The sequence below is a fragment of the Quercus lobata genome, chromosome 11, assembly GCF_001633185.2.
Source record: "Quercus lobata isolate SW786 chromosome 11, ValleyOak3.0 Primary Assembly, whole genome shotgun sequence".
Classification (NCBI taxonomy): domain Eukaryota; kingdom Viridiplantae; phylum Streptophyta; class Magnoliopsida; order Fagales; family Fagaceae; genus Quercus; species Quercus lobata.
Genome location: NC_044914.1, coordinates 34,774,553 through 34,846,641, shown reverse-complemented (window position 1 = coordinate 34,846,641; position 72,089 = coordinate 34,774,553). Strand labels below are relative to the sequence as shown.

The 72,089-nt window shown below is 37.6% G+C and overlaps 2 protein-coding genes and 1 long non-coding RNA gene across 4 annotated transcripts; 2 read left to right on the top strand and 1 right to left on the bottom strand.

Annotated features, from left to right (window-relative positions):
* Window positions 1-11,708: 11,708 nt before the first annotated feature.
* LOC115967707 (probable E3 ubiquitin ligase SUD1) lies at window positions 11,709-19,249 on the top strand. Of its 2 annotated transcripts, none has more exons than XM_031086845.1 (9): window positions 11,709-12,142; window positions 12,969-13,661; window positions 14,961-15,728; window positions 15,832-16,043; window positions 16,156-16,518; window positions 16,872-17,029; window positions 17,126-17,289; window positions 17,394-17,540; window positions 18,467-19,249. In XM_031086845.1, the coding sequence occupies exons 1-9, from the start codon at window positions 11,828-11,830 to the stop codon at window positions 18,971-18,973; spliced, it is 3,327 nt and encodes a 1,108-aa protein (XP_030942705.1). In that variant the 5' UTR covers window positions 11,709-11,827; the 3' UTR covers window positions 18,974-19,249. The 2 variants fall into 2 exon arrangements, with proteins under 2 accessions (XP_030942705.1, XP_030942704.1); XM_031086844.1 differs by having other exon boundaries at window positions 16,869-17,029.
* Window positions 19,250-54,827: 35,578 nt separating this feature from the next.
* LOC115967369 lies at window positions 54,828-57,214 on the top strand. The gene is made up of 5 exons (XR_004086443.1): window positions 54,828-55,033; window positions 55,108-55,650; window positions 56,609-56,706; window positions 56,863-57,003; window positions 57,092-57,214. It is a non-coding gene; the product is annotated as an uncharacterized LOC115967369 (long non-coding RNA).
* Window positions 57,215-57,843: 629 nt separating this feature from the next.
* Window positions 57,844-66,983, bottom strand: LOC115968086 (polyadenylate-binding protein 8-like). The gene is made up of 9 exons (XM_031087292.1): window positions 66,118-66,983; window positions 61,046-61,164; window positions 60,264-60,920; window positions 60,109-60,186; window positions 59,925-60,014; window positions 59,425-59,562; window positions 59,101-59,274; window positions 58,800-59,006; window positions 57,844-58,353 (listed from the first exon to the last, which is right to left on the bottom strand). Exons 1-9 carry the CDS (start codon window positions 66,356-66,358, stop codon window positions 58,111-58,113), a joined length of 1,947 nt encoding a protein of 648 aa, XP_030943152.1. The 5' UTR covers window positions 66,359-66,983; the 3' UTR covers window positions 57,844-58,110.
* Window positions 66,984-72,089: the final 5,106 nt, after the last annotated feature.

Genomic DNA, 72,089 nt, shown 5'->3' with positions numbered 1-72,089 from the left:
CAGTATCCCACCAACGGTAGGGATGAGATATGCGGCCCAAGGGGAGTGGGTTGACGCCAGGCAAACTGGGGAAGTGGTTATCCCCATGATCGCCTTTGTTGAAGGAGGGATGACCATCCCCATGGGTAGTATCACTAGGGGTTACCTTAATTTCTTTAGGCTATCCCCCACCCAATGCGCTCCCAATATGTTTAGGATTCTGGGAAGTATAGACGCTCTGAATCAGAGAATGGGTCTAAATCTATCCCATCACGACGTGAATTGGGTGTACAGCCTTCACCGCCTAGCCGACCAGGACTACTATCTCAAGTCGAGATATCCTGAAGTAAGATTGATTCAGTGCCTCCCTACTTCAAATAAACACCTAAAAGAAGATTTCCTCATTTTTTCTGGGGAATGGCATGATGGTCAATCTTGCCCAACTGTGGAGGGAACGCCAGGTGGGTGCGAAGTTATAGACCTATGCTACTTAGCTCATAATCACATTTTAATCACCTTTATTATTTTTGCGTCTCACAACTTTTAACTTTAAAACCAACGGTCTTGCAGATAGACGTTACACGAAACCCAATCTCAGATTGGTCAATAAAGCGAGCCTAGACAGATTATTGAGAGCTGAAATATACGTGAACAAGGCTGATAGTCAACTACGAGCAGCACATTTAATTCTCGGATGTACCCCCCTTTCTTTTGGCTTTCAGGCGCCGAAGTGCGTGATTAGGGCACGCGATCCTCGGCTTCGCCGTATCAGTGTTGCCTACGAAGGATTTATTGTTCCAGAGGGTATTCCACTTCCCGAATACACACCTCTCACAGAACCTCTTTCCGTGGCCAGCGCCTCAGCGGGGCTTTCTTCACCCTCACCTTCCCTCAAGAAAAAGGGCACCAATAGGAAAAGGAAAAAGGAAGAAAGCAAGCAAACCGGCGTAACAGCATCGGAGTCCGCTGACGATTTTGAGATCTTCGATCAGCCCTCAAACCCCGAGGAAAGTTCTGACGAGATGGGGGTAAAAAGGGTACCCCAAAAAAGCCTAATGGAGCTGATAGGAGGTCAACAGGGAAAGTCTGCACCTGCCCAAACAGTACCATCCCAAGTTTCATCTCTTCCAACCAGGTCTCCTCCTCCAGTCCCCCGCCACCCTCCTCCATCATCTCCGCAAACAGCACTGCCAAGCACTGCCGAGCCAGAGAAGCGCAGAGAGCAGAAAGGTAAGGGGGTGGCAGATGCGAGCAAATCCCGTCCCACTCGAGAGGAGGATGTCCAACGAGCAGCAAAGCAGCAGAAAACCAGACAGCCCTCTATGCGGGGCCAAGAGGAATCCGATTCCCCACATCCCGATTCACAAGCATGGCTGCCAGTTCCTATGCTCGGTGGGGAACCCCTGCGAAACGATGCCTCTGTAAGGGATTATAACGGTGGCATAGGGTGTCATGTGGCCTCGGCCATAGAGGAGGCCTTATTGCTCCCAAAGGATATGGCCGAGCTAAAGAATGTGAGGAAGAATCAACTCATCCTTGACAATAAACGATATTTGGGCATGGTGGGAAGCTATCTTTTATACTGCTTCATTCTGTGACTGTTACTTACTAATGCGTACTTTTCATTAACCATAACACTAACTCACCCCCCCCTTTTTATTTTTTACAGATAATCCAAAATACCTTCAAGCTAGATGAGATGCTCAATGCTTGTTCCAATCAGCTAGATGGTGAAAGGAAGAGAAGGGTAATGGCTGTTCAAACCTTGACTAAATCTGAACAGGATCTAACCGTCGCAAGGAAAAAGCTCCTGGTCGAGGAAGAAGCTCGCAAGAATGCTGAGTCGTCATCAGAGGGCTACCAGAAGCAGGCCGAGGAACAGGCCAAGCTTCTGCGTGAGGCGAATACTGAGCTGAAGAAAACTCAGGAGCAAGTTCTTGTCCTTACGAAGCATCTAGAAGAAACTCAGAGGTTAAGGGAGAGAGCCGAAAAGCTTAAGGAACAAGCCGAGAAAGCAAAAATCGAGTCTGAGAAGGCAATGGGTGAAGCCGAGCAGAGGGGCTACGAAATCGGGGTAGCTGAAACTGAGAAAGCGTTAAGAGCCGAGGTTCCGGAGGTTTGCCGCATCTTCTGTGCGAGAACCTGGAGCGAGGCTCTTAACCGTGCTGGGGTTGAAGCCTCATCTGAACTGCGTAAGCCAGAGAGCGTATATTACCCCGAAGCGATACGCACCTCAGCTCCTCAACCACACCAAGCTGATACTCCAGCCCCAGCTACTGACCCTAGCGAGGAGATTTTACCTCGCAACTCCCCTCTAAGAGCTTCTCCAAACAAATCCATCACTGCTTCGAAGACATATACAGTCTCACAGGGTTTTCAACAAGAATTGGACTCCACAGTTCAATCGGCTGGGGGCATCACCAAAAAGTAAAAAGATAGAAACTGCTTTGTAATTTTAATTTAGACACTCAGTAGAGGACTTTCTTGCTTACTTTCTTATCATTCTGATGGTTCTAAGTTATCTTTACACTTACTTACTTTGTCGTTGTAATTTTAGATGGATTCATTTCAGACGCCACTTTTATTGTACGTCAATCTTGCATTCAAAGCTCTCTCTTTCTGACTCCTTAACGAATGCTCATAGGGCATTACTTTTACTGAGATTACGATTTAGAAAACTCATCACCACTCTTTATACCATTTAATAATTCAATGCACAACTTAACAAGTAAGTTTCTACCGTATTAGTGGTCTAAGGATTTGACATAACATAACTTCCATTTAGCAATTCATTATGAATGACAGGATGTTAATTTCCACTAAGTCTGCGATCCAGGGACCTGGCATAACTCAGTTTCTGTTTAACAATTAAGCATGAATGATAGGATGTTAATTTCCACTAAGTTTGCGATCCAAGGACCTGGCATAACTCAGTTTCTGTTTAACAATTCAGTATGAATGATAGGATGTTAATTTCCACTAAGTTTGCGATCCAAGGACCTGGCATAACTCAGTTTCTGTTTAACAATTCAGTATGAATGATAGGATGTTAATTTCCACTAAGTTTGCGATCCAAGGACCTGGCATAACTCAGTTTCTGTTTAACAATTCAGTATGAATGATAGGATGTTAATTTCCACTAAGTTGCGATCCGAGGACCCGGCATAACTCAGTTTCTGTTTAACAATTCAGTATGATAGGATGTTAATTTCCACTAAGTCTGCGATCCGAGGACCCGGCATAACTCAGTTTCTGTTTAACAATTCAGTATGATAGGATGTTAATTTCCACTAAGTTTGCGATCCGAGGACCCGGCATAACTCAGTTTCTGTTTAACAATTCAGTATGATAGGATGTTAATTTCCACTAAGTTTGCGATCCGAGGACCTGGCATAACTCAGTTTCTGTTTAACAATTCAGTATGATATGACAGGATGCGGAACTCATAGAATGCATATTTGACGTAAGTTAAAAGAGAATATTTGAATTAAAACTTCTTTACTAATAATAATACCTTCTGAGATTATTTACATTCCAAGGATGGAGTACAGGTTTTTCGTCTAGATCCTCTAGATAATAAGCCCCTATTCCAGCTATAGAAGTAATTCGATACGGTCCCTCCCAATTGGGTCCCAGTTTTCCCCAGCTTGGATTCTTAGTGGCCCCCAGGACCTTTCTTAGCACCAGGTCGCCTATGGCTAATGGCCTCATCCTCACATTGTTATCGTAGCACTGCTTGAGTTTGTGCTGGTAGTAAGCTAGCCGAACCATCGCGCTTTCCCTCCGTTCTTCAATCAGGTCTAAACTTTTTTCCAACATCGCATCATTATTACTCGAAGAGAATGCACTGGTCTTTAATGTCGGGAATCCAGTTTCCAGCGGAATAACGGCCTCGGCTCCATAGGTCATGGAGAAAGGAGTTTCTCCCGTCGAACGCCTGGGCGTTGTCCGATACGTCCAAAGCACATGTGGGAGTTCCTCCACCCATCTTCCTTTCGCGTCGTCTAGTCTCTTCTTAAGCCCATGGACAATGACTTTGTTAACAGCTTCAGCCTGCCCATTGCCTTGCGGATAAGCTGGAGTGGAATATCTGTTTCTTATTCCCAGTTCTGAACAATAATTCCTAAAGGCATTGCTATCGAACTGGAGCCCGTTGTCCGAAACAAGAGCTCGTGGGATTCCAAATCGCGTAACAATGTTCTTCCAGACAAACTTCTTCACATCTATGTCCCGGATGTTCGCCAAGGGTTCAGCCTCAACCCATTTGGTGAAGTAGTCTGTGCCGACCAGCAGGTACTTCTTGTTTCCTATAGCTTTAGGAAAAGGGCCGACGATGTCTAGCCCCCATTGTGCAAAGGGCCAAGGACTTGAGAGAGGGTTAAGAACTCCTCCAGGTTGGTGGATATTCGGAGCATATCTTTGACACTGATCGCACTTCTTAACGTACTCCTGCGCTTCTTTCTGCATATTCGGCCACCAATAACCTTGCGTTAGTGCTCGGCATGACAGGGATCTTCCTCCTGTGTGGCTTCCACAAATACCCTCATGCAATTCTTCCAGGATTAATTCTGCTGCCTCGGGAGACACGCAGAGCAAGTATGGCCCAGAGAAGGACCGTCTATATAGCTTTTTATCTTCGGATAACCAGTACCGAGGTGCTCTCCTTCGTATTTTCTCAGCTTCTACCTTATCTTCGGGCAGCACATCACTGTCGAGAAATTTTAATATAGGGTCAATCCAGCACGGCGTCAAACTAGCTTGACGAACTTGGCAAATCTCCTTTTCTGGTGAAGTGGGAGTATGCAAGTCTTCCACGATAATTACCCGAGGGAAATTTCGTGCTGAGGAGGTGGCAAGGGTCGCTAAGGAGTCCGCGTGGGTATTCTCGCCTCGTGGAATATGTAATACGTCGAACGACTCGAACTCTGTTCGCATATGCCTAACCCGGTTCAGATACCCTTGCATTCTCGGGTCTCTGGCCTCCAACTCTCCAGTCACCTGGCCAACGACCAGCTTCGAGTCCGAGAACAGTTTTACTGCCTTTCCACCCATTTTACGGACCATACTCATTCCCATTATCAGAGCTTCGTACTCTGATTCATTGTTAGTAGCTGAGAACCCCAGCCTTAGCGACTTCTCAATGATGACCTCTTCGGGAGATATCAGGACCAATCCCAGTCCAGCTCCCCGTTGGTTTGCGGCCCCATCCACGTATGCCCTCCATACCGGCCCTCCTGGCGCGGATATTATGCCAACCGATTTTTCATCCATGTGGTCTTGACTCCTACTAACTTCCTCAGGGCACTCAGCGAATTCCGCTACTAGATCGGCGAGTACTTGACCCTTCACAGAGGTGCGGGGCATGTATTTGATGTCAAAAGCACCCAGAATCGTTCCCCACTTGGCAATTCTGCCGGTATAGTCAGCACTTCTAAGTATGGATTTGAGAGGCAATTGGGTCAAAACAACTACAGTGTGAGCTTGAAAATAGTGTGGGAGTTTACGTGTCGCATGGAACGACCGCCAGTATGGCCTTCTCTAACGACAGATATCTCACCTCCGCTTCATGGAGGGATTTACTTACATAATATACCGGCCTCTGGACGCCATTGTCTTCTCGCATCAAGACAAAACTGACTGCGTGTGGAGCTACCGCCAGATAGGCATACAATATCTCATCCACTTCAGGGCTAGACATGATCGGCGGTTTGGATAAATAATTTTTCAACTGCTGGAACGCCTCAACACACTCCTCGGTCCATTCGAATCCCTGCCACTTATGTAACAGACGGAAGAAAGGACGACACCTTTCGGCTGACCTGGAAATGAATCGGTTTAACGCAGCAGTCATCCCCGTCAACCTCTGCACTTCCTTTGGATTCCGGGGCGCTTGCAAACTGTTAATAGCCCTAATCTGATCTGGATTAACCTCAATTCCCCTATGGGTCACCATGTACCCCAAGAATTTTCCTGAACCTACTCCAAAGGAGCACTTCGAAGCATTCAGGCGCAACCTGTGTTCTCTCAGTATCCCGAAGATGCTAGTGAGGTCCTCCACATGTTCAGTCACTACCTTGCTTTTCACCACCATGTCATCAATATAAACTTCAATACTTCTGCCCAGCTGTGGCTCGAACATTTTCGTCATCATGCGTTGGTAGGTAGATCCAGCATTTTTCAGACCGAAAGGCATCACCTTGTAATGGTAGTTCCCAACCGGGGTCACGAAAGCGGTCTTTTCTTGATCATCGGTGGCTAACGGTATTTGGTGATACCCTTGAAAGGCATCCAAGAAGCTCATCCTAGGGTGGCCCACGGTCGCGTCCACCAGCTGGTCAATCTTTGGCATAGGAAATGGGTCTTTGGGGCATGCCTTATTAAGATCCGTGAAATCCACGCACACTCGCCACTTCCCCGTCTTCTTCTTCACTACCACCGTATTGGCCAGCCATTGGGGGTAAAAGACTTCTTTGATAGCCCCAGCCTGTTTGAGCTTGGCAACTTCACTTCGGACTGCCTCGGCATGCTCTTTCGATGGTCGCCGAGGAATTTGCCTTCTAGGGGGAACGGCAGGGTTTACATTGAGTCGATGACAAATAAAATTTGGGTCTACTCCTGGAGCCTCATACGGGTCCCATGCAAAGACGTCCACATTAGTTCGAAGGAACTCCAGCAAACTCGCTTTCTCTTCCAGAGGCAACTTGGCCCCAACCCGAAAGAATTTCTCTGGATCATCAGCAACGGTCACCTTCTCCAGATCTTCACACTCTACCCCATTGGTTGGTACGTCTAAACCTGATGCTGGGGTCTTTAATTGCTATGACTCATTATCGGCTGTAGCCGAGGTTTCTGCCTCAGGCCGATGCAGTATAGCCGCTACCTGGCATTGCCGAGCAGCCGCTTGGTTCCCTACTATCTCCAGCACTTGGTCTCCGGACGGATACTTCACCTTCTGATGCAGGGTAGATGAAACCGCTTTAAGTGTGTGAAGCCAGGGTCTGCCCAGGATAGCCGTATACGGAGAAAAAACATCTACGACAATAAAATCCACCTCCACCACCTCCGTGCCTGACTGCACGGGCAACCTGATTAGTCCCATGGGAATGACTAACCTTCCCTCAAAACTGACCAGAGGGGAATTATAGGTTGTCAAGTCCTGCTGCTTCAAACCAAGCCCCTTGTACAAATCCGGATACATCACATCCGCTGCACTTCCCTGATCAACCATCACCCTTCGGACATCGTACCCACTGATCCTCAGCGTTACCACCAAGGCATCCTCATGGGGTTGTATGGTTCCCTCCAAATCTTCGTCTGAAAAACCCAAAACCAAGGAGACACGCTTCTTGGCTCTCTTCCATGCTTGAGAACGATCCTCAGCCGGGGATCGGGACACCGACAACACTCTGGTGGGGCAAGATCCAGTCCTCCCTGGGGCCGCAAAGATGACGTTGATTGTTCCCCGAGGGAGCCTTGATGAAGCATCCCCACGCACCTCGGAACCTGCTTGGCTCGCCCTTCCACTAGAGTGATGCAAGAGCTGCCTTAATTTTCCTTCCCGGACCAATTGCTCCAAATGGTCCAATAAATTTCTGCAGTTGTCTGTCGTGTGCCCATGGTCCTGATGGTAATGGCAATACAAACTCGGGTTGCGTTTTGTAGGCTCTCCTGCCATCCTGTTAGGCCATTTGAAAAATGGCTCGTCCTTTATCTTCTCCAAAACCTGCTGAACAGGCTCCCGAAATACCGCATTAACGACCTGGGCATCTGCCGAGACCGACTGGCCAACAAAGTCCCGCCTTGGTCGGTTGTTATTATAACGATCCGACCTGAAATCCCTCCTCTCCTGAGGGATCATCTTGGCCTTTCCTTTCCCCTGAAACTGATCCTCCTCTATCCTTTTGTACTTCTCTATTCTGTCCATCAGTTGGCGCACACTGGTAACAGGTTTACCCGTCAAGGATTTCCTCAAGTCGTGATCAGCTGGGAGGCCGGCTTTGAAAGTAGTTATGGCCACAGCGTCATTCTTCCCTCCTATTTCGTTGAACATCTCCCAGTACCTATCCGAATAACTCTTGAGAGTCTCGCCCTCTCGCATAGACAAGGTCAACAAGGACCCCAGCGGCAAAGGAGTCCTGCTGCATGTAATAAAACGAGCACCAAAAGCCTGGGTCAGTGCTTTGAAAGATCCAATAGAGTTGGCCCTTAAGCCATTGAACCACCTCATCGCCGTCGGACCCAAGCTCGACGGAAAAATCTTGCACATCAGGGCATCATCCCTGGAATGAATAGCCATCTTCTGGCTGTAATAGCTTACATGTTCCACCGGATCCGAATGGCCATCATACAGAGAGAACGTAGGTTGATTGAACCGCCGAGGATGGGTAGCATCATCTATGCTTCTTGTAAAGGGTGACCTGGAAATTTGACTCAAGGCTTTGTTCATGGCATCGTTTCCCACGCCCCTACTAGTTGGACTTTTACGCCTACGCCTATGGCGACGCTCCTCTTCGTAGGAGAAAGTCTCACTCTGCGGAGTTCTCGATCTCCGCCTGTAACTAGTTCCATCCGACTCCCCGGATGATAGTTCGGAGCGAGGTGGGGAACGCTCCCGTCGTGCATGACGTAACTCTCTCTTCAAGTCCGCAATTTCACGTTGCAGATCCCCATCATGCTTCACGTGGGAAACGTGACTCTTCCCGCGTGTACGGGTTCTCGTGGTGTGAGTAGTATGTATGCTCCCCTCCTGGACTTCCCTCCGTTCGGGACTTTTTCGAGGACCATCATGCTGAGAGCCCCTTGACTCCGCCTGATGCGGGCTGATATCACCCTGATGCAGCCCCGCTGCGGGGTGAGGCAGTTCCACTCCTTCCATCGAAAACGTTGTGTCGGAGGTTGTACAAGCTAACACAAGCTCTTCCCACAGACGGCGCCAATTGTAAGGACACGATTTGGTGACGAACCTAAACAGTATTGGGTTCGTACGTAAAAGGCCCAGACAATATGATTTGTAGAGCGTGGGTGTAAAGAGCTAGATTAACTGTGGTATCTACCTCCAAGATTTTCTCTCAAGCCCATACCATGTTTTCCTTTTCTTTTGTTGGTATAATCAACGTCTTTTCTTAAGTCCCTAGTGTTACTCTCTCTCCCTTTCTTCTTCCTTCTTTCTCTTCAGTTTTATGTGTGTTCTCCTTTTTTTTCTCGATCCCCTTCTTCATGTTCCTCTTTTAGTTTATATACTCCCCTTCGCGATCCATCTTCACCGAACACGTGTAGATTGTGTCCGGGGGATTTCTTTCTGTCCCATCTGGCGCCTCCTGGAACTTCCTATGGGCAGCTGTAAGGCTGCTTCCCTACTGCTCAGGTATCACCTCCACATTAATGCGGCCAGAGAGTTGGTTGAGAGGTCATTAATGCGGAGGCAGCTATAGTTTCAGATATTTGTTTGCCTTATCTCTTTCATCTTTAGTCGGCTACTCTACCCCTTGAGATGACCTACTTCTGAGATCTGATCGTGGTAATACCACGTCCTGGTCGTCTTCGGACGCGATCGTCCTCGGACGCATAATGCCGAGGAACATGGCGTCCTCGGACGGGTGCACGACCTCGGATGGGCCACTGGCCCAACAATCCTCAACCGATTCTGAATCCTATGGGCCTATCAACCGAATGATCCCCACAATAGATAAATCAACATCCTTCTTTGCATAATCAACAAATTTGCACAAAAAACCAAAGACAAAGAGAGCGTGTGTGTTTTTGCATAATCACTTTTGTCTCCTCTCGTGAGCTTGTTTCCAACTTGATTTTGGTGATCGTATTGTGGGGTTAAATCTACCTTCATCGACTTGAAGGACCAAAGAAGAGCTCAAGTCCCAACATGAACCTTCTTGATCTATTGTGGGAGTGAGAAAGAGAAAGCAAAAAAAGAGTTTTGATATGGGAGAGACCAAGAGAGATGTTGGGGTTGTGGTTCTCACAATGATGCCTTCACTAGGGATATTTTTTTTTTAAACCCTTCACTGGGGATATTGAAAGTTAAGCTTTGATTAAGATTTATTGACCAAGCTATATTATGTTGGATGTACTTTGTTATACGTTGTCTACAAAATATCATCTTTTGTATGTTCATGCATCCATGTGTATGTTTATCATTTTATGTGTGATGGTCACTCATTGGAATAATCTAACAAGGGAGAGAACGAAAATAAATTGTGATGCATATATGAGAAAATTTGACTTAGCTATTGCCATGATTGCCAGAGATTGGAGAGGGAATTTGGTGTTTGCTTGTTCCCTCAAAGTGAACACCAACATCCCTATCCAAGTTGAGGCTGAGGCACTTAGATGGGCTATTTCTACTGCGATGAATAACAAACTTATCAATGTAAGTTTTGAAAGTGACTGTCAGGTTTGCATCAAAGGTTTGACTTCCTCCACTGATTCTATTCCATGAAGAGTTAGTAATATTTTGCAAGAAAGTATTTAGCTAGTTTAGTTCCTTCTTCTTCTTTTAACTGAGTTCTTATAAAGGCTAACTAGGCTGCTCATGTTCTCAACCATTGGTCACTTTCAAATAGATTTTTTTGGCTTCTTTGATTCTAATTCAACTCCTCCATCTGTTCTAGATGTAATTAAGGAGAATGCTCAGTTTGTATCTTGTTTCTGTTAATAAAAGTTTTTATTCTCAACAAAAGAAAAAAATATATGTGTGATGACTCAAAAACCTGTTAGTAGCAATTATGAATTGCAATCCTCCCTTAGATTTGAATATCCATAGGTGAGCCTACTAGTCTGCCACCCAGATGCCTAGTATCACTTTACCCTCTTGGGTAGATATATTAAAGGGCAAACTTTATCATTTAAACCAATGTGACACTCCTTACATCACAAGTTAGAAAGTATATTATCTTAACTTATGGGTAACCATGAATCTAACCTTTCTATCTACATATAAAGATCCATTTAGAACTTTCCTCTAGGTTGTATGGCCATATAAGATGTACGGCATCAATATTGATCATTGTTTGGTTGTTGGCTTAATCGACCTTAGCTATTTGAAAACCCTTGGAAGCCCAATTAGGTATAATTCTAAAAAAGAAAAGGAAAAAAAAAATGCCTAGAAAGCCCAATTTCTTGCAAGATAGAACTCGGAACGTGATAAAAAAGGAAAATTGAAAGGGACTTACATGTCGTCATTAAACTTTTGGTAAGTACAAGAAGATAACTTGCTCTAAGATCATATCCATTTTCCAATCCAAATCTAACCATTAATTTAGAGCGATACAAATCTAATCCATAATAATTATCTTTCATCATTAAATCAAGACACTAATTGATTTTATCAGCGTATTCAAATGCAAGTCAATATTATTCACAAGTCACAACCCATGAGAAAAGTATATCATATTGATGAGTAAGTTGCTGCTTTGTAGACACCGACAAATAGCAAGTTACCACGTTTTGTGAAAAAAAAAGGGGAATGATATGTCTAATAACGGGTTAAAGGCATCAAAAAAGTGATTGTCCATGAACATTCGAACAACACTGCAACAGACTAATCACCCGCGTCCACGTCATCCGACATACGCGTGGGACGGCAGACGATAACGGTAATTAATCCAAACTCACAGGGATAAAACCGTCATTATGTCACAATCCACTGGGGCAAAATCGGAACACAAATAAAAACCCCCCAATTTCTCCATCTTCTTCTTCAGATAATAGCTTTCCTTTCAGAGAAGAGAAAGCCTTTTTTATTTTTTCAAGTACCCAAAACCGAGTGGGGGGCCCGTTTCTGAACTCACTGGGTTAACTCGACTCGACGATCCCGAAAACTCGTCCAAAGATGGAGATCGCCCCGGAGGTGGCGCCGAGCATAGACGGCAACAATGAGAATGGCGGCGTTTCTGGCAGCAGCGTGAAAGCGGCGTCGTATTCGGCTTCGAATTCGTCGCTGTCGCCTCGAGGTTTGAAGGGGAGCGTGGAGGCGAGGTATGAGGAAGAGGAGGAGGAGGAGGAGGACGTGTGCCGGATCTGCCGGAACCCGGGCGACTCCGATAACCCGCTCCGGTACCCGTGTGCTTGTAGCGGAAGCATCAAGTATGTTCATCAGGATTGCCTTTTGCAGTGGCTCAATCACAGCAACGCTCGCCAGTGCGAGGTTCGTCTCTCTCTCTCTCTCTGATAGGTTTTGAATTGGTGGTTTGATTGATAGAAATGTTGAAAGATCGATAAGAGAAGGTCTAATTAGGGTTTTAGGGTTTCTTTTGGTATTATATATATATATATATATATATATATATATATTAAATTTTAATCATTTAATCTTGGGTGAATTTGATAATTTTGTGAATTAGGGTTTTGATGATCTTAGGTGATTTGGATAGGTGAAATTGTAATCTTAGGGTAATTTTTGGCGGATGGGGTTGTGTATCTCTGGTTTACTCTCCTGAGGTGGGTCCAAAGGGCCGTGCCTTAGTGAGGTTCTACGTCATAAAAAAGGGGGTAAATTTGAAAATGATGAATAGAGAAAGACTCAATTTTGAGCGTTTGCGAATTGTTCTTTATCGAAATTTAGTAGAGCTGAAGAGTAATTTGTTATGTCTTTTTGTTGTGAAAGAGTCTCTAATGTAGTTAGAGTGTAGCAAGGAAGGATTGGGTATTGTAATTCACACCAATTAGAATAGGATTTTCAATTTTTTGAAATGGTTGGAATCTTGTTTTCCTCTAATGGAATATGGATTGTGGAACATTAAAATGGAATTAGACTTTAGCAACTTTGGGAGTCTAATGTGAAAGAGTCTCTTTCTGCCTCTGCCAGTTTTTAATATGCATAATGTCATGTGTTTTTGGTTTTATCATGAAGATTATAGCTATAAGCCTATAACAATGCTTTTAGGAAAAATACTAAGCATATGGATCCCAAATGATCATGGTTAGCATGGTTTCTAATCCTGTGTATGTGTGTTTTGATTAATGTGTTACAGGTCTGCAAACATGCATTTTCCTTCTCCCCTGTTTATGCCGAGAATGCTCCAACAAGGCTTCCTTTTCAGGAGTTTATTGTTGGGATGGCAATGAAAGCTTGTCATGTTCTGCAATTCTTTTTGCGCCTTAGCTTTGTCCTTTCTGTGTGGCTCCTCATAATACCTTTCATTACCTTCTGGATATGGCGGTTGGCTTTTGTAAGGAGTTTTGGTGAAGCGCAGAGATTATTTCTAAGTCATTTATCCACTACGGTTATCCTTACTGATTGTCTGCATGGGTTCCTACTCTCTGCTAGCATTGTGTTTATTTTTCTGGGTGCCACCTCTTTGAGGGATTACTTCAGGCATTTACGGGAACTTGGAGGTCAGGATGCTGAGAGAGAAGATGAGGGGGACAGAAATGGTGCTCGTGCTGCAAGAAGACCTCCTGGACAAGCTAATAGGAATAATGCAGGTGATGGAATTGGTGAAGATGTGGGTGGAGCACAAGGAATTGCAGGAGCCGGTCAATTGATAAGAAGGAATGCAGAAAATGTTGCTGCTCGGTGGGAGATGCAGGCAGCTCGTCTTGAAGCTCATGTTGAACAGATGTTTGATGGTTTGGATGATGCTGATGGTGCAGAGGATGTGCCTTTTGATGAGCTTGTTGGCATGCAGGGCCCTGTTTTTCATTTAGTAGAAAATGCATTCACTGTAAGTTTATTGTTTCTCTTTTGTTCTTCTTCTGATCAATTCTTGTTACAATACCTATTCTGCCATTTAGTTTCCAATCTATCATGCTTTTGCAGCTCACTTACCCTTTGAATTTATTTTTGGCTAATAGTTTTATATGCTGGCAAAGTTTCTTTTTAGTATGTGCTGGCAGTCCTATTAAAGGACTGAGTGCCGTTTTTGTTGGTTAGTGTGAGTTACAATAAGTTTTCTGTTTAATATTCTTTTTAAGAATTAAACATGAAATAAGTAAGCCATTCAATTTGGGAGCTGTGTCTTAATCTTACATGGATCATTGAGAATGTTGTTAGATTTTTGAACTTAATTGGGTAAGGGACTAGGGCTCTTAATCTATCTACCAATGGGGGATTGTAGGTAGTGGTCTGATGGGTTTACAAATATGTAAGATCGCTCCATGATTGCTAGAATAGACACATCTGTAATTCAATTGAAGTTTCCATTCATTACTGCTCCTTTGGAATGTTATGGAATTCTGCTCACTTTATCACTGCCCTACCCCACCCTGCTTTGCTGCATGGATACAAGTGATACAACAGGGGAAGACGGTTTAATTTGAGACTCTTCTACAATAGACACGCACACGCACACGCACATGCCAATGCACATGCACGCACGCACGCACACACATACATATGTATGTATTTATATGGATAGGGGGGGTAATGTCTTGCATGTCTAATACCCAACATAACCTGGTAAACACACTGGTATGTTACTATCACTATGTTTGATGCTGCATAACTTGGTAAATGTATCACATAATATATCTATGTGTGGAGTGGCTTTAAATAGGATATAATTGCATGAGGAAGTATGCTATGGCTACTGCATTATTTGAGTTTACAATATACAATCATCCCATCATGCAGACCAGTGAGACTGAATCTGTAATATGGTTTCACATGCAATTATATGGTGGTTGATTATATTGGAAAGGAATGGAGAGGAGCAAGCCCCCAGGTTCATAGAAGTGGGATTGCTGCCTTATACATTTACAATTGAGTCATATCTTACACATTAGTGGGAAAGCAGGGAAACTATTAAGTTAGTGGACCCCATACTGCCCTTACATATGAGATCCTATCATATATTCTACCTCTATATATATTGCTTTCATCATTGTATTTGACTGACACAATTATGCTGTGAATTCATGTGTTTTAACTTTCCGTGTCTTTTAGTCCATTACCAAAAAAAAACTAAAGTCAATTTTCTCTCCTGTTTTTGGTTGGTTTATGAGTGGTCCTATGCCTTCTGCAGGTTCTGGCAAGCAATATGATATTCCTTGGTGTTGTGATCTTTGTGCCTTTTTCGTTAGGCCGGATAATACTCTATTATGTATCTTGGCTTTTCTCCACCGCTAGTGGTCCAGTTTTGTCAACAGTCATACCACTTACTGACACTGCCCTCTCCTTAGCAAATACTACTTTGAAGAATGCGTTAACTGCTGTTACAAATTTGTCATCTGAAAGCCAAGAAAATGGTCTGGTTGGCCAGGTTGCGGAAATGTTGAAGGGCAACTTTAGTGGTCTAAATGAAGTATCAAACAATATTAGTTCACCACTTTCAGCAGATCTCTTGAAAGGGGCAGCTATTGGAGCATTACGGCTTTCGGATGTTACAACTCTTGCCATTGGATACATGTTTATTTTTTCTCTAGTTTTCTTCTACCTTGCCATTGTTGCGTTTATCCGGTACACTAAGGGTGAGCCTTTGACTTTGGGGAGGTTCTATGGTATTGCTTCTATAGCAGAGACAATTCCATCTCTCTTCAGGCAATTTTTGGCAGCAATGAAGCATTTGATGACCATGATAAAGGTTGCTTTCCTTCTTGTCATTGAACTTGGGGTGTTTCCTTTGATGTGTGGATGGTGGTTAGATGTATGTACTATAAGGATGTTTGGAAAGTCAATGGCTCAAAGAGTTCAATTCTTCTCAGCTTCTCCTTTAGCGAGCTCATTGGTTCATTGGGTTGTAGGAATCGTTTATATGTTGCAAATAAGCATTTTCGTCAGCCTTCTTAGAGGGGTATTCTTCTTGGCCTTCATATCTTATCATTACAATGATTTCTGTACCATTTTTCCTGATATGTTAATGATCTGATGGATTATTATTTGCTTGCTATTGTCAGGTTTTGCGTAATGGAGTGTTGTACTTTCTTCGAGATCCTGCTGATCCAAACTACAATCCTTTCCGTGATTTGATTGATGATCCTGTGCACAAGCACGCTCGCAGGGTTCTGTTATCAGTTGCTGTTTATGGGAGTTTGATTGTGATGCTGGTGTTCTTACCAGTCAAACTTGCTATGCGGATGGCTCCCTCCATTTTTCCACTCGATATATCGTATGTTGGTCCCTAATGTTTCTGTGGCACCTATTGTTAGCAATTAACCAGTACATTTTTCATGTTGATATTGACTGTTAACTTACTTCTGGGTGTCTTTCTTCTATTGCAGGGTGTCTGACCCATTTACTGAAATTCCAGCTGACATGCTACTCTTCCAAATTTGCATCCCATTTGCCATTGAGCATTTTAAATTGCGGACAACAATTAAATCCCTTCTCAGATATTGGTTTACAGCAGTTGGCTGGGCACTTGGTTTAATGGATTTCCTGTTGCCCAGACCTGAGGACAGTGCTGGTCAGGAAAATACAAATGGGGACTTAGGAAGGCAAGATAGACCTCAGGCATTACAAATAGGTGGACATGATCAGGCCCTAGTGGCTTTTGCAGGTGCTGATGATCCAAACAGAGGCATTCTTGCATCAGCGAACTCAAATGTTTCAGAGGAAGATGCTGATGAACAATCTGATTCAGAGTAAGTTTTGGGGTACATTGCAACTTTAATTATCACTAGTGGGTCCAAATAATGTCTCAGGTGGAAGTCTGTTGAAAAGTATTAGGCTATTAGCTATGGTGTATTTTCTTTTTAATAATTCCATCTTTTTAGCAAGTTTCTACCTTACTGCCTGAATGCATTACTATAGGTTTGCGTTCTCCCCCAATTCTTCAAATTATGGAGTCGACACCTGGACTTCTTAGTTTCTTCTTTGCATTTTTACTTATTAAAAAGAAAAAGTTACTTCTTTGTATTTGAATTATGTGTTTTTGTTATTGGTTATAGACTGTTCTAGCTACCATCTAACATTTGCTCAAATTGTCTTTTAGCAGGTATGGCTTTGTACTTCGCATTGTCTTGTTGTTGGTGGTGGCTTGGATTACTCTGCTTATCTTCAACTCTACCTTGATAGTTGTACCAATCTCAATTGGAAGGGCAATCTTCAATGTTATTCCTCTTCTCCCAATAACTCATGGCATCAAGTGCAATGGTATAATGGTTTGACTGATTTTTTTTTTCTACTGATTGCTCTTCATATTCTGGGATGAGAATGTTAATTTGTTGTCATTTTCTTTCTTTTTCTTAGATCTATATGCTTTCATCATTGGAAGTTACTTAATTTGGACTGCCGTAGCTGGTGCGAGATACTGCATTGAGCATATTAGAACAAAGAGGGCTAAAGTCTTGTTGGGCCAAATTTGGAAATGGTGTGGCATCGTTACTAAGAGTTGTGCGCTTTTGTCAATATGGGTAAGAATCATCTAGGTTTATTTTGCTAAAGCTGGGGTTTTTTTTTTTTTTTTAGTTCTGATTGTTAGCTATATGCTTAAAATGCTCTGATGCTTGTGTTCCAGATTTTTGTAATCCCAGTATTGATTGGGCTGCTATTTGAGCTTTTGGTGATTGTGCCAATGCGGGTGCCTGTGGATGAAAGTCCAGTTTTTCTCCTGTATCAGGACTGGGCATTGGGGCTCATTTTTCTTAAGATCTGGACTAGACTGGTAAGTCTTGTATCACGTTATGTGCATTTCAACTTGGTATCATCAAGATAAATGAATTACTTTACTAAATAAATTGATGGCCTTGCTATGGAATCTGTTTGCAAGTTCTTCCACTCCTTGAAGTATGCTGCCAGTTATCAAGCGAATGTAACTTTTTACTGGACTTATCAGCAAAAAAAAAAAAAAAAAAAAAATTACTGGACTTCTAAATTGATTTTAAACTGGGAATGCAATCAAAGGGAAATTTTGTAATATGTTAAAGCCATCAACTTTTCTAGACCTGGTATTAGACTGATGCTAAGTTTTTGGTTAGCAGTTCTATTTAGAAAGATCTGAGCGAGAGGTGTTAAATCATGGTCTTCCAAATTTTCAGTGCTTGGAGTGATTTCAAACATTTTTTTAACTTTTCAAAATTTCTATTACATATTTTAAAGGGAGCTTGTTTATATGGACAATCTTATAAATATCATTTTCATGGCAATTTGGATTGTCTACTGAAGCAAAATATTTGGGTATTGGTGCATTCTGGTATAAAATTAAAATCTCATTTCAATTAGGGCATACCAAATTTTCCAAAATAACCTTTAGTTTGAAAAACAATTAGAAATAGTTTTACAATTGGTATTGGTCTGAAATTGTACAACTGGTCGAAAAACCTGAAAGTTTTCTGAAATGGCTGAAACACTGAAATTTCTAGTGAGACATGGTTTGGTATACAGTAAACTATATTTTGTCTGAAACAGTTTGGTATTTTTAACTTAGTGATGGAGTGATTAGTACCACCTTCCAATACCCCCCCCAAAAAACAAAAAAAAAAAGTGGGCAAGAGTTGCACTTATATCTTGAATGGGTGGACTGGGAAGTTGCTTTATTTAACAGTTGACTTAGTTTTTTTTTCCTTGGGTGTTTGTATGGTGCTTGAACAGGTTATGTTGGATCATATGATGCCATTGGTGGATGAAAGTTGGCGAACTAAATTTGAGAGGGTGAGAGAAGATGGTTTCTCCAGGCTACAAGGTCTTTGGGTTTTGCGTGAGATTGTCTTCCCAATAATAATGAAGCTTTTGACAGCCTTATGTGTACCTTATGTTTTAGCCAGAGGGGTTTTTCCTGTGCTTGGATATCCATTAATAGTAAACTCAGCAGTCTATCGGTTTGCCTGGCTGGGATGTCTCTGCATCAGTGTGCTGTGCTTCTGTGCCAAGAGATTCCATGTCTGGTTCACAAACCTTCACAATTCCATACGTGATGATCGCTATCTGATTGGCCGTAGGCTTCATAACTTTGGGGAAGACATCGTAGGGAGGCAAAATGAGGTAGGGACTTCTGATGAAATGCAAGATTCTAATCTGCGGGGCACTGGTTTAATTCAACACGACCGAGAAGTCGATGTGGGGTTGCGGCTGAGGCGTGCTATCCAACATGATGTTTAACAAATAGGGCATGTATTTGGTCAGTTTTGACATTTGTTGAGGCTTTTATGAAGCATCAGACTTGTACACCACCATGTCGACGGATGCATGCACCTTTCTATAGGTGTTGGAAATGCATTGTCAAGTTTAGGTTTATTATTTCTTTTACCAAAAGAAAAATGTCTAGGGCTATTGTTTGGCTTGTGTATATGTTACTTGTTAACTTAGTTATTTGTAGGAAACAAATAAAATATAGTTTGTTCATAAAAATTTGCATTTTTCATATTTTCATGTATATTTGCCTTTCTATGTACATTTTTATGGACATCCATGCCTATATGTGTGTTCATAGCTTAGTCTGGCCAGCTGATGTGCCTTGTAAACAATTGAAAGCATATGGGTTGTTTTGTTTTTAAAGGAATAGAACAATTTCTTCTAAAGGCAAGCATATGTTTTATCATTAGTGCATATGGACTTAAAAAGTATCAGGGCTAGAACAAATTCTTCTTAAAGAAACTCTGAATTCTGGTGATAACGATATAGTAAATATCTTTCGAGTTGGGGAGTTTATTGTGTTGTTTTGTCTTTCTGGAGAAGAGATGCTCCCCAGTTTCCTTTCCAAACTCGATCTTTTGAGAATTTAAATGATAGGCTAAGAATGACTTTCTTACAAATGGGATGAGCTAGTTTTACTCCAACGAAAAATAAGGCTGAAACCTAAAGAACCAAGTCCTCTGAGCCCGTTTATCAAAAAAAAAAAAAAAAAAGTCCTCTTGAGCCCATCTGAGGTTTTACTAATTAAAGTACTCAAGATATTGGGCAAAAATGGCCCATTAGCATTAATTTTTGAAATATTTAGCAACAGAGCACTGTTTCGGAAATAATTAGGGAAATACCACTTTTTCCGAAAACGCCACTATAGGGCCCGAAAACGTCACTATAGGGCTTAAAAAACGCCACTATAGGGCCCCTTGAACCTGTTATGGGGACTTATAAAAAAAATTTTGCAGGAAAACGCCGCTATAGGGCTCAAAAACGTCACTATAGGGCTTAAAAACGCCACTATAGGGCCCCTTGAAACTGTTATGGGACTTACAAAAAAATTTTGCAGGAAAACGCCGCTATAGGGCCCAAAAACGTCACTATAGGGCTTGAAAACGCCACTATAGGGCCCCTTGAAACTGTTATGGGACTTACAAAAAAATTTTGCAGGAAAACGCCGCTATAGGGCCCAAAAACGTCACTATAGGGCTTAAAAACGCCACTATAGGGCCCCTTGAACCTGTTATGGGACTTATAAAATTTTTTTTCAGGAAAACGCCGCTATAGGCCCGAAAAAGTGGTAGATTACTATATAGTTCGGAAACAGTGTTTCTGAGCAAATTATTTCCAAAATTGATGGTAATGGACCATTTTTGCCCAAGATATTGTACTGTATATTCTCTCACTCTTTCTCGATAATTGTTACAAAGTGGTGGAGGGAGATTTGGTTTTGAGAGTTCAATTTGGAATAATGAAATGGTTATAAGAAAAACAATAATGATTTATGCAGTCAACGCATTTATTGCTACTTTAATCGGTAAATATATTCTTTTTTATTTTCACAGGTAAATAGCTGCACATTTTATTCATCACTCTTATTTATTTTTTTTTTTTTATTATTTGCTAATCAAATACTTCCTTGTTGTCAAGAGTTTTGTAACTTAATTGTTTGATAATGACACCTTGACATTTGAGATTTATATCTCTTTCAACTATCAAATTATAAAATAAAATAATAAATTAAAAATACTCTATTATTCTAAATTATTGGCCATTTATTCCATTTTAAGATGTTTTAAAATATTAAATATAATCATTTTTGTTGAAATAGGAAAATGTGTCGTCCTTTGGAACTAGAAGGGGCCACATGGTTCTTTTTTGAAGGAGAAGAAGAAAAAAACCCCCAAAGGTGGAGTCAGCTAGATTGTGACGGTTTCTTGGTTGAGTGGTTTTGTACAGAAGTGGTTCACTAGAATCAGTGATCGCCTTTGGCAAAGAAACATGAGGAAAACGATGGGAAAAGTTCTTCTCTTTAAGAAGTGCAAGAGAGGAGACTTCTAATTCCTTTGCAAATTGCAATACCAAGATACGGGACTAGGGGTGAAACTGAAAAGGTTTAGCATGTAGCACCAAAAAGGTCAGAAGGGATAATAGCTATGATAAGAACGTAAACATAGGAAAACTAGAGCTACTAGATTATAAGCAATAACTGTACTGTTGTACTATCATGGAGAAGGGACAATACAGTTTAAGTAACTCTATGTTAAAACCTAAAAGTGCCATAGATATTACTCTTTGAACCATTTCTTAAGTTAGTTTTGTTCCTCTGCTTTTTTAATTTGTTGTATTTTCTTTTTCTTTCTTTTTTTTTTTCCTTTTTTTTGGCTACAATCATTCCACCACTAATGCATTGGATTCCATCAGAACTTTGCAATTAGGCATGCTTGGATAGGAGTAGTATTAGAACAGGTGACCTTTGGGAAGTCCTTGTGTTGCAACTACTTTTATTTTGGCTCTTCCTTTTGTATACTTCCCATGTACTAGGGTTGTCCTCCTTTTTGTGTTTTTAATGAAAGTAATTTACTTAAAACGAAAACTGAATTGTGACTTGGAATGGATATGTGAAGGAAAATGAGAGAATAGGAGATGGTGTTGCAATAGATTTAGGTTATTTTATGCTTTATTGTGTTTTTCAACAATAGACATAAAGGTGGATAACAGATGCATAGATGAGTTGATCTTAGGTGGATAAAATAATACTTTTCATACTTCAAGTAAGCAATGAACTACAATTTCGTTAAGTGTAATTATCACTAAAAAAAAATTCTTAAGCATTCTCTCTCTCATGCTTTACCTTAAGTCTCCTAAACAACAATGAAAACTAAGGTATACGAAAAGGTGACCTCCTCGCTAAAATTATGATCACAACTTAATGTTGTGCATGATGCATATGAAATAATCGAATGTAAAGTGATTGCCTGCATCGACAAGGAAGGTAAACATAATAAAGACAACAAACAGAAAAGCATATTTAGGAGTTTGAGCCATATTTTTCTCAATTATGATAACTAAGATTCACATATAGAGGAATTTATACCAAAAGTTGCTACATTTTTATATTGTTTTCTTCTACTTCTTCTTTTCAAATCATTTCAATTTTATATTTAGTTTTATAATACAACTTTTGAGAAGTATGAACCAATGTTATTTTCTTAATAAATTGGCTTATGAAGAAGTAGGAGAGGCCAGAGACTCTTAGAAATTGATTAGAAGGGATAGTTATTAATGTCATCACTTATACAACCATTAATTTCATTTTCCTTGTAGGAAACCAAGATGCTTCGGCCAACACTAAAGATTAATGGATCTTATACTTATCATGTCCCTTTCTTTGAAGATTACTTTATTACTTTCTTTTTTTAGGAATGTATGAAAATCTTCTTCTTTTATTACTCAAGGTCTTCAAAAGCCAAGTCTGGTATGATGTAGAATTTTTGGTTATGAAAAAAATAGCAAAAAACTTATACAATGCATGGGAATGTTAAACAAAATATGATCTTTATTATATATGACTATAGAATTTGATAGTTATGGTAGTTATTAATAAGCACTTTTATATTTGTTTATATATATATATATATGAGATGAGTTCAAGTTACACTTGGTGTAAATTTAAAAGAGTTACACCATTGATTTTTATTAGATATAAGGTGAAAAAACACTAATAATCATATCATTTATTATCCTAAAAATTAGTGATTAAATGCATTAATTCTCTCAAGTATTTTTAAAAAGTAATACTAATAAATAAATAAATAAACCTCTCCAATATCTTTTTCTTCATCTCTCTTTTAATTTTTTTGAATCTTTATCTTGTAAGCTGCTTCCATCAACTCTGACTTGCTTGACAAATTTTGGGACCGTGAAAAGGGGGTAAGCAGTGGTGGCAATTGCACCAATGGTGAGAAAGTAGGGAGGGAAGTTTTTGTTGATGCCTAGGCGGAGCAAGCCAAGAGAGATAAGTTCTGGAACAAGAATTAACAATGGAGAGATTGGGGTCTTTTGGTAGTTGGTACTAGTCGTGTTGCACAAAGGAAAAAAGGAAAGTTAAGGATAGAAAAACTGAAAAAATTACAAGAAGCAAAACATTACCAAACTAACAACCTCCACTATTAGTTTCACATTCTGCAATTGTCATGCTTCAATTGTATTTTCAAATTAACCTCAAAAGCATTATCCTCAACAGTTTCATTCAAGGTACTAACAGTAGCATTTTCAAATTGGCTCCATATCTTAGCATCGACTATAAGGCCATAAAACTGCTATTGGTTTCATCAAAAGACTATTAAACTGCTATTCGCATATTCGTATCGTGCTCTCAAGGTTGTGGGCCTTCAACGAAGAAAGGCCTTAGGAAAGGTACCAGTTGCTATTCATTATTATTGTTATTAAATTTTTTTTTTTAGAGAGAGAGAGACGTTGGAGGTAGGAAGCCATTTGTGCTTATGAGAGAGAGATGAAGATTCAGGAAGAGAGAGAGAGAGATATGATGTGAGAGATTTTTATTTTTTATATTATTATTTAAGATAAAAGCCAGAGAATAAATGCAATTTATTACGGATTTCTAGGAGTAATAATGATTTGAGATGAGTTTTTTTTCTACTTTTTTGATCTAATAAAAATCAATGGTGTAGATAAGGTATAACTCTTTTCAAGTTACACTAGGTGCAACTTGAATCTATCTCTTTTTCTCTTCAATTGTGAGGAAGTTAGATTTCTAATCGTTCTAGAAATTATAAGAGAAGAAAAATTAACTTAAAATGTATGTTTATCCAAAAAAGAAATGTCATATAGTCATTGAAGGTAATGTAAAAATAAAAAATAAATAAAAAGAAAAGAAAGAAAGAAAGTAAACGTGAATGGCAATAAAGAAATTGAATAGACATATTTTTGATAGACATATTTTTTTGTAAGTTATAATCAGCTTACAAGTTTAAAGTTATCCAAAGGAGGAGAAGTTAAACTCAACATAACTTTATCCAAAAAAGTGATAAAGTTGATAATGACAAAATTATATCTAAAAATTTCTACAAGTGTAGTATGTTGCTGTTTTTTTTTTTTTAATTAAGATTTTTTAATAAAGGATTAGATGAAGAATTTGGATTGTAATCAAAATAAGATTTTTATCAACTTAGAAATTATAGAAGAAGAAAAATTATATCTATTTTTCTTAAAATCTTTAAAAAAAAAAATTTGAACTTTGATGAAGCCACTTGGCACCTAATCCAAAAAAATTTAGATAAAAAGGCTCATGTATATCAATTAATGTAGGCCTTATGTATATCAATTAATGAGAACTCTATATCTATATTAACGTTAATCATATATAGCTCTATATTAAATTTTGGTGTTTATCCAAAGAATAAAAAAGTACAGGGAAAAAATAATTTGATAAGTTAGAAGGAACTTCTAAAGAAGTTGATATATGGAAAAAAAAAAAAAAAAAATGAATGAAGTCCATAAGGTGTTAAATTAGAAAAGATATAGATGAACAATAATTCCACGTTAATTTTGTTTTTGCTATTCAAACTAATTTGGCATCTCTTAGGTATAGTAGTTGTATGCCACCAACTAACTAAATTTAATTTTTTAAAAGAAATTTAATAAATTTTCTATAATTTGGTGCAGCCACTTGGCGCAACTACGACTTTTAAGACCAACTTTTATGATATGATATGATATATACATATATATATATATATATATATATGAAAGTTGAGTCAAGTTATATCACTCAATATTTTTAATTGAATGCAAATTTTGACAAATATACCAAAGATTTATATTATTTTTGTATATTTTTCATACTTGTGCAAAATTTCAAGGTGATAAAAAATCAATAGTCATTTCATAAATAAATTATTTAAATTCAAGTTTTTATGGTTTAAAGTATACAACCCACTAATTGATTTTTCCCAATTCAACAAATTGAACCAAAAAAAAAAAAATTGGTCCTACAAAGGATTCAATTCGCTCCTTATTTCAACCAACAATGCTCCTTGATGACCAAGCAAAAATATTGATCTTCCTGTGTTTTGAAGCAAAGATTTCGCAAGCATTACTGATCATTGAAAGCAAAAAATTGATTCAAAATGTTGCTACAAGTGGTGATATAAACGCCACATACATTTATCGGAATAGATCACGTTTTGCGTGTCTTGAATGACAAACATAGAATTTTGACTTGCCTAAAAACCCGTTGATGACAAACATTGCACTCCTATCTGAATCAAGATCCATCACAATTAATCTCTTTAAAATAAAATCATACATGGATGGTAGTTGTTGCTTTGAAAAACTTAGTTCTCAAGATTCAAGAGTTCCTCTCAATCCCAACCCTTGATTTCAAGAAAATCAAAATAAGGAAAATTAAATCAATTAGGTATATAGGACCGTAGGAGAGCTTTTGTTTTGATGATTTTTTTTTTAAAAAAATAATTCTAGTTAGACGTTTTGTATTCTAACGTGGAATGGAGTACCTTTTTTTTTCTTTTGAAATACTAGTAATTTAAGATGTACTAGACTACTAGTGGATGATGATGTCTTTGTATATTTTTAAAGCGGGTGGTGGGGATGTAAAGAACTCTACTCAGTAGAATGCCCTAGAAACTCTAAAGGATATAAATCTAGTAATATTTGCTCTATCTTCACGTAGAGCTCTTTGTAATTATATATACTTTTTTATAAAGTCATGTACGGCAGAAAATTTGAAATTAAATAGATAGAAAATTCATCAAATGGAAATTATATTTTTATATTTGTGTTGATAAATGAAAAGACTTAATTAATACTATCTTTATCTTCAACATTGAAATTGATTTGACCTTGGACTCTGCATTATAATTGTATATAACATCAATCCTCATCTGCCCTTCTCATCCCCTATATAAAACCAACTCCTCTTCTCTAGCTCCCACTATCAAAGGTGACAACTTACCTTGCTTCCCAAGAAACCTAGAAAATCCCTCATCCATCCAAGAAAGCAAGAACGTATACCCAGCCATGCAGCCGCAGCCGCAGCCCCAGCCCCAGCCACACGTCGTAAGAATCCCCAATCCACAGCCACCGCCAGACAACAGTTCAACCATATATTGGTGGAATACCAATGCCGGCTCCATTTTGGTTTATTGCATTTTAATGGTACTCTCTATCCCAGTCACTGTTGGGATAATATATTTAATACGCTATAAAAATCAGCCTAAGATGTTCTGCACATGCACTCGGCATTAGCAAGATCGAGCCTTGAGCAGTGTGTGCTTGGTAATATTATTTTCTTCATTATTATTTTTTCTTTCTTTTACTTGTTTGTGCACACTGTTGTTGTATAATCCTACATGGATTTTTCTTGTTTTTGATAATTGTGGATTATATTGAGCATAGAATTATTACATAGATATAGGTTAATGATTGTTTGACAATAAATTACTCATATTACAACCCAATGCTCTGTTATGTTTGATAATCTATTGATAGTTCTGCACTTCTGCTACAATGGTTTGTTTTTTTTATTAAAAAAAAATCAAATCAAATCAAACTGCTCGTCAGGAAGAATGAATTATGGGCGAGAAACTTGGTTCTTAGAGGAGTGGACTGACTGTTTTTTTTTTTTTAACTCTTTCTTAATTCTCTTAAGCACAATTATTTTTTCCAACACCAGATTTAGCTAACCTAAATTATTCTTTTTTTACCTACTCAACCTAATAATAACTTATTACAAGGTTATAAATTTATTTGATTTGTCTCCAAAAAAAAAAAAAAAAAGTAAAAAAAAAAAAGAAAAAGAAAAAAGAGTAACAGGTCAATTGCGCTATCATAACATGCAAAATTGTCCATACTTTAACTATGAAAAACTAATTCAAATTTATGAAACAAAAATAATTTATGTTAAATTGAATTGATATAATGTTGGATGAACTTATTTTCATATTTCAATAGAATTTACAGTTTATTGTTCAAACCTCTTTTTCAATGTAGAGTTACTTTTGCACAATAAATAAACTAAATGGATGGAAATAGACTTTCAACACTAGGAGGATAGTGATAAGAAGCAAAACACAATTTGAGAAAGTCAAATATGGAAAACCCTTTCCTTGTATGATATATTCTCCTATGAATCTTTTATTCCTTGGATTACAAGCTGACTTATCTTCTAAAATTTTCCTTATTTGTTAACTAACTTGTCTTCTAAAATTTTCCTTATTTGTCAATCAGGTCCAGAAGTACGTTGAATGGAATTAGATGCATTCCATATGGTCATGTTCAATCTCTGGATACGCTACCACAATTAGAATTACTAGTGACTAGAAGAAGACTTTCCAACTTATTGATACGCTACCACATCAATATCAAGTAGAAAAACCAGTTAAAATTTACTTATGGAGGATTAAACATGGGGATAAATTTAATTATTTTTTTTCTAATTTTATGTGATTTCCCTAACCCTAGGTTTAGAATTATTATTTCCTTGAATTTTAGGAATATTTAATGCTTTTCTAGCCAAATTAGGATATCAATTCGGATCTCTTCTAGAATATTTTTACTTGAAAAATAAGTATTTTTTTTGGAGACTTTAAATATGCTTACAATATGTGTACACACAATTTTCGTAAAAGATAAATCACACGATCACGAAATAGTGTAACAAATAATCAATTTGTATTTGATTTGTATATATGTGAGTACAATCCTCTATATGAATCTTTACAATGAAAGAATACAATAAATTCCTCTAATTCAATCTCTAAGAAATGTTACGATCTTGAATCTTGTTTTGATGTCTCCAAGTTAAATGAATAGTTGAACATACTTGATTTGATGCGAGGGCCATTGGCTTGATCTCAGACTAGATTAAAAGAGAATCCCCACTTTGATTTGAAGAAGTAGGGATAAGCCTTGATGATGACTTTCTATTTTGGCAAAGTGTCAGTAGGGTTTTCTTTCTAAGTGTCTGTCATTTTTCTAATATGAGAAGCCTCTATTTATAAGCAACTCAATAATATTTAATTTGGAATTTTCTCTCAGCATTTATTGAGAGTTGAATTATGAATTTAATTTGGTATTTCATTTAATAAAAACTTTCCATATAGGTCTTTTCTTTTGACACTGCCATATGGCTTTCTTTATGGCTTGATTTCATTCACTGATTGTCCACGTCATCAATTGGAGAATAATTTGATCACAAATATTTTATCATCAACAATCGGACGGTTGTGAATACATCATAAAATTTTGATGTCTACAAATGCCCCCACTTCAAGATTTGGCTTTGCGTCTTTCTGATGCAAGGAAGACAAGGCTTGAAGTATTATTTCATTTCATTTTATTTTATTTTATTTTATCTTTAATAATGGACTTGGTTTTACGGGTACACAAGGCCTTCATCCAAGTGAAATATGGGCTTCTTTCACCCCAATGTTATATATTACAACTTTGCCATCCAAGATGTCTTTTGGTTGCACCTTTTTTTTTTTTTTTTGAACACTGGCATTTCACTTTCACGGGCCTGGTCACACACAAGGGACATCCTCTTTGGAGTGCAAGCCCACCTTAGTTTTGTTAAGCAAGTCGGTCCCGCAATTGTCTTGTTTAGCAAGCATGTCTTTTCTTTAGCCGCACTCTTACGCATCACTAGGGCTTCTTGTGAGTGCCACCTCTATAAAAGGAGGTGATTTTTTATGGGTTAGAGGCAATTGGGCACCGTTTTTTTTTTTCTTGAGTTATTTTTTTTTTCTTCAACCGTAGCAGGCATTCTTCCATTCTTTCTTGTGCTTGTCTTTGTATTTTCCTTGTTAAAAATACTGAATGAGTTGTATTGTATTTCATCATCAAAGAATATACATGAGTGCCTTTATATAGGAGGCATATGTGTGCAGTACAAGTAAAGTGTAGTACAAGTACAAGTGTGCTATACAAGTAAACTAGTTGGGCCTAAAGCCCATAACATAATACACATTAACAGCTCCCCTCAAACTCAAGGTGGATGTGAGACCAACTTGAGGTTGTCAACTAAAGTACGAAGGCGTCCCTTAGGATGTGACTTGGTGAAGATATCTGCAAGTTGATCTTTAGAGGAGACTGAGATCAGTTTGAGAGCACCATGGACAAGATGATAACGGATAAAATGACAATTGATCTCGATGTATTTAGTCCGTTCATGGAAGACATCATTGTGAGCAATATAAATGGCATTCTGGTTGTCATAATAAAGAGGAGTAGCAGAGAATGTAGACACACCTAAGTCTTTGAGAAGCCATTGTAGCCAAAGGAGCTGAGATGTGGTATCAGCAAGGGCACTATATTCTGCTTCAGTACTGGAACGGGCCACATGAGTTTGTTTCTTGTTTCGCCAAGAAATCAGAGAAAAGCCAAGAAGAAAGCAATAACCAGTGGTGGACCTGCGATCAATAGGATCTCCTGCCCAATCAGCATCAGAAAATGCACGGAGAATAAGAGGAGACTGAGCAGAGTAGAAAAGACCATGGAATAGAGTGCCCTTTAGGTATCGAAGAATGCGCAGAACAGCAGCATAGTGAGTCGATCGTGGAGCAGACAGATACTGGCTCACCTAGTGAACAGCATAATAAATGTCTGGACAAGTGACACTAAGATAAACTAGGCTTCCAACCAAGCGTCTGTAAAGAAAGGGATTAGCCAATGGTTTCCCTCCTGAGGGAGTCAGATGCGCACTAAATTTAACTGGAGTGTCAACAGTCTTGCTATCAGTGAGTCCAGCTCAAGACAAGAGTTCAGAAGCATACTTGGCTTGAGTAATATAAAGTCCATCTGTAGAATGAGTGATTTCAAGATCCAAGAAGTAGCTGAGATGTCCAAGATCTTTCATCTCAAACTACTGACTGAGAAAATCCTTGAGTTCTTAAATGCCACTAAGGTCATCACCAGTTATGATCATATCATCCGAATATAGGAGAAGTAAAATAGTGCCTTTGTCAGTGCGACGAAGAAATAAGGCAAAATCATAATGACTGGTCATGTAACCCAAGTGAGAGATGGTAGAGCTGAATTTGGCAAACCAAGCTCGTGGAGCTTGTTTAAGGCCATAAAGTGCACGTTGAAAGTGACACACCTTGTTTGAATCAACAGAGAGACCAGGAGGAGGTTGCATATAAACTTCTTCACTTAAATCCCCATTAAGGAATGCATTTTTGACATCCATCTGAAAAATGTCTCATTTACTGGCAGTAGTAACAGCTAAGAGGGCACGAACAGATGAGATACGAGCAACCGAAGCAAAGGTCTCTTCATAATCAATCTCATACTCCTGTGTAAACCCTTTTACAACAAGACGAGCTTTTTAGCGCTCAATGGACCCATCAGAGCGAGTCTTAATCTTGTATATCCACTTACAACCAACCACAGATTTCCCGGGGGGGAGTGTCACCAAATCTCAAGTATGGTTTTTAGATAATGCATCAAGTTCCTCTTTCATTGCAATCTGCCATAAAGGGTCAGTGGAAATCTCACAATAGGTGTGAGGCTCATGTAGTGTAGCAAGGGCAGTGTAACAACGATAGTCAAGTAAATATGCAGGAATAGATCTTACCTGAGTTGAGTGACGAGGTGGAATGTCTTGTGTAAGATCTTCAGGCGGAGTAGGAGCAAGGGACCCAAGCTCAGGGTTGGGGTTGGGTAGCTCGTCTACAACTTGTTCATCTTCCACCTATTCATTAAATGGTGAATTAGGAAAGAAATCAGTGATATTTGGTGGTTGGACAGAGAAGTCTACAGGAGAATCAAGAGCAACTACAGGAGGATCAACAGCAGCTACAGAAGGAATATATGCCTCATCTGGAAAAAGATCTAAAACAGAAGAGGAAGATAGGGAGGCACAGAAGTGAGAGAGCTCGACAAAGAGGCGATGTTCCCAAAAGACAACATTGCAGGCAATACGAAGACAATGAGAGACAGGATCATAACACCGTTACCCCTTTTGAGTTTCGCTATAGCCAAGAAAACAACAAAGCCTTGATCGAGGCTCAAGTTTGTTATGCTCATGTGGCTGAAGAAGAACGAAACAAGCAAAACCAAAGGAGTGAAGGTGGTGATAGTCTAGAGGTGACCCAAAAAGACACTTATATGGAGTTTGATTTTGGATAATAGGACTCGAAATGCGATTAATAGCATGAACAGCATGAAGAGCAGCTTCGCCCCAACAAGGAGCAGGAACTTTGACAGAGAGAAGGAGAGCACGAACAGTGTCAAGAATATGATGAAATTTCCGTTCGGCTCTACCATTTTGTTGAGAAGTACCTAGACAAGTTAGTTGATGAATAGTGCCATAGGAATGTAAAACAGCTTGGAAAGCATATTGAGTGTATTCAAGAGCATTATCAAATCGAAAAATTTTGATGCGTTTGGAAAACTGAGTTTCAACCATTTTTGCAAAATTAGAATATACCTGCAATAATTTAGAACAATGTTTCATATTAAAAATCCAGCTATAGCGAGAGTAATCATCAACAAAGATAACAAAATATCGAGACCCACCAATACTAGAGACAGAGGAAGACCCCCAAACATCAGAATGAATAAGGTCAAAGATATCAGTGGATATTGATTCACTAGTATTGAAAGGAAAAGCTGGTTGTTTTCCTAACTGGCACGAAACACAATCAAAATTTTCTGTAGATACTGAACCTAACAAACCTCTAGAAGCTAATTGTTGTACCTGAGAGGAAGATGCATGACCAAGTCAAGCATGCCAAAGTGCAAGGGAAGGAATTGAAGAAACTGTAGCAACTGCAACAACAGAAACAGGAGTAACAAGTGGAAGAGAAAGGTTGTCTACGGGAAACATACGCCTAACTTTAAGACCGGTCCCAAACTCTTGTCCTGTCCTTAGATCCTGCACAATACACTAGAATAATCAAATATAATGCGATAACCCAACTCAGCTAATTGTCCCACAGAAAATAAATTGTAAGAAAGGTCAGGAACATTAAAGACCCCAGGAACCGAAAGGTTGGAGGTCGAAATAGAACCTATATTATGACCAGACATTGTGGAACCATTTGCTGTGCAAATAAAAAGAGGGTGTGGTACAGGTTTGAGTTCAGAAAGTAAGGGCGAGTGAGGTGTCATGTGATTGCAACAAGTGGAATCCATAAGCCAAGAGGAAGGAGACATACCAGATAAATCTGAGAGAGAAGAGGAATAAGATGCATTACCAATCATATGAATTACATTGGCGATGATGTTTTTAAGGTCATCTGTGGACATGGTGAAAGTGCATTCTGAAGACTTAGATTGTGCAGAGACAGGAGCCATTGGTTGGACACTCTCAGTGTTAGCAACAGTAGCAGCAGAAATTGAAACAGCTAATTTGTTGCGATGATAGCAAGTCTCAATATTGTGGCCAAAACGTTTACAAAAATTGCAAAAACATTTGTTGGATTGTCGGCGATGATTATTGCAACAAGAAGAAGACCTGTCCTTATTCTTCATTTAGAAGCAAAATATGCAAAAATGGACTGTAAAAATGAAATCTACGCGAAAAACTGGGTAAGGAGCACTTGGATTTTGAAAAGTCAACTCTGCGAAAAAGTCAACGGTCAAACCTAGTCAAAGTCAACCATTAAAGAAAAGTCAATGGATGACATCAGCAGGCAGACTGGCGATGACGTAAGCAGGTGACGCCAGCTAAGGCTGACATGGCAGTTATGACGTCAGCGATGACGTCAGCAGGTAACCAGCGGTGCGTGGGGCGCGTGGATAAAATTTGCCGAAACTTAGGGCGACGCGTGAGGGTGCGTGGACCGCCAGATGAAGCCGATTCTTTTCCGAAGATGTAGATCGGAGAAAGACAATTCTGATGGTGTCAACGGCAACAAGATCGGAGCTACGCTTGTGGCGCGTGAAGTGCCTGGAATAATTTGCCGAAACTTTAACCGGCGCGTGGCGGCGCGTTGATGGTCAGAGGTGGATTTTTCCGGCGGCTATGTGTAGAGCGATTGAAAATCTACACAGTGATATATCTTATGTCCTAATCGGAGGTCAGAGGTGATAGATCCGATGATGGCAGTGGTTTTGGCGGTGGAGGAGGAGCTTCTGGCAATGGAGATTCAACCCTAAGGACCTCTGACGGCGACGGAGCTGTCGGGAGAGGGCAGTGAAAGGGTTTACTGACCACAGAAGTTGAGGCAATGGAAAATACCAACAAAACAAGACTGCAAGACACAAAAAAATTAGAGCAATGACTTTGATACCATGTTAGAAATACTGAATGAGTTGTATTATATTTCATTATCAAATAATATATATGAGTGCCTTTATATAGGAGGCATATGTATACAGTACAAGTAAAATGTAGTACAAATACAAGTGTGCTATACAAGTAAACTAGTTGGGCCTATAGCCCATAACATAATACACGTTAACATTCCTTATTATTATTTTGTGTTGAACGACTTGATTTACTCTACAGGTCATCAATTGCTCTTTCTGGACTACCTCCATTGTGCTGTTCGCTAAGGCTCAAAGCAAATTGCGGCATCATATTCTTCTCCTCTTGGTGTGCAACGAACTCGAGCATTGGCGGCTTCATCATTGATCAACCTTCTTGAGTCGGTGCTGAGTCCAGAGCTTTGTTCTGCCCTTCGTCTAAGTATCCAACAGATCGCACTTACTGCCCCCGTTCCACAACCATAGGTGCGTAGCTTTGTTCGCGTATCCATCGTCTCCACCTCGCAGCTGTTGGTGCCGGAGCATTGGCGGCTTCGTCATTGATCAACCTTCTTGAGTCGGCGCTGAGTCCAGAGCTTTGTTCTTCCCTTCGTCTAAGCCCTTGTTCCATAACCATAGGTGCGTAGCTTTGTTCGCGTATCCGTCGTCTCCACCTCGCAGCTGTTGGCGCCGGAGCATTGAGAGAGCCACATATCGGATTCAAGCACCAATTGTTATCTCTTGGAGGCAATACTACAGTGAGATTTCTGCTTCATTTTGAACTACGCTCCTCTTCTTTCAGCGTCTTGCGAATTCGAGCATCGGCGGTTTCATCCTGGACTTCGTGCTGCTGCCTTCCTCTTAGACTTCGTGCTGCTACCTCCATCTTCACGTGACAACCAAGTGCACACTAAATACACGCCTAAAGCTTCAATGCCCCCATGCGGACACATGGCTTCCTTGTAGCCTTGAATTTCAACGCCACGCCTAATAACCAATAAGCTATGAACATGGTTTTTCTAGTTTGGATAGTGCACATGCAATCTTCTACGTGTCCTTCTCTTCACATGCACTTATGGTTATTTCAACACCTACATATGATAACCTTGGAGCGTTGAACACATGGCCTAAAGCCTTAGCACCACACGGACACATGGCTCCTAAATTTACTAGTCCAATGCGACACCTAATAACTAGAAGTTAAAGAATATTAATGCATGACTTTTACACTTAGATGGTGGGCATGTGTATAGTCAGATGTGAAAAGTCATTTGGACCAAGCAACATGCTTGACTGTGAACCATGGAGTATGATGATTGCATGATAATATTGAATGAATGGTTTGCCTGTGGCTTTGAATCTCAATGTCACGTGCCTTCCTTTTATTTATTTATTTATTTATCTTTTTTTTTAATATCAATTTATTAGTAACAAGCATTTGAACAAATAAGCTATTCATCCTTTTCTTTGGTTTGCTGTCAGGTGATTTAGGCTTGCCAACCCTTTGCTCGACTTGTGACTCTTCTACATTTGCTCAAGTCGTGACCTCTACGAGCTTCTTCTTCTCCAAGTGGCTGCCATCAAGTGTGCTTCATCATGGTCATCTTTTACGACTCATCGAGGACTCTCAATGATCAATCTATCACTCTCTTGCGCTCTACAAACGAACCCCTGGAGAAAGGCGTCGTCTTGAAAGTCCATCCACTTGGTAGTAGTGTCCCTTCATCTTTGTCTACTGCCATTCCTCGTCCTCCGAGTCTATCTCAATGGTGGGTCGAAGCATCTCACAAACTACAAGACTCAACTAAAAAGGATTTGCATGTTGTTTCGAGGACGTTTACTTTGGCCTCCAACCTTCACTCAACCGCGGACCATGTCGATCCATTTCCTCTCCTTGGTCGTTGGATAAGTGCGAGAGAAGTGCAATGGGCCCTACCTTCTTCCAAGACTCCTCCACTCCAATATAAGGGTGAGTTTTCCTACCTCCCTAAATATTGGGAGTGGCTAGAAGACATATTGAGCCGCAATACTAAAGTCTTAAGTGATGCCAATCTTTACGAGCCGCTACTTGCATCGTTATTCAACTATGATCGGAACACTCATGTCCTGCAAGCCTTCCTAGAGTGTTGGTGTGCGGCTACGAACACATTGCACACGTCTGTAGGAGAGGTCTCCATTAGCTTATGGGACTTGCATTCAATCGGAGGGCTTCTTGTGTACAGCTCATTTTACGAAGAGGTCGTTCCAAACTCGAAAGACATATCATCTCTCCCCTTATGCTGTCGTCATCTATTTGCTGCCTTCCATCACCTGAGTCTTGAGCTTGGTGGTCCCCCGTCACCAAGCTTAAGACTCAGGTGATGGAAGGTGGCAAATAGATGACAACAGCATGAGGGAAGAGATGATATGTCTTTCGAGTTTGGAACGACCTCTTCGTAAAATGAGCCGTACACGGGAAGCCCACCGATCGAAGGTAAGTCCCATAAGCTAATGGAGACCTCTCCTACAAACGTGTGCAACGTGTTTGTAGCCGCACATCAACACTCTAGGTAGGGCCCATTGCACTTCTCCCACACTTATTTGATGACCAAGGAGAGGAAATGGATTGGTGTGGTCCGCAGTTGAGTGAAGGTTGGAGGCCAAAATAAACGTCCTCAAAACGACATGTAAATCCTTTTTAGTCGGGTCGTGTAGTTCGTGAGATGATTCAACCCACCATTGAGATAGGCTCGGAGGACAAGGAATGGCAGTAGACGAGGATGAAGGGACACTGCTACCAGGTGGATGGACTTTCAAAACGACACCTTCCTCCATGGGTTCGTTCGTAGAGCGCAAAAGAGTGATGGATTGATCATTGAGAGTCCTTGATGAGTTGTGAAAGATGACCATGATGGAGCGCACTTGATTGCAACCACTTGGAGGAGACAAAGCTTGTAGAGGTCACGACTTAAGCAAATATAGGAGAGTCACAAGTCGAGCGAATGGTTGACAGGCCTAAGTCACCTAACACACCTGACAGCAAACCAAAGAAAAGGATGAATAACTTATTCGTTCAAATGCTCGTTACTAATAAATTGATATAAAAAAATAATAATAAAAATAAATAAATAAATAAAAGAGAGGCACGTGACATTAAGATTCAAAACCACAAGCAAGCTATTCATTCAACATCAACATTCAAGTGCTTAAACATCTTAGGTACGTGTTGCAATAACTATATATGCATGTAAAGACAAAGACAAGATTATGTGTGTACAAAGATGCCACCATGCTTCTAGTGAATTTAAGGCTTGGGACGTGTCAATAATATGGCATAAATTGTACATGCAGAACAATAGAAAGTGTGAAAGTGGGGCGTTCTCCCTTGTGGAAGCGGGATCAATGGACAAGCCAATATTTCGTAGTGACCAAGTGCGACACATAGAACTAATATACATTCGTCGCTTTTGGGAGTGTGAAAGAGATCGCGCCAATTGTTTTAGCCTAGAAAATACAAGCGTCATGGCCATAAGCAACCGCTAAGGATGGAGTTGGAGTACCCAAAGTGCGTTGAAGGCCGCAAGGTAAGGGCAGTGAGAAGGGCGTGCTGATGGAACTCCCGTATAGAAGGCCGCAAGGTGAAGCAGTGAGAAGGGCGTGCTGATGGAACTCCCGTATTGAAGGCCGCAAGATGAAGGCAACGAAAAGGGCGTGCTGATGGAACTCCCGTACTGGTGGCCGCAGGACGAAGGCTGTGAGAAGGTTGCGCAGACGAAGCACTCACACCAATGGTCACGAGACAAAGGGCAGTGGAATGGATGCGCTGCTGAAGCTTACACCCCGTGTCCAAGAAAGGCAAGAGGACTGCTGTGCTTGAATCCATCGGACGCCAAGATAAGAAGGACAAGATGGTAGACTCGCTTGAAACTGAGGCTTGGCTCACGCAGTACCAGCTTCTATGACCTTGGCTCACGCAGTGCCAACTTCTATGACCTGCACAGAGTAAATCAAGGGGCTCAAAAAAAAAAAAAAAAAAAAAAAAATACAAAGACAAGCATAAGGAAGAATGAGAAAGAGAGAAGATGCTTGCTATGGCTGAAGAAGAAAAAAAAAAAAAGAGAGAAACGGCGCTCAATTTCCTCTAACCCGTAAAACATTAAGTCCTTTTATAGGGGTGGCACTCGCAAGAAACCCCTGTAATTTGTAAGGGTGCGGCTAAAGAAAAAAAAAATGCTTGCCGAGCAAGACAATTGTGGCACCGACCTGCCTAACAAAACTAAGGTGGGCTTGCAAGGAGAAGTCTTTTGTGTGTGATCAGGCCCGTGAAAGTGAAGCCCCAGTGTTCAAAAAAAGGGGTGTGTCCTCCATATGGTAAAGCAATGAAAAGATACCTTGGATAGCAAAGTTGTAATATACAGCATTGGATGAAAGAAACCCAAATTGCGCTTGGATGAAAGCCTTGTGTACCAGCAAAACCAAGTCTATTATTAAAATATATATATATATATATATATATATATATATATAAATGAAAGAATGCTTCAAGCCTCGTCTTCCTTGCATCAGAAAGACGCAAAGCCGAATCTTGAAATGGGAGCATTTGTAGACATCAAAATTTTATGATGTACTTACAACCGTCTGATTGTTTAAAATAAAAATATTTGTGATCAACTTAATCTTCAACTGATGAGGTGGAAGATTGGCAAATGAAATCAAGCCATGTGGCAACATCAAATAAGAAAGCCATATAGCAAAAAAAAAAAAAAAAAAAAAAAAAAAAAAAAAAAAAACAATAAAACCTATATGGAAAGTCCTTATTAAATGAAAGACCAAATTAAACCCATAATTAACTCTCAATAAATGCTGAGAGAAAATTCCAAATTAAATACGATTGAGTTACCTATAAATAGAGAATTCTCATATGAAAAAACACTGGGAGAGAAAACACTATTGACACTCTGCCAAAATAGAGAGTCATCTCTAAAGTTCACAAGAGTTCCATTGTTCATCAAGGCCTATTCCTACTTCTTCAAATCAAAGTGGGGATTCTCCTTTAATCTAGTTCGTGATCAAGCCAACGGCCCTCGCATCAAATCAAGCACGTTCAACTATCCATTCAACTTGGAGACATCAAATCATGATTCAAGATCAAGCTTCATAGCCCCTTCGGATTGTAACATTTCTTGGAGATCGAATCAGAGGAATTTATTGTACTCTTTCATTGTAAAGATTCATACAGAGGATTGTACTCACATATATACAAATCAAATACAAGTTGATTATTTGTTACACTATTTTGTGATCGCGTGATTCTTCTTTTACGAAAATTGTGTGTACAAATTTCTTTGGCATAAGCACTCCTAAGACGGGCGGGTTAAGCAGATACCTTTTAATGCTCTCAAATGCATTCCTACAAGCCTCATCCCATTCAAAGGTGGCATCTTTCCTCATTAATCGACTGAATGGTTGACACCGTCCTGCTAGATTCGGTATGAAACTTCAAATGTATGCGAGATGACCTTGTAAGCTTCGAAGCTCTTGTAAGTTCTTTGGTTCGGGCATCCTTTGGATAGCGTCTATTTTAGATTGATCCACTTCAATACCTCGATGTTGAACAATAAAGCCTAGAAAATTCCTAGATGTGACGCCAAATGTGCATTTGAGAAGATTCATTTTGAGTTGATATTTCCTTAGTTGATTAAATATAATGCGTAAGTCCCGTAAATGATCCCCTCTTTTCTTTGTCTTAACAACTAAATCGTCAACATAACATTAAACAATTTTGTGGAGTATGTCATCAAAAATTCGTTGCATTGCCTGTTGATATGTTGCGCCGGCATTCTTGAGCCCACAAGGCATCACCTTATAACAGTAGATCCCATTTGGAGTTCGAAAAACGGTGAGCTCTTCATCCTCGGGTGCCATTCGAATTTGGTTGTATCCTGATGAGCCATCCATGAATGATAATGCTTCATGACCAATAGTCGCATCAACCATGAGCTCTGTATTTGGAAGTGGGAAGTCATCCTTTGGGCACGCTCTATTCAAGTCTCGAAAATCAACACAAACTCGAATTTGTCCATTTTTCTTTTTGACAGGGACAATGTTTGCAATCCACTTCGGGAATTGTACCTCTCGGATGAATCCTACTGCTCGAGTTTGTTAACTTCTGCCTTAATTTGTCAGAGGAGTTTGGGTTGAAAGCAGCGTTGGGCCTGCTTGATTGGGCGCACTCCTTGCTTTATTTCTAACCGATGAACTGCAATTGTTGGGTCTAAACCTGGCATCTCCTTGTACGTCCAGGCGAACACATCTTTGTACTCTATTAAAAGCTTAAAATATTTACCTTCTTCCTTCGGCATCAAAAGCGAACTCACATAGATTGGGCGAGGTTCCTCATCAGTCCCTAAGTTTAATTCTTTGAGCTCATCTACAGTTGCTTGCCCCCAGTCTTTTATTGCCCGAGGGGCTTCATTTAGTTCATCATCTGATGCGTCTGATTCGAAATCGGTTTCCACTGTCACGTGGCAAGAAGGAAGGACTAATGTCTCGTGATCCTTCTCCCCATTGTCAACTTGCTTCTCGAGCTCTCGTGTGTGCACAATAGTCCGTTGCTTTACTTTAAGGGAGTTTCCTGTATTAACTTCTACAATCAATTCACGTTTCATGCGCAAAGGGATAAGGTTGTAGGCTTCGATGCCATTTCTCTTTTGTAGGCCACTTTTCCCTTCCTTGGGTCATGGGATGCCAGTTGAGCTACTCGTAGACCCAAGCCTATCAAATGCTAATCTACGTGTACGTGAGGTTCCTTCCTTTGTAGAGAGAGAAATGCTTAATCTATTAAGGCATAAATGCACTTTTAGTCCCTAGGTTTTTCACGTTTTTCTATTTTGGTCCCTAAGTTTTTTTTTTTTTTACCACTTTTAGTCCCAAAAACAATTAACGCCCCTCATTTTAGTCCTTACCGTCAGCCAACAAACGGGGGATGCTGATGTGGCTAACGGAGAGAACTATAAATCATTTTAAAATATTAAAAAGTACAGTCTGTTTTAGCACGTGGCCTTCTCGCTACTTTATCACCGTAAATCCCCAAATCAGCTACTTTATCATTTTTTATCTTTAATCCCTAGACTTTACCTCAGAGTTCCTCATCACCGAAAATCCCAGCTTGTTCATCACCAAAAATCCCCAAATGTCGTCTTTAATCTTTAATTCCTAGACTTTACCTTTGCCTAAGAGTTCCTCATCATCGAAAATCCCAGCTTGTTCATCACCAAAAATGCCCAAATCAGCTACTTTATCGTCTTTGATCTTTAATCCCTAGACTTTACCTCAGAGTTCCTCATCACTGAAAATCCCAGCTTGTTCATCACCAAAAATGCCCAAATCAGCTACTTTATTGTCTTTGATCTTTAATCCCTAGAAAGTACCAGAAAATCAGTACCAAAACTTTCTCACCTCTCCAGCCACACAGCCTCGAAGCCAGATGGCTAACCTACCAAAGAAGCTGGGTTCCTCAATTTCAACCGTTTAACTATCAACGCATGAGATATATGTAAGTTGTTTTAATTTTTATTCACCGTTACTAATCCAAGTTGTGCTTATTGATTGATTTAGGGTTTTTTATTTATTTATTGACATTCTCTTAAACCTCTGTATCTCCCTTTTCCTTTAGTACTAAATCTGAATTCACAAAATATAAATGGGGTTTTATGGGTTTGTCTATGGATTTCCGTATTTCTATGAGTTATTGTTTGTGGCTTTGTCTCCATTTTGTTTTGTTTTGTTTTTATGTTTATATTTGGGTTGTGCGGGTTTAGTTTGGATTTGTCTATCTGGGTCTGTATTTATTGGTAAAGCTTGGACTTGGGAATTGCAATGTTGTTGATTTTTTTTTTTTTTTTTTTTTTTTTTTTTTTTGGAGTTATATATGAGATTTAGAGAATTGGGTTGGTTTGTTTGTGTTAAGGAATTGTTGGATTTTTTATGTTTTTAGAGTTCAATGTTGGATTAATTGAAAATGCAAATTAAGTGTTTGATGAAATGACTTTGTGAGCTATGTGTGATTTATTGACTAAGATGACTTTGATATCTTTCTCCATTTACAATGGTTACTAAGTTCTCAGAAGTATTTTGTTTGTCTAAGCTAGGTGGTTGTTCAACAGGTTCCAGAATGGAAGCAAGTTGTTCAACAGGTTCCAGCATGAGGAGGAGAGCACCAATGAGGTGCTACTATAATAAAAAAAACCTTTCATAGTTGTGTCATGGACATCAGATAATCCTAGCAGAAGATTCTACGGCTGTCCAAACTACTGGGTAAATTGTTAGTTATTTTTAGTTAAAATTGTTGTTTCAAAATGTGATGGTTCTAAAAATTTTAACAATTTTTAGTTAAAATTGTTAGTTATTTTCAGTTTTTCCCTCTCCTTCAACCAAGAAATTTCAGAAAGTGCACTAATAGACACTTTATGTTCTTCATGATTTTTAGATGAAAGTAGCTAGTAGTTAGTAATTCACTAAATAAGAAAAACTGCAGTTACATTCAACAAACTTGAATCTGAAAGAATTGTTCATAATGTAATACAAATTAAAAAGAAAAAAAGTTTTAATTTTCTGAGCATTATTTGCATTTCAGGTGGGGCGTAAGTGTAGGTTCTTTCAATGGCGTGATGATGAGATATGTGCTCGTGGTAAGGTGCTTATCCCACAGCAAAGGCAGAGGATCATCACACTTGAGGCTGAGGTTGCAAGTTGCAAGAAGAGGGAGAAGTTTTTAGTTGTGGCTGTGGTATTGTTAGTGGTGATGTGTGTAATTTTGTGTTTGCTTAGGTAATGTAGGTAATGTATGTAGTGTTTGGTTAGGTAATGTAGATAATGTATGTAGTATTAGGTAATATATGTAGTTTTGTGTTTGTTGCTGTGTGCTGATTGCTGCAATTTTGTGCTGCTGATGCTGTGTGCTGCTGTTGTTGATGCTGTGTGCTGTTATCAATATTGTTAACAGGGTTGGCAGTTTAGATGTATGTAGGGTAGTGGTTGTTATGGGAATTATTAGGGCAGTTTTAGTCTATGTTGGGCTGGCAGTTTTAGCCACGTATTCCCTTATGGTAATTTTGTGCTCATGCTAGTTGTTAGCAATGTAACCCACTTCCCTATAAAATGAATACAATTTTTGTTCAAGATATAAATGTAAATTTTGATTTGAATGCATACACTAGTTGCAGAAAATGTATACACTTACTGTTTTGCAGAAAATGAATACACTAGTTGCAGAAAATGTATTTACCATACTATTGCTGTTGCAGAAAATGAATACACTTGTTGTTTTGCAGAAAATGAATACACCAGTTGCAAAAAATGAATACACTTGCTGTTTTGCAGAAAATGAATACACCAGTTGCAGAAAATGTATACACTTGCTGTTTTGCAGAAAATGAATACACCAGTGTGTAATATTGCTGTTTTGTACCTATAAACGTACTTGTTTTCCAAAAAATTTTGTTTTGCAGAAAATGTATCTACCTGTAAATGTATTAACCAACTAGTTGTACTGTTCTTAATGCAAATACATTAACTGTCTCTCATTGATGTGAGTACCAAAAGTAAAGGACACAAGATTCAATATTAAACTAAAAACACAAATTGAATAGAAATACAGCTGCTATTGTTATCATTGACTGCTAACAACCACAGTCACCATAATTACAATCACCATAATTACATAGTTCAACTACAACACTAACAACCACAGTCACCATAATTACATAGTTCAACACTATCATCACCAAAATTGCACAAAATATGTCATTATTCCATAATTACATAATTACATAGTTAAGTCAAAATATGGCATTGTTCCATAGTGAGGCAGATCACCATAAACTTCTCAAAATAGTAGACATAACTACACAAAACAAGTAACCCTCATCAACAAAACGAAAAATCTACTTCTTGCTCTCTTCATTTCCTTGGACCTTGCACAGATGATTGACTTCCAGCATGTTTGATTGCTTCCATGTATCTGGATGCATTCTTAGAAGCCTTCAGAGTCTCTGATGTGACCACCATTTTCTTTTTCTGCCTTGAGGTTGGGTTGCTGCTATTGGAGCTGTGATGTGCACCTGACTGGTGTAATGCATTTGGGGTGGAGTTATGCTGTTGTGTACTGGGATATGGTGCAAACTGAATGGCTGGTCTGAACTGGTATGGTGTACTTGGAGTGGATGGGCTATGCATGGCAGCTTAGGGTGGTGCAAATGGTATGGATGAGGCTGTCCTGGCCTGTGATGGAGCACTTGTGGTTCTGCTAGTCTACAAACAAGAAATTCACAAACAGGGTTAGTAGTGAGTATTGAATAGCAACTATTTCACCCTAATGTCACTTTATTACCTTATTATATGTCCTGGTTTTTTTTGTGGTGCTTGGCAGTGAAAAGTTCCCTCCAATCTCACCCTTGCAAGTTCTCTTATTGTGCCCTAACTTACCACAAGCACCCATTTGGCCTTGTTCAACATCATCATCATCATCCTTACCATCCCAACTATCACTACTATCTTCAACAAAGTCCCTAACACCATGGTTCAACTCTACCTCATCATCTAGCCCACTTCTCCCACCTCCACTATCACTGCCATCACTTATAATAAAGACCTGAGGTGGGTGCTCAATAATAGATTCTTTACCTACTCTCCTTGAACCCACCTGGGAAGCAGCAACATCAACATTAAAAGTTTGATCATTAGCATCCACCTCAGTTAGCTCATCCTCATTGTTAAAAGTTTGATCATCACTATCATAAAAACTGAAAAAAAAAAAAAAAAAAAAAATCACTTCCATCATGGTATTCATCATCACGGCCATCACTATAATAACCCATAGGGCCTTGCTCCACTGCCAATAGCTGCACACCCTTACTAACATCCTCTCCTTCATCAACTAGTATAGGATCATCTATTGGGTGCTCCACATACACATGAATCTCTTTATGACCCTTCACTAATTTTGTCATGTACATGGCATCATTATCATCAACAACCAAATGGAAGTTTTCCCTTTCTTGGTCCATACCAGGCATTGTATACAATATCCTACTAACAGATATGTACCCAAAGTCTTTACATATACCCTCTATCTCAACCTTGGACCATTTATCAAGGTCACAATTATCAACTACATCTACTTTACCTCCCACATATGTTTTAGGATTCTCAGTAAAATAGCCACCATGATGCATGGATATACTAAATAGGTCATCCATTCTGCATGCCAAAACAACCTCAATTAAACAATGCAAGAACAATACAATACTCATTTACCAACACAACACCTAATAAAATATTTCATTCTGCATGCACATAACACAACACTTAATAAAGTATTTACCAACACAACACTAATCAGATAATTTTTCACAACACAGCACTGACTTCAATGGTTTTGTCGTACTAAAATAGACATGCATAGTTATCAAATTACACAAAAAACCCTCATACAATACTGTTAGCCTTACTTAACTCTTTTCAACAGGGGCACATAGGGAACACAGAGAACAAAAGGAACATATGGACCACAAACAAAAGTAAAATACAAAAGCATACAAAAAGCAAACAAAAACATTATGGCCCTACTACCAGAACCAACCAACAAGCATATTGTCAAGTTATAAATATGGACATCGACAGAGAAAGCAAATACCTTTTCACTTACAGAGAGAGAGAAAAAAAAAATACTGCCTTCAAGTGGCAGAGATGGGTTTTGATTGTGGCTTTAAGTGACAGCCAAGCAAAAGTCTAAGAAGATCAAGCTAGGATTTTCGGTGATGAGGAACTATGAGGTAAAGTCTAGGGATTAAAGATCAAAGACGATAAAGTAGCTGATTTGGGCATTTTTGGTGATGAACAAGCTGGGATTTTTGGTGATGAGGAACTCTGAGTCTAGGGATTAAAGATCATTTGGGGATTTACGATAATAAAGTAGACATGAACAGTAGGCATGAGGGATGCATGTGTGAGTAAGTTGCGCTGGAAGGCCACGTGCTAAAACGGACTGTACTTTTTAATATTTTAAAATGATTTACAGTTCTCTCCGTCAGCCACATCAGCATCTCCTGTTAGTTGGCTGACGGTAAGGACTAAAATGAGGGGCGTTAATTGTTTTGGGAACTAAAAGTGGTAAAAAAAAGCTTAGGGGCCAAAATAGAAAAACGTGAAAAACCTAGGGACTAAAAGTGCATTTACGCCATCTATTAAATACTGACTCTCGAGGAGCAGATGTTCCTAGACGATCAAATACAGAAGATCTTGACACGGGTTTCGGCTTCCCCTTCTCCTCAACTTCAAAGGTGATGTGTTGTGATGTCGCCTTTTTTCCTTTCCCTTTGGCCAAGATTCGAACTGGCTCTTGTGATGAATACCCCAACCCGATTCTAGGAATCTCGATTGCATAGCCTTGTTGCTTTAGTTTGCTTTGGGTCGAGTTAAGCCCATGTGACTTCTCTTCCACGTAATCTGAATAAAGTTGCCCCAATTGCGAAGGATTTTTGAAATCATAGCCTGATTTTTCCAAAATTTTATATGCTTTAGGGCCAAAACCCTCATCTATTCTTCTGACTGGCAATGAATCTTCTTCAACAAGGTTATGCGTGGCTTTAGTGAAACCTTTGCTTTAGGGCCAAAACCCTCATCTATTCTTCTGACTGGCAATGAATCTTCTTCAACAAGGTTATGCGTGGCTTTAGTGAAACCTTTGAGTGGGGGTTTTGTGGACTCCACTTGGCCTAACTTCGGTAATGGCAATGTGAAATCACTTTTAAGGATAGCGATATCATCCTCTTGAATAGAGTTTTTGCACTTATCCTTAGTCTCCATCGTTAACCCGAATGGGGATTGCCCTTCCTTTCATTTAGACGCTGGCACATATCGTAAGACCATGGGTGTCTCTTTCTCCTCTTCATGAAACTTCTGTCTTACTTCAGAGTTAGGTTTTAGACCTTCTGTGAGGGGCTAACCTCCTTCCTTACGTTTTGCCTTCTTCTTTTCCATAGACTCTTCTTGTGGTACATCATAGGTTGTGTCGCAATCCAAGTAAAAGTTGGCGTCTACAAAGTGAGATTCTGCTGCTGTAAATGGTTGCAAATATGCTATCACCACCTTTATTTGCTCTCCATCGCAATACTTGAAGCATTGATGTAATGTAGAAGCTACAACACCATTCCCATGAATCCATGGTCATCCTAATAACAAGTTATAAGAAGTCTTCGAATCGATCACATGGAAGAGAGGTCTTGCTTTCAACTCATCAATAGTCACATCTAACCAAATCATGCCGATTGCCCTTTGACCTTCTTGGTTGAAGCGCTGGATAACGAGTCGACTTTTGGATAACTCTTCCACGGATATGCCTAGGCGTCTCATTGTTCCTTTGGGCATTATGTTAATGGCAGACCCGTCGTCTATGAGGATGCGGCTTACTATTTCCCCTCATGTGTAACCTGAGACAAAAAGTGGTCGATTATGTGGTTTGGAGCCTAATAGGAGATCCTCATCAGGGAACGTCATCTTGTCACGGAAATGAGCACATAAAGCAACTGCTTCTTCTGAGGCATGGGTTTCACTTCCTTCTTCCTTGGTTACTTTGGTTTCTTCAAGGTTCACTTTTTCCTCCTTTTCGGTGAAGTCTTCTTGATCGTCAGCATCATGGCAAGAGACCATGTAAGTGGTTGTCATTAGGCCCTCTGTAAGAAAGCCTTTAGGGAAAAACTCATACAGTGTGACCAACAGGGGGCCTTCCTTTTGTAATAGCTCATTCGGATGAGTTCCCTTTCTTTGTTTCTTCAGACCATTTGTTCCCTTCCCCTTGGGAGCAACTTTTGAATCGCTTGCTTGAAGTTCCCTTTTCTTGTAAGGAATATGGGGTTTTGGGTTACGCTGTTTTCGAAGTCTCTTGTAGGTCACAAAAGTCCAACCCTCTTCGTCACCTACCAATTCGACGTTAGCTCTATCATCATCTTGAGGGTTGAAGCATGAGTGCATAGGCTCAAGCGTTCCAGATTGGATGTGCTTGCAATATGCCCTTGATGTTGATGGTAAGGTGGACCGCACTTCCATTGGAGTTGGTGACTTCACAAAAATTGGGGATCCAACAACGAACATAGAATGATTTTCCTCAACAGTTTCATCTAGGTCTAAAAGAATTTTACCCTCTTTTGCAAGCCTTAGGATAAGGTCCTTCAGAACAAAACATTTTTCCATAGGGTGACTTATAACTCGATGGTATACACAATATTTTGGGTTGTTGGTACGCCCCATTTCCTCTAGACACTTGCATTCTGGAAGCTTGATCACATTCTTCTCTAATAAGTCCTCAAGCATGCCTTGAACATCGACATCTGGAAATGGATACGTCTTTTCTTCCATCTCCTTTAAATTCAATTGACACTTCTCCCGCTCTTGCGTTGGACTGGCCCTTTCCTCCATTCTCTTATTCTCTTTACTAGAGATCTTCACCAGCTGCACAACAACGGCCATAGATTCCTTAACCATGGATCTGTAAGACTTATCCTCCCTCCTCGTATCTTTCTTCTCTTTATGATGTTGGTCAACAGGTAAGCCCTTTTCTCCATGGCTAGATAGACTAAGTTCCATGTCATGGGCTTGGGTAGCAAGCTCCTCAAAGGTGTGAGGTTTGATTCATTGGAGGATGTAAAGCAACCCCCAGTGCATACCTTGGATGCACATCGCCACTCCTAAAGACTCGAAAAGGCGATCTTTGCAGTCGAGACTCAATGATCTCCAACGATTGATGTAGTCTACCACTGGTTCATCTTTCCATTGCTTCGTGTTGGTTAATTCCAGCATGCTTATGGTACGTCGGGTACTGTAGAAACGGTTCAAGAATTCCCTTTCCATTTGCTCCCAGCTATCAATGGACTCGGGTTCAAGATCCGTGTACCAATTAAAAGCATTTCCTTGAAGAGTACGCACAAATTGCTTCGTGAGCAAGTCCCCCTTCGTACTAGCATTATTGCAAGTCTCGATGAAATGACCGATATGTTGCTTCGGATTCCCTTTCCCATCGAACTGTTGAAACTTAGGAGGTTGGTAACCTGCGGGCATCTGTAAAATGTCAATCCTCTTAGTGAATGGTTTTGAATACATCAGAGAGTTTTGCGGTGCCCTACCATATTGAGCTCAAATGGTGTTCGTTATCATGTCCTGTAACTGTTGGACCAATAGAGATGAAATTGAGGTAGAGCTCTCTTATGGACCATCAGCCTTTTTTGGAGAAGATGTGTGAGCATCTTGGGATGTATGCTGATGCATGTGAGAATGGCCTTTGCTAGACTCCCCTCAATTCTGAACCTCAAGCTTGTTCATAAGCGTGGCGATTTGAAGGTCCTTCTCCTCCACGGTCTTGGTAAGCTTAGCTATAGCATGTCCCATTTTAGCAATCTTTTCGTCGATGGTGGCAGTCTCCGTCATCATGGCAACCATAGCTATTGTATGAGAAGAATTCTCTGAGAAGATAGATGAAGTGACTTCTCAGGGGAATCCTTAGGAAGAACTTGCTTGTGAAGGAGTACTCGACCTAGCATCTGATGCAGAATAGTGATATTCGCTCCCTATTGTTGAGTCCTCTAGAGCGAATGCTGAATCTCCCCTCCTAGAGGAAGTATGCTTGCTTGTCCTCAAAGTGTTCAAAGAGATGACAGTTTTTGGCTGGGCTGGGGCACTTATGAGTTTGGTCACAGGAGCCTTTCCCTCAATTTCTTGTGATGTGAGGAGTCTTATTGCCTTGGCTTTGTTTCGAGTCATGGGACCTGTGGAAATACTGCTGCTTGTTGACCCCCCAACGCTCTTGGTAGCATTCTTGGGCATTTGAGACTTCTTCGAGGCCATTGATCTTGGTAGATTGGAGATTTGAAGATTTCTAGGATGGAGAAAGAAATGAGAGGCAGAGTTGCCCCACTGGGCGTGCCAAAAATTTGTACACACAATTTTCGTAAAAGAAAAATCACACGATCACGAAATAGTGTAACAAATAATCAACTTGTATTTGAGTTGTCTATATGTGAGTACAATCCTCTGTATGAATCTTTACAATGAAAGAGTACAATAAATTCCTCTAATTCGATCTCCAAGAAACATTACAATTCGAAGGGGCTATGAAGCTTGATCTTGAATCGTGCTTTGATGTCTCCAAGTTGAATGGATAGTTGAACGTGCTTGATTTGATGCGAGGGCCGTTGGCTTGATCTCGGACTAGATTAAAGGAGAATCCCCACTTTGATTTGAAGAAGTAGGAATAAGCCTTAATGAACAATGGAATTCTTGTGAACTTAGAGATGACTCTCTATTCTGGCAGAGTGTCGGTAGGGTTTTCTCTCTAAGTGTCTGTCCTTTTTCTCATATGAGAAGCCTCTATTTATAGGCAACTCAATAATATTTAATTTGGAATTTTCTCTCAGCATTTATTGAGAGTTGAATTATGAATTTAATTTGGTATTTCATTTAATAAAAACTTTTCATATAAGTCTTTTCTTTTGACACTGCCATATGGCTTTCTTCATTTGATATTGCCACGTGGCTTGATTTCATTCGCTGATCGTCCACGTCATCAATTGGAGATTAATTTGATCACAAATATTTTATCATCAACAATCGGACGGTTGTGAATACATCATAAAATTTTGATATTTACAATATGCAAAATGAAAATTGAGGTTTAGAATTTCATGAATAATAATATTTTTATAGTGGTTATTTCTTTTTCTAATGGATTCGATTCTCAGGAACCCTATGTAAAAATTTTGTTAGTTCGTTATTTTCTTTCGTTTTCTTTTTTCCTTTTTCTAAATTTGTGCTGATTTAAATACTCTGAGTATATGCATAGAATGTTACAAAAGATACTTTTTCTTTTTTAGATCTTACTAGTTTGTTTTTCACTTTTGAACTATTGCCTACCATAATTACTTTTGATCAATTCATTCGATTTTGGCGTTGCTTTTGATAAAAATATTTACTTGAATAGTGACCCATCGGCAAAATTGAGAATTATTATCTAGCTGTAATTTTTTACCAAAGAAAAATTATCTAGTCGTAATATATATATATATATATATATATATAAAAGTTGGATTATAATAATTTACCCTCATATCAAATACAAAGTTTGTAAAGACAAAACGAAAGAAAATACAAAATACAATGGTTAACAATATAGATGAACAATGATAATAAATGTTATCCCAAACACAAGTTATCCCAACACAAGTTGTCATATCTTCAAGGGTATACACCAAGTGAAACTTTTTCTTTAGGTTTAGATTCAGTTAATGATACAGGTACACAACTTCCAAGAAAATTCAATAGAAGGATGCATATGTGGGGTTTATCTAGCCACATTACTTTCATGTCTTGCATAGCATAACACAAGAAAATGACAAAAGAAGTTGAAAAAGAATTATGATTAGTTGATTGCATAGCACTTTAGTTCTATCATTTTGAGCTAAACCCCAAATCTAAGGCCATCGTCAAGCCTCACATATTTACATCTCCAGTTAAGGTAGTTCACAAGACCCATTCAAGGGTTGGAACTATCAAATCAATATACTTCTATCTTGTATTATCTTGTAGTCGGCCATTGTGAATATACAATTTCCACATCAAGTTGAAGTTGAACCGTTTCTCTTCCACTGAAGTAGGGAAAACCAAATGCACGAGACTACAAGACATGTTAGTCTGATATATGGATTCAAGTTTGTTTGATGATAAAGTCTAGAAATATTTTTTACTTTAGGCTTTCAATTAATTATTCAACGAGTTGGAAACCATCTTTGCCCTTTTCCTCCAATCCAGCCGGCTATCAATCTAACCCAATTATAGCTAATTCCTCCTTTTAAAATGTAAAAAAATTATTCATCTACCCCTTTTCTGCTTTATATACTTGTTAATGAGTGGGATTTTTTTTTTTTCTTCTTTCTACCGGAAACCTGTGGATGTGGTGGAGGAGAAAGAGAGAGAAACATAGAGAGAGAGAGAGAGAGAGAGAGAGAGAGAGAGAGAGAGAGAGAGAGAGAGAGAGAGAGAGAGAAACGTAAATGAGAGAGAGAGTCAGAAGTCAAAATTTTTTTGGGTTTAGAAATAGGTTTAGAAAGTAATAAATGAGAGTAATTAATTAGATTCTAATCAGAATATTTGTAATAATTATAGTTTTTTTTAACCGTTGGATTTACTTAAATCCAATGGTTTAAAAAATGTGTAACTCTAAAGAGTTACACCAGATGTAACTTGAACCTATCTCATATAATATATAAATATATATATATATATAAAAATATTAAAACAAAAACTTTATGTTGAAGAGTATAAGGTTGTGCCATGTGGTGCATTATGTGAAATTCTCTTTATTTAGTTTTCTACTTCAACAAAGTTTGCATTTATATTAAAGTATTAGTTCATTAAATTAGCCAATAGAGTAAATGCATATATTAATTATCTATTGTTGTGCATTAATTATTTATATTTAAATGAATTTTTTTAATTATTTTTATAAACTCTATATAGAAAATAATTTTTAGTTGGAATAATAATAATAAATTTAGAATATGGCATTCTTACTTATATTTAATTGTTTTGACAACAATTGTCACAAAAGTCATAAAAATAAATAAATATTTGTGAATTCACTAAAATTAATCTTAATCCTTTAAGTTTCCTAACTCCTTTGTGTGTGTGCGCGCACATGTGTTTGTGTGGAACTAACACGGTAGGATGTATTCTATGTAATTAGAAAAATTACTATTATAATAAATATGTTTATGTTGTTATATTAATTATTTTTAGCATAATGAAATTTTAATATCATTTTTCTAAGATTTATATGAGAAATAATAGGTTTTTTTTTTTTTATGTGAGAAAAAATTGATTTGAAATGTGGCATTTTTACTCAAATTTAGTTCTTTTTGCAACAATGGAAACCATGTACAACAAAAAGGGGAAAAAATTTTAGTAACACAATCAAGAAAGTAAAAAAAAAAAAAAAAAAAAAAAAAAAAAAAAAGTTATATGCATTTTTTAGTAGGCATAAAACATGCCTATTTATATTAGCTACTATATCATGCAATTTTTAATTTGTAAACATATATATATATATATATATATAGTATGATCAAATCACTATACTACTCTTAGTGTATCTTATTTTGTCTATATATAAAATAACTAAAGATTACAATTTTTTACAAAGAAATTTATAGAAATATCTTTTTTATATATCAATAGTTGGGGGTGAGGATTTGAATCCTGAATGTTTCTATTGAAAATTGAGGTGTCAATTAGTTGAGGTACAAGTTTTTTGGCAAAATTTATCGAAATATTGGAGAAAACTAATAATAAATTGCACCGCACATCGTGCGGGAACTCAACTAGTAAGAGTTAAAATATGGGGCACATTCTGATCAAGCTACCAGACAAAACCCTGATAATTAGCAATTGATTTGTAATAAAGCAAAACTAAAAAATACATTGATGTATAGGGTTGCTCCAAAAAAGAAGAAATGGGAGCACCATTTGTTTCAATTCAAAGCTACAATACACCCAAGTGAATATGGGGCACAGACTGATCGAGCTACCAGACAAAGCCCTGATAATTAGTGATTGATTTGTAGCAAAGAAAAAACTAAAAAATACATTGATGTAAGGGGTTGCTATCCAAAAAATGAGAAATGGGAGCACCATTTGTTTCAATTTAAAGTTACAATATACCCAAGTGAATAGTCAGATACTAGAAGAGATCCGAATACTCTCATTTGTCAAAAAAACAAAAAACTACAGTGGTTAAATTGAGTCAATAAGCCAGTTAGTTGAGTGAGCATAGGACATACAGCTGAAGATCTTCAGGCTTTCTCTGCTGCTTTGTGGAGAAAAAACCAACTTTTCGCTAATATATATCTCCTACAACTGCACAACAAAGATGATACAGGAAACCACTTAATCAGGATCTCAAAATATATCATATCATTTTGTACCAGGCTCTACTATCTGTCATTATAGGAGAAATTATATTTGCAAAATCAAATGCACATAGAGAAGGCCTGTAATAATAATTTTCTATTAGATAAGGTCAAAGTTCCCATCCAAGAAAACCTTAGGTTGTGTTTGGATGAAATTATTATTTCCACAGAAGAGTTCCTGAAATGATAATTTCCTCTAATTTAGCACCCATCAAATGCTAATTTCATTGTTGTATAATTCATACATAAACAAGGAAACTCATTTATACAAACCTACAATATATATATATGGTTGGGTTCAAGTTACACATGGTGTAACTCTAAGCAATATTACACCACCCAATAACTTGTTATTGAATTCATATTTTAAAAATCTCACTGTTGGGTTACATGTTCTATATTTTTTAACATGCATGCCAATTTTTATACCAATCAAATGTTTTTTACTATTCGATCCATAAACTCATATTTTATGCAATATTTTAAACTACAAAAACGTGAATTTAAACAATTGATTGATGATATGACTATTGATTTTTGATTACCTTAAAACTTTGCAAACATGGAGAATATACAAAGACAATGTAATCCAACGGTTGATTTGTCAAAACTCGCATCCAAATAAAAAAAATTAAATATTTGTGAATTCAATAAAAATTAATCAGGAAATTTAAAGGGTTAAGATTAATTTTTTATTGAATTCACAAATATCTAATTTTTTTACAATTTTTGTGTCAATTTTTGTCAAATCAACTGTCATATTGTAAATCTAATACTATATATATATATATATATATATATATGTATATGTATATATATGTATGTATGTATGTGGAACTAACATTATAGTATTTATTCCATGTAATTAGAAAGATAACTAATAGAATGAATATGTTTATTTTGTTATATTAATTATTTTAAGCATAATGAAATTTTAATACTCCCTCCGTCCCACTTTGTTTGTCCTCTATTCCATTTTGGGATGTCCCAAAATATTGTCCTGTTTCTGAAAATAAAAGTCATTAATTTACTAATATTCTTATTATACCCCTATTTTATTAATAATTCAAATTTTTAATAATTTTATTTAAGGCTAGTTTTGGAAACTTATACATTTTTAAAATATAGACAAACCAATAAATGATGTTCCCTTAAAAAGTTTGACTTTTCAAATAGGACAAACAAAGTGGAATAGAAGGAGTATCATTTTTCTAAGATTTATATGAGAAACAATTGATTTTTTTTATGTGAGGAACAATTGATTTGAAATATGGTATTCTTACTAAAATTTTAGTTGTCTGCAACAATTGAAACAATGTCCAACAAAAAGGGAAAAAGAATAAATAACTTTACTAACACAAAATCCAGGATGTAAAAAAAATAATTGAAGGATATTTGCATTTTTTGTAGGCATGAAACATGCCTATCTATATGAGCCACTATATCATGCAATTTCAATTTAAAACACACACACACACACACATATATATAATATGATCAAATCACTACACTATTCTTAGTGTGTTTCTATTTTGTTTATAAAATAACTAAAGATTACCTTTTTTTTACACGGAAAATTATTGAATTTTTTTTTTATTTTATACATTGATAGTTGAGGGTGAGGGATCTAAATCTGAATGTCTCTATTGGAAATTGAGGTGTCAACCAATTAAACTAAATCTTATTGAAATATTGGAGAAAACTAATAATGAAGTTCTAGCAATTCTCCAAGCTTTTAATGGTTGCTGCTCCTTGATCGCATTTGTGACAACACATATCTTGTATCTAAACTTCTATAAACTTGATTATGGTAAAGTATTTTTTAAACAGTCTAACTCTATTGAATAATGCTCCAGTTATTAATATTGAAAACTATTTGTACAGCTATGCCAAATATGTCGTCTTAAAATCCATTGCATATGGCTTTGTTACTCTGCCAACATTTTTAGAGTTTCCATGTTTGGCTCTACAAGAATGATTCTTCAAAATATCTTAGGGTATGTTTGGTAAGGTATTTTAAACAACAGTTTTAGTGTTTAAACAACATTATACGTATTTCTACATATTTTTTCATCCACATGTATTTCCAAAAAATACAAACAATGGTACTAGTGCCACATAGTGTCTAAAATACTATTGACCCCATCTCCATGACCCAACTTTTTTCCCAGCATGCCCTTTAACAGCTCTAGCTCATCACTCAATGAGGCCACGGCCTATCGAACGACTTCATGGTTCCCATGTTGAAGCAAGAAAATATAAGTGGCAGCAGAACTTCCAGTGACCAAGTGATTTGGATGCAACCGCATTTGAGATACTGGAGCATCAAATTGCAGTACCTTTTGCACAGATGATGCGAGGAGGCCAAGCTTTTGAAGAGATAATAACTAAAGATTAGTTTTTAGAACCCCATGAACTTGAAAGGAGGTGATCTTCCCTGGGCCCACTGATTGGTTTGGATGATTCATGTCTAGGCTTTGAAATAAGATGTCAACTGCAAGTGGGTAAAAGGTGGAAAATCGTTCACATTATATTTCTACCAAGAGAGTCAAACAATTTTTGTTTACTTGAACAAAAATTAATCATTTTTTTAATCATTTTTTTTCCAGAGAGTAACACAGGACCAGCATTTTCTATGTGCTTTGGACAAAGATGTTCTAAATGTATTGCGGTGTCAATTGCAGAAGGCCGAGTGCCAGGTAATATCAAACAAATAACAAAACAAGGCACATGTTCTGTTCCTATCTGTGTTCATATTTGATTGAATTTACTGGGTCTTATATATGAAATTATTGATATGGGTAAATTTTTTTTTTTTTAATGCTTTGGATGATTCCCTATAATTTTATACAAGTTAGTTCCTTTTGTATGTGAAAGTTTTATTTAACATGCATTTACATGGTAAGCATCCATTTATTCAGAAATGCCATAATGCCTATGTTAAAATTTACTGTGTTTGAAACTATAAGAGTTTGAGGCTTATAATAGTTTTTATCAAGGACATAGGCAGTGTGCTAATAGTTTTACTGTGTGTTTGAAACTAATATATAATAGTTTATACTACGTGTTTGAAAATACAAGAGTTTGAGGCTTTTGTAAATAAAGTTTGCATTTTTATATGTTTAGAGCAAGTGGGTCTCCGAGATCCAGCTCAATGATTGAGTTACATGCTCGTACTAAAACATATTAGTTTTTTTCTAAATGGGTCGAGACTAAAATTTTCCTTCACTGCTTCTATTTTCTGCAAGTCAAATAACCCATGAGAAAATATCTTATTGGATAATGAAAGCATTGTTGGAAGTGTTTTAATGAGAGTCATTAATAGTCCTTAGTGATTTTCGGCTCAGGAAAAAACTTATTTATATTTGTTTATTTATAAAATCAGGCAAACTCAAGGTTGGATTTAGGCTTGGCCATTAAAAAATTCAAGCTCAGAACTTGAAGCTTTCTCTCTTCCGGATTTTGTTTGAGTGGACATGCTTTGTAAGTTTTTATTTTTCCTTTTTTTGCCTGATAGTTGTATTTTCCATGTTTTATGGTTTGTCTTTTTGATGTTTCATTTTTTTTGGAATGGAACATCATTTACTTATGAAAAAACAATATGTATATATAATAGTTTTTATTAAATCTTATATGCAGTTTTCAGTTGTAATAAACAGCATTTACCATTTTGGGACATAGTGGACTGGAGGCGATTTTCATTCAGGGATCCTCATAAATGAGCTTCTAGAAGGGAAGTTCGACTCTGAGATCAAGAAACTACAACAGAATTTGGTCATGGTATTTCTATTTTTTCCTCTTTTATTTTTCTTAATGTTTTACTGGTTTGCAAATTTTTGTTTTTTAACAGGACTCTTTTTTTTAATAGGTACAGCACCACTTTCAGTGGAACGACCCCCTAAACATTATGATACCTTCCATATGGTGCTGTTTTCTGACAAAGAAACACCTGTACTGAACATTATGCCCTTACAAGTTTTATATCACATTTGTACACCAAATGCCTTATTCTCTAGCTTAGCAGGAATAACTAGCATGTTCTTTCTAAAAAATAAATAAATAAATAAATAAAATGTATAACTTCCGCGATGCATATATTATCGTCTCCTAAATTTTCTGTATTTGTCCTTTCTATTTCTTCTCTCATGATAGTTGGGGGCAATTTGAAGGTTATGCGTATCATGGGCTTCGATAGCCATCCTATGAAAGTAGGGATGCATGCGTTTAGGTCCACGTGAGAGAGGTTGGGGCAGTTAATGGGGTGAGACTCGAGAGTGAAACCACAGTGGAAGGGGAAAAATTCTCTATTAGTTGGAGGAGATGACTTCAATGTTATCTAGTGCAATTATTTTGTTGAGGTGGAAGTGAAGTGACTTGTATTTTCAGTCGTGTGATTGGTTCTGCGCTGAGAGACAGTAACTTCTTTAATTAAGTCCTCACAGCATTTTGGAACTGAATTACAGATTTTTAATTTTAAAGAATAAAAATTTGGAAAACAAATTAGAAATATAGCCAAGGTGTATCTTGTGCATCCATTGCAAGCAATAAACTTCTCAAGTGGCACCTTAGTGTGACCCCTAATAACTGTGAGATCTGTTGCATGCAAACAGATGTATGATATCTGATCCAACATCTTTCCACCAACATTAAAAGCAAAGGAAGCATAGCCAAAATTCAAGCACCGATCTAAGGATCTTTGAAAATTAAAGCATAAAGGTCACAATCTTCAACCTTACCAAATATAATTTACCCAAAGTAAAAGCTCAACAGTGCAAACCAAAACCAACCTATCCTACTTAAGGCACTCATCACTTTTGAACTGAATCAAAGGCACACCTGAAATAGTTTCAAACCATTTCAAGAGGTGCAAGAGCACACTCGATGTTCTTAGGAAACAAGGTTGTCACCAAGTGACAATGAGGCCAACTGATCAGCTGCATTGCCAGCTTGTTGCTGCTGAACATTCCTCAGAACCTCCATAGCCTCGGCCACCTTTGCTTTCAGAGCTTCTGGTGACTCAAGCAAATGCAACACCTCAGTCTGATCCATCTCCAGAAGCATACCAGTTACCTTAGCTGCATTGTCAGGCTCCAGCTGTTCCACAAGTGGATAGAGATTCTCACCCAGCATCTACAGATTTTCAATCATGAAGTGAGAATCAGTAATTAACATAAACATAGCTGTAAAACAAAACCTATTAAGATCACACATTTCAGGAATATGTATTATCTAGGAATGGCTGCCATCCCTAATCTTGCACACACCACTATTTTGAGAGAGGAAGCCCTCTTATCTCACAATTGGCAGACATCATTCTTGCCAGTGAAAGCCCTTAACAGGTACTAAAGCACTTTCATGCAAGAAACTTATTGCAAAATTGTCAAATTTCAGTGAGCGTCCAGAAAAAATTAAATAAAACTATTTATATTTATAGATGGCCAAAGCATCTTAGTATGACTATTGAGCCTTAAAATTACTAAATCTGTAATTAGCACAAACTTACAAACCTGATGAGGATCAGCCCCCCTCCCCCTAGACAGTAAATAAATAAATAGAAAAGGATGGCTAATGCTTACCGTTCTCTGCTGCTCTGGAGTAGCATTTGCAAGGGCAGTAGCCAAAGCCCCTATAGGGATTGGCTGAGACAGTGGTGATGCATCACGCATCGGCCCAACACCCATATCATATGGAACAGAAAACATGCCGCTACCAACAGCAGGCATGGGAACATCAGGCAGGCCACGCCCAGGAGGATAACGGTAGACTCGCCCCCTTGGAAGCATCTGTCATTCAAACAATCCATAATAAAAGTTGTTACCGATTGAGTACATAGAGACAATACAGGTGAAAATGAGAAACAGACGGAATTCCATGGACCTGCTGCTGCATTAGTGGAACTGGCTGCTGGGTTTGCTGCACACCCCCAGCACGCCTGCCACCAGGGCGCTGCGCTTGCTGTCCCTGTGGAAGCATTGACACAAAGAAATTTGGCATTGGAGCCCCACCAGGTCTCATACCAGGAACAAGTTGCTGCTGATACCCAAATCCAGGCTGACAAAAAGTACAAGTGGAAGGTGAGAAAGCAGCACTACTTTACAATATTGTAATAACAAAAAGACCAAATAATTAGAGCAGCAAAAAAAAATTTTGGAAAATTGTGAAACAGAAAATTCAGTGTAACAAAACAGGAATGTGGTTTACCTGGGAAGGAATGATAGCAGGAGGGGCCTGGCCATAGAATATTTGTTGTCCAAGGCCTGGACCACCGGGGGGGTACATTTGCATACGAGGAGCAACTGAAGGTGCCATTGCCATTGGCCGCATTTGAGAAAATTGAGCCTGTAAAGTAGGTAGTAATCCATCAATCACACAAACACACATGTCCAGTCCTAAAATAACAAATATCAATCAAGGGACAAAGCCACAAGCAGATAGCAGCTCTAAAAGCATCAAGATAGATACAGGGAGGACCCAAAATAGCTCAACCAAAACTAATACAGAGAGAAGGAAAAATCCACCATGCCCCAAATCTCTAATCTAAGTCAGCATCCTTCAAGGGAAAAATAAATGAAGATCCTATAGAAATTGATACAGCTTGACTGCAAAAAATCATAGTTATGTTGATTGCTCTTCTGCAGGCATGAAACACCTGTTCCACTACAATTGTTCAAAGGCTCAAAAAAATCATCAAGAAAACATACCTGCAACCTAGCTCTTCTATCCTCTTTTCGTTGTGCAAGTGCAACATACAAAGGTTTGCTCACAACCATTTTGCCATTCATCTCCGATAGCTATCAAATAATGAAAAAAGGAAGTATTTTTATAAGTAAATTTACCACAATGTTGAGAATGTCATCATTAATACAAACAAACATATCAACTTACAGCTCTAGATGCCTCTTCAGGAGTAGAGAATGCAACAAACCCAGATCCTCTACTTATTCCATTAGGGTCTCGCATAACCTGTACCCATGTCAAGAAAAATGGTTTACAAAGCCCTGCCAATAGAAAAATGGTTTTCAAAAATAGATGTTACACACCTTGCATGAAGTAATGGAACCAAACTGAGAGAAAAGCTCCTTAAGTTTATCATCACCAATGCTGTCATCTAAATTTTTAACATACAAGTTTGCCCCTTGATATTTGTCTGCAGCCTCTTTCATACTCTGTTCAAATCGAATTTTTAACTCAACTTCCCTTTCAGACTTCTTCTGTGCCTTCCCAACATACCACTCCTTATCATCAACTTTCCTCCCATTAAGAGACTCTACGGCCCTGGCGGCATCATCTGCATTCTCAAAGTTGATAAAACCAAAGCACTTAGATTTCCCATCTGCATCCCTCATCACCACAAAACTGGTGAGAGTTCCAAATTCTCCAAAAATTCTGTTCAAATCTTCTTCAGTTGTCAATTCAGAGAGATTCTTTACAAAAACATTGTTGAATCTTGTCTTGTCAGTGGCAGTTTCTCTTTCCTGCTTGCGGAGGAAGGGTCCAACAAAAACTTGCTTATCATTCAATAGCATACCATTCAACTTCTCTATAGCTTTTTGGGCAGCTTCGTCATTATCGAATTGCACAAATCCATAGCCTTTTGACTGGCCAGAGGAGTCAGTTGCTACCTTGCAAGAGAGAATGTTCCCAAATGCAGAAAATGTATCATGTAATGCTTTGTGGTCAATTGCCTTATCCAAATTCTGCCAAGTTTAAAACAACCAGATATCAGTGTAAATAAAACAACAACAATATCGTCAGCGGCCCAAATTATCATTAAAAAACAGGAGAGGCCCACAACCGAGTCCAGGTTATTGGATGTGAATACCTTAATAAAAATGTTTCCAGCCCCACTTTTGCGAATACTAGGGTCACGATGAGAATACATAATCCTAATGGGCTTTCCATTCAGGGGAGTGAAGTTCAGGAGTTCCAATGCCCTTGCAGCTGCAATTAATTAAATCAAAGACATAAGAATAGAGTAAGATTGACAATTCTAAGGTGGTGCAGAAGCGGGAAAAAATTATATTTCTCAATATCAACAAGTACATGCATACAGGATAGACATTCAAGGGAACATATTGGCCTACTTATCAAAAAAAAGGGAACATATTGTCCTAAAAATGATAACTCTTTTTAGCTTGATGCGTGTGTGTGTTATAATGTACATGACCCAGAAACCATAACTCAGCTTGTATTATGAGAGATTTATCGGTGGCCTCAAAATCCATATGTCAAGAGTTCAACCCAACCAAGATAGAATGGAATTAGTAATAATTCCGAGCCTCAGTCTCAAGAAGTATACCCACAAGATAGATTAAAAAAATAAACTGAGTGTAGGATAACAAGCATATGGCAAGCTTATTATTCCTTGAAATAATCCTAATCACAAAGTCATTTTAAACCTATTTGGAATGGCACAAGCTATGTAATATCATTCATATCTATCAAAGGTAAGTATTATCACAAGAGGGGCCACTAGTTTTGGAAAGAGCCAACAAAGGAGGGGGAAGATAAATCTGAAGTAGAATAATTGTATGACAAACATGTGATTCATTGAAATAAAATCATTAATTGAACCAATGGAGTCATTAGATATTTATGATAAGTAACAGTATGATGTACTATAGTCTATAGCACACGCATATGGGTGAAGTTTTTGTTGAATATTGGTGTAGTGATAGTCTTCTATGAAATTAGTAACTCAAACTCCTAACAATAGTGTCACAGAAATATAAATTTTCTTTTTTTGATAGGTAAGTGTCACAGAAATAGATTTTAGTCATAGATGACTTTTCAAAGTCTGAAATCACAGTAGCTATCTGTTGAAATTCCCTTCCTTACACTATTGAGCAATTGAACAGATATGTAAATAAAAGTTAAAAGGAACTAGAAGACAAAAAATGATATTCTTTATTGTAGAAACTTTGTGTAAGTTTGCAATCCAGAGTTAGTGAGTTAAAATGGAGAAGTTCTTTTGCTTAGCTGGATAAATATTGAGACAACTTTGTCCGATACTGCATTCTTTATATGGCTCAGTACTCTTAAGGAAAGCAGTTAATTTGCTGCGCATTAAATAAAATTCAACAAATTTAAATTTATCATCTGCAAAAGCCATTTGCGTTAGAAATGACTACAACTATTTCTATTTTGCTATTACTCAATCAGAAATCATGTGACAGAAACCAAGAATTATTTTTCAAGCACAGTAAGCACAGACGAGTTCAAATAATTTGAGATAAAAATATATTAATTTGGGAAGTTGATTTATTGTTAATTAGCTTAGGAGAGGTACCTCAGGGGTAGTATAAAATTTGAGGGAATCATCATCAAATTTTAACGATGGGTACTAGGTGTAGCATCAAGTTTAGGAGAAATCAAGGACTTTGAATAATACTGACTAATTCTGGCAAGTTACATAACTGTGTTGTGATCTAAAAATTTCAAGTGTCTACGATTTTTAATGAAAATCAAAGCTAACAATAAATTTATGCATTGCTTATTCCCAAGTTGTCTATTCTGCAACTAGGTCAAGCTAACAATAATTTTGTGTTGCTCGTTCCCAAGTCAAGATCTTTTCATAGATTTGAGATTCTTCAGATCATGCATCCCACATCCCATTTTAAGAATCCCACCCTCTGTATGCATTAATTAAGTATACAGAATTAAGACAGGGAAAAGTTAAAAAAAGAAAATAAAACCTAAGTGTTGATAAACAATTTTATTTCAGAAAATTGAAATGTTTTTCATTTCCCTGATAATGCAATGAATGAATGCAAACTTTTAGTATCTTAGGAGCTACAGAAACAGCAACATCAATATCTTAACAACAACAAAAACAAAGCCTTAGTCCCATTTGGGGTCGGCTATGGATGCGCAAAAAATTAGTCAAGGTCAGCCACATGTATTCTATTCCAAGTTGTCATTGTTACTTCCTTAATTGACATGTCCATTTTAAACAATTCTACTAATGTTATTTTTTGTTCTTCCTCTACCTTTTTTTTGATCCCTCAACTTGAATCAACATCCATATATATAAATTCTTTAATTAAGTTCAAGAAGTACTTTAATATCTATTTACAAGAACAAATGGAATATTCAAACAATACAAAGTACCTTGTAATTAAATTAATGAGTCACACTAGGAAACTTTGAAGAAAGTAATTGAAAATGGATTACGACATGTAAGAAAGCATATGATAGAGGTCCCTAAAGAGGTTAAGTGATTTTTTTTTTTTTTTTTTTGGGAGGGGGGTGGGGAGTGGGGAGAGGAGGGGTGAAGTTGATTAAGGATATGTATAACAGAGTTGTAATTAGCATGCTTACAAGTGGAGGCATCACAAGTGAGTTTCTTATCACTATAGGTTTGCATCAAGGATCAATATTATGTACATATCTATTTGCACTAGTGATGGACAAGCTCACTAAATCAATTCACGAGCAAGTTCCTCTATGTATGCTTTTTGCATATGAAATAGCTTTTAATGGGTGAAACTAGAGGTGGAGTTAATACCAAGTTTGAAATTTGGCAAGAAACTCTAGAATTCAAAGGCTTTCGAATGTGTTGGTAAGCACACTTAAGCATAAAGTGCAAAGCACCAAAGCCCCAATGCTTTTTGCCTCTAAATCAAGGCACATTTGAAGAAGTGCACCTAATGCATGCTTTTTGGAGCTTTTTCAATAAGCTCAAAGGGAACTTTTTTGAACTTGTTAATTTTTAATTTTTTTATTATTATTGAAATGACCCAAATATAAATTGTAGCCATCTAAACTTAACACTATTGAAATCAACTGTTGATTTGGTATATAAAAGTCGATTTTATATATGCTACTATACACTTAAGCCCACTCAAGCAGGATGGATAACCCCTTGTGTGGGGAGATTACTCTTTGGAACAAATAAATGAGATTGCCGCCGAGGCTAGTCCAAAGTGCACAAAGGCAAGGACTTGCACGCCTGCAAAGCAAATGGAAATCATGGAGGCAAGGGAGAAAGTCAAAACTTAACCCAGGTCCTCTATTTAGGAAGAAAGCCCAGGTGGGGAAGCAACTTGTCGAGCTAGGAGCACACAGAAGGGAGACAGCTTATTCACTTGGAAAAAGTAGCGCCCTCAGGGAAGAGAAAGACCTGAATCTATTACTATATTCCTGACCTTAGCAAGTCAAGAGGCAGTCCTACTAGAGGTCCAATTGAAGACTTCATTCAGTTAGCTACTTACAAAACTGCTATGTCCTGAAACTTCTAGTTTATTCATAAAAAAAGGAATGATTTAATTTATTTGTGATAATTGTTTAGTTACTTTAGTAGTTGATGTTGAACATATAATGAGATCTGCACTTCTTATATTAATTGATAACCATTTTTTTTGATAAGTTAATTCTTGGTAACCATTAAGTGCATAAGTGATTAAGAGAATGATATGAAATGTTATATTCCAACTTACATGATTATTTGATTACTTGATTGTTGTATTACCCATTAATAATTATTTTCATATTTATTATATTATATTTTTTTAAATGTGCGCTTGCACCCAAGCTCTAAGATGTCTTTGCACTTAAGTGCGCCCCACGCTTTTACCAAATTGTTTTCGATTAAGTTTAAAATTTGGCAAGACACTACATGGAATATAAGTTTAGTAAAAGTGGAACTAGAGATGAAGGGGAAGTAAGACTCAAAGATCAAGAGGTACTAAAAAAGAGAGAGTTTTGATATATTTTTTTCTTTTCTTTTTTTGATAAGTAGAGCTTTTGATATTTTTGATCAATAATTCATAAAGATGGAGCAAAACCAAAGAGGATGTGAATTATGGGATAAGAGAAAAATGGAAGACGTGGAGAAGTGCATTAGGAGCATTAAGTATTGTATGAACATAAAATACTCATTAAGTCTAAGGGAAAATTTATAAGACCGCGATAATACTAAAATAAGCTTTATAGTACTGAATGTTGGGCTCTTAAGAAGCAACATATTCATAAAATGAGTGTAGCTAAAATGAGAATGTTAAGATGGATAAGTGGAAACACATGAAAGAATAGGATTCAAAATAAGGAAATTCGCTTAAAAATAGGAGTGACTCCTATTGATGAAAAAATGAGGGAGAGTCACTTGAGATGGATTGGTCATGTAATGACTTCAAATAGAATAGAATGGCAGAAAAGAATACGTGTGGTCGGTCAACCCTAATTGCTCTATTGAGATCCATCCTTGATCCCAACAAATTTGGGACTAAGCCATGGTTGTTGTTGAAGCTGAGTTTTTTTTTTTTTTAAATCAAAATCAATACTTTCTATCTTAACCAAATTCAATAAGGATGGCTAGCAGAATGCTTATGCTTTATAAAGCAAATACCCCTCTGATAAGAGAAGTGACATCACTCACTTCCCATTTTAATCAAATAGTTGCCTTTTCTTCTTCCATTTAATAAGTCAGATAAGGTAAAATGCAAGTTCCAACACCCAAGAAAAAAAAAATACCTGTAATGGAGTATCATGTTCTTTAAAATTGACTATTTTTTAATGGCACCCCCAATTTTTATATAACCTTCCAAATCAAAATAGTAGCCTTTTCTTCTTCCATTTAATGAGTCAGATAAGGTAATGCAAGTTCCAACACCCAAGAAAAAAACAAACCTATAATGGAGCATCATGTTCTTTAAAATTGACTTTTTTTTAATGGCATACGCAATTTTGAAATAAGTATCCAAATTCAGCAAACAAGCAAAAACCCATTTCCCAAATTACAATTACTCCTAAAATATCCATTCAAAAAATTAAATTTCAATCGCATAATGAACACCCAAACAAGCATCAAATATAGCTGGAAAAAAAAAATCAAATTGCAAATATGAAAATAGAAACTTTTTGACAATAAATTCGAAATTAGAAGCAAACACTAACCGTCCTGAGGGTTGCTATAGTTGACATAGCCATAACCGAGCGATCGCCGAGTGCTCAAGTCCCTGCAAACCCTAACGGAAACCACCTGACCCAGATGGTTAAACAGGTCGTACAGCTGCGAATCGGTGACGTTCTGTTCAAGATCTCCGACGTACAGCGACGTCGTCACGAACTGGTTGGCGCCGCCGGCACCGTTCGCACCAGGGATCGCATTCTGAGGCGGAGCTTGTACCTGTGCCATTTTCAAAATTGTGTATTTTCTCTTTCTTTTTTCAAATTAAATATTCCAAAATCGTTTTTTGATTTTTTTTAATTTTTTTGTTCTTTTTTCTCTTCCCTCTCCTCTAGTTATTGCAACCAAAACCCTAGCAAGAAACACACAACGAAAAACGAAGCCGGAAAAATACAAAAAGTTTAGACGCACACAAAGTGTTCGAAGAAAGACCTCAAAGACCAAATAAATTTTTGTTTTTTTTTTTTGTTTTTTTGACGATAAGGTGAGGAGAGGGAAGGGTATGGAGGGGTGGGACTAAATGGTCGGAGACCGCCGCAGAAGGCGGCGCGTGAGGAAGAGAGAGAGAGGAAATGAGGCTTCGGTTTTCTTGAGAGGGGCAGCTGAGACTGCACTGTGAAAAAATAAGAAAAGAGAGACAGTGAATTTTGAAGGTGAGATGGATATGTAGTATTACTACGTGGGTAGGTTCGTGAAAACCCTATGATGATGGTGATTATGAATGAGATGATGTACGAGATCTGCGCCGTATGATCTGAAGTGAGGGGTGGTGGGACCCAGATGACAAGGTCTAAGTCCGGAGATTTCTGACTTTGTGTGTTGTGTTTGTGACTTTGTGAGGTGTTAGATTTTGATGACAACAGTGGGTTTGGGTTGAGTTGAGTCTTAAGGTGGGAGAAAGTACTGTACCAAGCATAAAGGCACAATTTTTACCACAGTTATTTTAAGTGGCAGATTATGATTAACTTTTCGTTATTCTCATGTGAATACACCGCTCACAATCTGCCGCGTAGATAATTGTCACAAGGATTGGGCATTTTTTTTTTTTATCTAAATTCTTTTGGAAAGTGGACTATGGACTCAGCAGTCATTTTGTATTCTTTATAGTTTTCTCCAAGGGTGAAAGATAAAAAATTAAAATAAAAGAAAAAGGAAATTATGATTTCAATTGTTTGAATTTATCTGTTTTTACGTATAAACAATTATTTTATTTTATTTTATAACGAGTGGTTATTCAAAATCAAGTTTTCTTAGCTGGAAAAACTAGAAAATGGTAAATAAAATACTCATTCCTTATTTGAATTCACTGTAATTTGGCAGTGGTGTTACTGGTGTACCAAAAAAATTAGTAGTGTTCTCCTTTAACGGCGCTACTGCTCAAGTGAACTTTTGTACTGAGCATAGAAAGTTACTTTTGTTTTTTCGTGTTTTTTAATGTTAGCGGCATTAGAAAAATTGAGCAAAATAAAAATTATTTTAAATTAACCAAAAAAGTATAACTTATTTTTTAGATATTTTTTTTCTTTTTCTTTTTTTTTGAAAAAACAAATCTATTTCATGACAAGTTAAATAAAAAAAATTAAAATATCTTTTTCCAACTCATTTAAGGTTACTATCAAATTTATGAAAATGATAAAGTTTTTCAAAAAATAGTCATTGGAAATATTTTCACAAAATACTTTTGGAAGGCAATTTTATCTCACGATAAGCTAAATAAAGGAAGTTAGGATATTATTTTTCAACTTATTTAAAATTACTACCAAATATAAGAAAATTAGGGAAATTACACTTTACCATTCTAACTATACAGTAGATGACACTTTATACCATAAACTTTCCGAATACGCGTTTTACACCATAAACTATAATCATTGTTACACTTTGCACCCCAATGTTAAGTTTGGGGTTAGCTTAGATTGAAAAGTATGGCATCACATGAAAAGACTTAATTGTCCATCTTCTTAATCTTTTAAAAACAAAATAAAAATTACACTTTACCACCTTAAATTATACTTCTGATTACACTTTACACCTAAACTTTGAACATCCATCCAAATTAACAGAAAACTTAACGTCAGAGTGTAAATTGTAACAAGAATCATAGTTTAGGGTGTAAAATGTGCATTTGAAAAGTTTAGAGTACAAAGTACAATATGAGGTATAATTTAAAGTAGAAAAGTGTAATTTTTCCAAGAAAATGAGCAAGTTTTTCAAAAAATATTTATTAAAAAATGACTCATTTTTTAGAAAACATTAACACCAAAATAAACCTCTCAAACAAAGAGGCTCTGATAAGGCAGTAGTAGAAAATTATTGTATTATTGATCGACTTTTTGCCCTTTTTTTGTTGGTAAAAAGTGAAGTTTTATTTATGAATAAGAGGGTACATGTAAAATATCATTCCATGTCACATATACCATGAAGCCAATAAGTGCACAAATCCATTGGCAAAAAGGGGATGAGAGCAACCCAGACATTTGGAAGAATATGAAATATACCCATTTTTTGTTTATCAAGGTTATGTATTGGACAATCTTAAGTTAAATGGAATCTAATTGAGACTGCCCTTGTAAATACTCCAAGTTGCATTGTTTGAGTATGCGCTGTGCATACATGTGTTGAGTGGACATGTGTTGAATTCTACGTTAGGTTTTTATTAGGTAGATCTTAGATTTATAAGCGATTACGATGAGCCCTAATTGCAACTTAACTAGTCATTTTTGGGGTGTACACACAAATGTGATTAGCGCTTTCTTTGAGTCGTTACTAATTTTATCATAGCAAACCTACACCCTAAATTAGATCGTCTGAGTATGTGTTTTGCGAGCATGTGTTGGATCCCACATAAGATATTTACTAAGTGGATCTTAAATTTATAAATGATTAAGAGGAGACTTAATCATGAGTTTATTCTAGTTCTATCAAACATAAGAGTAGTTTCTCACCCTTTTCTATTAACAAGAAATAAGTTATGTATTATAAATTTTTTTTTTTTTTTGGTAAACACTTTTAAGCAGTAACATAAAGTATAACATTAAATAATTTTTTTAAAAAAAAAACATAATTCAATTTCAGTTGATAGATGAACCTATTAATAATGGTATGCAAAATTTGTAACGAAACGTGCAATCTTATTAAGTGGACATTGACTTGTAAATTAGGGGAGAAAATGTACCATTAGAGCCTTAGAGGGTTACATGATAATGAGATAAATGTACGAATACATTATAGAATATACAAACTAAGGATTTTTTTTTTCTTCCTTCATTTCATGGAAGATCAATAAGTAGTAAGAACTCCCATCATAATTCTTGCATACTCGATATATTGCTTTAGTGCTAGCAGATAGTACGAAATTAAGATACTAAGTGTAAGGATAAGGGATCTTGTTCATATCATGGAAACCAAGAAATGTCATCTGGCTATAAGCCTATTAGACCAATGGCAACAAAATTAGTGTTGCTTTTGGGTAAATCATGATTCATAAAACTCAAGAAATGATAATAGGAACATCCAAAATAATCTGAACAATGGAGTGGTCATTTCAAGGTGGTAATTGGATGGGTTTCAGTTAGCTCAATTGGTAAAATCTCTGATGGTTGTATAAAAGATCTAGGGTTCAATCCCCACCTATACCAAAAATTGATTGGTGTTTTAGTTTAATGATAAAGAGCTATCATTATCATTAGAAGCAGATGTCATAGGTTGAAACTCTCTCTAAAAGAAAAAAAAAAAAAAAAAGTTGGCAACTGGTCAGTGATAGTATTTTTGGAAATAGTAATTATAGGTTTACATTGCATTAAAAATGTAAATATTACATTATAGACTATATATTTGTAAAAATTGTACAATATTATATATTTTTTGCAGAGTATATTTATAAAATTTACATTGCTAGTACAAAGTAAATTAATAATTTTCCTTTTTGGTTAGTAGCAAATTGCTTAACTTGTGCAATTCAGGAAAGTTAGAGGCTATTTGGCCAACCAAATTTGATAACTCAATTCTCAGTTTCCATAACTCATAACTAAAAAATGGTGGGACCCATAGCAAAAAGGTTGTTTGGCCAAACGATAACTCTGTTTCCATAACTCTGTTTCCATCACTCAATTTTCTGATTTTTGAGTTATGAGTTATGGAAACTGAAAACAACCAAAGGCTGTTTTCAGTTTCCATAACTCATAACTCAATGGCATTTTTGTAAATAAACACACATGGAGGGACCCACAGCATCTACTTTTGACCACCTTTTGACTCTTTTTTTTTTTTTTTCACTTGTTCGATCTTCAGTTCTGGGTTTTTTTTTTTTTTTTTCACTTGTTCGGTCTTCAATTCTGGTTTTTTTTTTTTTTTTTTTTGGTTAGCTTCGGTGAGTTTGGGTACTGAAAACAAAAAAAAAAAAGAAAAAAAGCTACACCGGCTGACAGGTATAGGCCCACAAATAGTGTGAAAAATATTAAGTGATGGAAATTGGGTGATGATGCCAAACGGGTGTGAAAAATTGAGTGATGAGTGATGAGTGATGAGTTATGAATTATGAGTGATGAGTGATGAGTGATGGAAATTGAGTGATGAAAAATGGTTGGCCAAACAGACTCTTATTAATCCACACGTACGGTAAGTAGTTGCCTTGTTTAGTCATTGTTGAATTGAAAAGCTTGCCGGCCAAATATTAATATCATTTTGTAATAAATAATTACAATGTGGAGGAATGTCTCTATTTGCACATAATAAAATATATCTATTTTCTCTAGGAAGCTCTAGAGTCTAATCCAGTTAGTTCAGTTGGTAAAGTCTCTGATAGTTGTACTAGAGATTTGGGATTCAATCCCCACCTACACCAAAAACTGATTGGTGTCTTGGTCTGAAATGAATGAATATATAAGGAAAGGCCCAATCTAATGCAATTATGTTCAAACGGAAAAATTCGTAGAAGATGCTTATCAAATAAATAATGAACAAATCTTGGAAATACAAATTTGATCACCTAGTGAGAAAAATTGATGCCAGAAATAGATTTAGAGAGAGAGCTATAAATTGTGATATGAGTGAGAAATGAGAATAGAGTCATGAGTTGGTGTGTGCTCTTGAATCATAACTAATAAGTCGTTCATGCAAGATGAATGGATAATGTTGTAATATTTTTATGTAAGATGATTTTGGAGAATAATGTATATATATTATATTATGGCATAATTGTTATAAAGTTTTGTTAGTAATGAGTTCATCATAAGAAGCAATAATTATAAATTGCACACATACATTCATTATAATTATTCAGTTTAAGTAATGAGAAATAAATAAATAATTTGAAGAATATTGTAGAATAAAAGTTGATATAAAATGTGTCTTCTTTTTTTTTCTTCTTAATTCTAAAACAAAATACACTTATGGTTTTCCCACATCAATATCCCAAACACCCACAGTTAATCACAACATTTACAAAACCCACAAGTTTACAACGTCCGACCTTAACATCAAAATCGTAATTGCCGATATCATTCAATATAAAATGCAAGCTCCCTTCCCTGGTTGTAGCTAACTCATACGAGTTAAGATTAGATGTGACAATAATGTCGGAGCTAAGCAGGTAGGTGTTGTTGAAAGATTGAAGGTAAATGACATCATTTTTTGTCTGTGTATATTTGATATGGAATGACATGAAGGGCTATAAATATATAAATATATATATATATATATATAAAGGGGTAGAAGTGCAAGATGTGAAAATGGTGAATTGAAATGCAAAGAGGTTTATGTGTATGTGTGAGGGAGGAAAAGTATTGAAACATTGAACCAAATAAAACAAATAATATTTATTTTATAATTAGAAAAGTCTTGAAATATTAAACCAAATGCAACAAAAAAATTAATATTTATTTTATTTTTATCTCTAATGTGACACTTGAAAATATTTAATTCTCTTTACAAATAATGTGCTATATGGTAGAACCTCATG

Bases quoted from the DNA above. Each gene is read 5' to 3' on its own strand.
- LOC115967707 (XM_031086844.1), top strand. From the start codon at position 11,828: ATGGAGATCGCCCCGGAGGTGGCGCCGAGCATAGACGGCAACAATGAG. The intron at 17,030-17,125 runs GTATAATGGTTT...TCTTTTTCTTAG, and splicing joins TCATGGCATCAAGTGCAATG to ATCTATATGCTTTCATCATT. The intron at 17,290-17,393 runs GTAAGAATCATC...CTTGTGTTCCAG, and splicing joins GTGCGCTTTTGTCAATATGG to ATTTTTGTAATCCCAGTATT.
- LOC115968086 (XM_031087292.1), bottom strand. From the start codon at position 66,358: ATGGCACAGGTACAAGCTCCGCCTCAGAATGCGATCCCTGGTGCGAAC. The intron at 61,165-66,117 runs GTTAGTGTTTGC...AATTAATTGCAG, and splicing joins CTATAGCAACCCTCAGGACG to CTGCAAGGGCATTGGAACTC. The intron at 59,007-59,100 runs GTCCATGGAATT...TTTGAATGACAG, and splicing joins TTCCACTAATGCAGCAGCAG to ATGCTTCCAAGGGGGCGAGT.